Raw genomic sequence first — 72,089 nt, 5'->3', positions numbered from 1 at the left:
TGAGCCTCTTCTGTTTCTTACTGAAACTGACTATAACTATGACTATAACTATGAAAGCTGCTCTGCATATCATCGTGTCATGGCTTGAAGAAGACATAATAGGGCTTTAAGTATCCTCTTCTATAGATCTTGGTTATCAACCGCCCCTTAAAGTTAAGATCGTGGCGGCCGGGTAATTGCCAAAATGGAGATAGTTTTATTTACTTGGAGATCTAAGATCCCGTACACACCACTGCCGCGAATGGGAAGCATTTGCCTACAACCTTCGAATACAATAAAGTATTTGGAACTCATCCCAGAAAGGGAACTTTCATAGTAGCCAATATCAAAGAGAAACCGAAAAAGTGGCAAAAGTGAAGTGTCTCACCGAAAGTAATCCTCGAGCTCTACGACACCAGAGTCAAATTCATTATGTTCTATGGAGTCTTTGTATGATGGAGGGCCCTAGAAGAGATCTCACCTGCAAGAAAGCTGGAGAGAGTCAACATGTGTGGTGCTCTAAAGTCCTCTACAACCATAAATATCGCCGAAAGGTGTAAGGCCACGAAAGTTGCTATCAGACTCTGGAAATATGGATTTCTAATTGAAAATACTCAACTCACCTCCTTAGGCTTTGCCTTTATACCGGATCTATAAGATCATGGAGTCGCCGAACCAAACTCTGGTGACCTTTTCTCTGCCCACATGCCTGTGAGGGAGATGTGGGAGGTTAGATGACGATGGAGGAGAGGACTTTCTTTACGAACAGGTCGAAGCTTGTGAGGAAGGTGGGTGGAGGATTATATTGTCAAGAACTCTCTATCAACTTCATTTTCAGATTTCCTGGGCTTTTCAAACCTAGGTTGCTGCTATTAAGATAACAGTGGATTTACTACTGCGGAGTGCAGTCTCCTTCAAAGAAGTGACTATCAATCCTGATAGCTGAGCGGTGATACTAGAGTTAAACTCACTAACCGTGCAGTGATAAGGAATGCTTAACCTCGTTGTCGATAACATTGAGTCACTTTGTGACAATACCAGACAGGCCGCAATGAAATCGCAAGCAACTGTAGAGCTGGTGTGCTGGTACCAGCTCCGCTATCAGTAGAATCGGAACGGGTCGCTACTCCCCTCTCCAATGTGTTCTACTACTGGATAGCTGGGCTTATGCGCCATCGCAAAATCTCATTGGTTCAAGATTGATCGCAAATGAGATTAATCAAATGAGCTCTTTTTCCTCAGTAAGGCCAGCCTCTCACTACTTCTTGGAGTTATACCAGGCTTTTGTTTTATCGGCGTTCATGCCGTAAAGTTGAGAGTCTTACCGTCTTAGTTTTTTATTGACTACCTTGAAAGGATTGGACCATTTGAAGTACAAGAACAAAGAAAACCAAAGTGTTGCTTCGATAGGACAATTCAGATTTCAGTTCTGGCTCCCAAAGACTATTTCCTGTTCTCAGATCTCAAAAGAATGCTCGCTGGGAAGAAATTTTCGTCGAATGAAGAGGTGATTGCCGTGACTGAGACCTATTTTAAAGCAAAGGACACAAAGTTGAAAGGTCGCTAAAATCAATGTATGTATCACCCTTGAAGAGAACTATCTAATAAGAAAAAACTAATTTTTCCAAAAAGTGTGTTTATTGTAGGCCAGGGACTTTTCAACTGATCTGGTATAATAACCTTGAAAAGCCTCTATGCCACATCCGGCAAAAAATATTCCCACATTTACGCTCAACTCAGTTATCTTATCTCCTAAACTAGCCGAAATTAGTTTGCTCAAGACGTTACTTGGTCTAATGCAGCGAAGTATATATGTAAGTGCGTGTCTTCGTTAGTATGTAGTTAATTTAAATTAGCTTAGGTATTGAGGCAGTTACTTTTAATTGAACTGAATTTAGTACGGCGAAAGTCAGAAGTCAGTTAGTGCCAGGTTTAATTGAAATTAATTTTAATTATTCGCAAAATTTTATAGCTGGAAAATTTTCATCTCCTTTTAAACTAGTCAAGGACGCAGCAGCCACTCGGTCAGCGTTGTGAAAATATCCAACGTGTATGCGCCACTTGCGGCGCTTAATTTAATTTTTTCCTTACAACATAATTTGCTTCATTTTCGGAATTACGTCAATTTGGCTGCGCTACGAATTGACTTGACACCGAATGCTGTCCTTGATGTTTTACGTATTTTTGCTTTCATCCTGGCACTGGCGTGTTTCATTTTTTATATGTATATACTTATGTATGTATATACATAATACTAAAATTCTATTTTTGGTTCTTCTTTGGGTTTTCACTTTTTATTCCTGGCACCTGTTGGCGATGGCACAGCACACAAACACAGAAACACAAAAATAAGCTTAGCTGGGTATTAGCTCAGCTCAATCCGCAGCTGCAGTTGGACACGTGCCTAATTCAAGTCTTATCTGAGTGGGCGTAAGTGTCGGTACGTTAATTGGCAAGCAGGAGCATTTGGCTGACAATGTTTTGGTGTCACTGGGCTAATTGAGTTTTCGTGATTTTTGGCAATGCACTTCATAGTGATAAGTGCTAAGTGCTAATTTAGTTATAATTATGTACTTGCAAACATTGACATATTAAGTGCTGTTCTACATTTTAATTTGTTTCAGCCTTAAAATATTTCTGGGTTTTGGACTGCGAACCAAAAACCACCGTCAATGTTAATTGAATTCTGGAGTTAGGTTGAATTTCGTTAGATAAATTGGCTGATTTCTCGTGGATAGCTTGAGAGGCTTGTCCGCTGTGAAGAACAGAACTGCTAGATATGAATCAAAGTGACTGTCACATATCGAAAAACATGTCACAAATTCATTGAGACGGCTAATATCAATTGCAACCAGCTCGCCTAGTTCGTTTAAAGTATGACAACCGAGATGATTCAGCCTTCGAGAAATGTCCGCATCGCATATTTCTTACGCATTTGAGCTCCCTCCAGCAATGACACAACTGCATACAGAGCAGTGTCTACCGACCGGACTGCTGAGCCCCCCAAAATCAGGTCTCACGGTATGCTGCCTCTGATCTGCAGTTCAATAAGCGTCTCCAACGTCTTCAACAAAAACCAGGAAATGCTAATGGGCCTGAAATCTGGGCACTCACATGAGAGCTCTTATCGACCTTCGGCATGAACGCCACTATTACTTGCCTCAAACCAAAACCAATTAAAATTTCTCACTGTTCCAATGCTGTGTCTGTAAAACATAAATCCAAACCCAACATTTCTTTGCCATAACCAAAATTAATTTGGTTCCAATATTATAAGCAAGCTTAAAGGAACTGCAAACGAATTTTAGGTCTGTGAGGAAACAGTTTTCATTTTTTAACCGCCTTTCTCTTTTATACCAAAGAATTAAAGTTTACAAAAGCCCCCAGCTCGACTTAATAGGTTTAAATAATTAATTAATTACAACTCCATTTTCACAAGTCGCTCTCACTAACTGTTCATACTTAAGTCTTTTGCTAGAAATTTTGATTTACAATTATTTCTAATAACATTTCATTAAATTCACACATCCACTTATTCAGCCGTGTCTATTTCAATAACGACTTAGGCTTACAATTCAATAGACCGGCATGTCCTTTAAATACTCTAGCGCTTTTATTTCAGAGTATTAGTCAATGGAAAGCACGACGATAGACAAAATATGCCCTGCAGACACTTTGAATTCATTATTATTAGTATGGTAATTGCAATTACGTTTATTACAGTAATTAAGCAGAGATTTACAAGAGGAAAACGACTTTGCATGGCATGCCATGAATCTGGCAATATTCCCAAAAATTATCACTATTCACTTACGTGCTTTATTGCTTATGCTATATGAACGAAGACACAGCTCTGAAGACCAATCGCCTCATAACATGTTTATTTAACTAGAAACAATTGTCAAGCTGCCACATTGCCATACTGACACTGTGCAGCCATCAGCTGTTGCACCCACTTGCTGCGGACATCCTTACCATCCTGTAAACACTATTTTACACTCATAAGTGTACGCAATGCAAGTATGTGCGCATATGTGATTGTCCACTTATGTTGCAGCATTATGTTCACTTTGATTATAATGCAATTTGGTAGCAATGCACATGTGTGCGTAGCAGCCATAACCACATGTTATCTATTTGTGTGTGTGTGTTGCGTATACTCGCTGAAGTAAAAGTACATATAATTACCGTAAGTAAATACAATTACAGCAACAAATACTGATCGGGTTATCTACATATGCATAAGTGCTCAAACACTGGTATTGGACTCTTGAATTTATGCTTGCGTGTGTGTGTAAGCATATTTGTATGCATCGATATGCTAATGTAATCGTGAAATTACATTTAACTCTCTGTGGGCAATTAGCTTATCAACGGACAATACATCTGGGCACACGCATTAAGAATATTTGTATACTTATGTGCATACATATGTATAAATAATATTTTTTCAGTATCCACATGTGCATCTTGTCTGTTAAGGAGCCCCACATTAACCAAAACGCGACCACAGAAAGCTAACAAAAGCAAATTGCCTGATCAAGTTTGACCCGGACTGACCAAAAAGAAAAACAACACAGAAAGATACCAAAACCAAACTGCTTTTTATATGTCATCTGATCGAATTTGACTCGGATTGACAAAAAAAAACCACAAAAAGCTAACAAAACCAAACTGCGTTTTATATGTCATCTGATCAAATTTGACCCGGACTGACAAAAAAACAACCCACAGAAGGATATCAAAACCAAACTGCGTTTTTATGTCATCTGATCAAATTTGACCTGGACTAACAAAAAAATGTATTTCACGTATTTTAATACAAATATTTATTTTCGCCTTCAAAAGAGAATCCAACGCGTGCTCCAATTTTCCATACATTTTTTATAAGTTTCGTTTGGGATGGCCTACTGTGCCTTCTGAGAATTAAGTTTTTTTTGGTTTCGACACATTTTTGGATCGCCATTCACTAGATTGTTCGATAGTCTCGACGTCATATTTATAAAACTAGCGCTCATAACCATTAGTGATGCGTTTAATGAATGTAGAGACCTCAAGCATCGCCGTTGTTTTTGCAAAAGATTTAGGCCTTTTGATACGAGTTTGAAATACTTAAGAGGTTACATGGGTTTCCTCGGGTAAAAAACAGTCTTTTTTCAACAATTTTTTTCTCATGTAAAAAATTAAATACTTTATTCGAATTTTTTATGTTACAAATATACACTATAAACAAAGAAATTCTAAAATTTTGAGAAGGAATATTTTAAACTCGGACATTGCGACGCCATTTCCGGTAACCCCTCAGAAAAAAGATGCGGCCGCGTTGGCAGGATAACTCCTTATAGCATCATCTAAAATGAAAAAAATATTTTAGTTAAAACCATAACTTAGAACTCGACCCAAAGGAAAAAAACTGAAAATGGTTTTTTCGAAAATATTTTTAGAAAAAAATAAAGATTTCAGTGAAAATTTTACGACATTTTTTTTTTCAAATAGTTGCAATCGAAAAAAAAATGTTCATCAGAATCTTTAAGAAATAAGTATATCTCAAAGACCCAAAATTTCATGAAGATCGGTGGAGTAGTTGTCGAGAAATCTTGCCAACCAACTTCAAAAACACAATGTCGAGAAAAACGTGTTTAAAGACAGCGCCCTTAGCCTAGCTAGCCTCGAGCGCACAAGTTCTCAAGGCTGTTTCTCCGAAACTATTACTCGGATCAACTTGAAAGTTTTGGACAATTTTCTAGAGGTGTTGTAGAATTTAATAAGACAATAAAAAAAATTAGATATTTTGAAAGCCATTAAACCCATATCCCCTGAATATGAAAATGAGTTAAGTCGATCCATCTCTGAAAAATCTACAACTTCTGTAAATTCGCTAAAAACATACCTTTTTATGCCCCAAAGACACTGGACTTAAAATCGAAAAAAACAATTTTCTATGAAAAGTATTCACTTCAATATGTCCGATTTCTTTAAAAAGTCAGTAGGCTTTAAATTTGTTGAAAAATCGATTTTCTGTTGCTATAAAAATATATACGTTGCTATTCTAAATTTTTTCAGAAAATGCGAAACACAGCTCCCTTGGTCTAATACAATAAATTTGAAAAAGTCGTGTTACTTTAAAACGTTTAATAAAAGTTGAAAAACCGGAATTTAGCACGGATGTTCCCATAAAACCATATGACAACAACACATTGGGGGTTTCTTAAGCAGCAAAATTTTTTCAATTCCATACATACATACCATACATACATATGTACATTTCAGGAGCGACACACTATTATCAAGGTCTCCATTAAACCTATCAATGCCAGCGTGCACCATTTCAGATTTCAGTTTTCAAGTTTTTTTTATTTCTTTTTTTTTAAGGACTGTATAGGAGTGCAAATTCTTTTGGGAAATTAACAGCAGGCAACTCAATGAATTTTCATTTTAATGCGAAAATTGTCATGGTGCAGTGGAAAAAAAAAAACGCCAGTAAAATGGAAGTGCGGCAAGGCAAGCAGAAGCGGGTCTGTGGGTAAGTCCATAGAAGCGAAGTGATAGTAATAAAAACGTAGCACAGCCAACAGGCGCACCACAACGGCCCTGCATGGCAGCAACTGCCATTACATGTACAAAACTACTATACATGCAACATATGCTCGCACCTGCGCGGCATTTCGTTTGTGCTCCTGTATGGATGCGCTCTTCTACGCCACCTCTACTCCACCTACACACCCATCCAAGCTGGCATTGGGACATTTGTGCTCCTTTTTGCAAGTGTCAGCTCTGTCAACAGCCGTGCCGGAACGCAACGTATGTCAGTTTTAGCCTTTTTATTGAGCTGCGCCAGTGACAACATCGAAAAGCGTGACTTTCTGCAAACAGACCCACACACACACATACACAAATGTAGAATGTAAAAGACAGCTCGGTTCAATTCACTAAGGATATTAACTTGTGCGACGTACTTGGTATGTACATATATAAATATATATAAGCAGTTGTAGATACTTCTATATGCACAACTGTAAAAATCGTAAAAACTCACACGTGTATACTTTTTACCAATGTTGCTATTAAAATGCTTGGCAGTATGGCATAAATATGTAGCTCCAACAGCTGTTTAAAAATGTAGAAACTTCAAAATAAATAACTAAAGTAAGTAACTGTACGCCGAGAAAAGTTAGGAAGTAGTGCGCTTTAAAGAAGTAATGTACTTGAAATTTCTTTTTACATTTTTTTTAGTTTGTATACTAGGGTGGGTCAAAAAATTAATTTCGTTTTTGCTTGGTACTCTGAAAACGATGTTCTTAAAAACCTCCACTATTTGTATTTGAAAAACAAATAATAATTTATAATAGAATATATTAGGGTGGGCAAAAAAAATAATTTCTTTTTCGCTTGGTACTCTGAAAAATATGTTCTTAAAAACGTCTACGATTTGTATTTGAAAATCAATAATCGTTTATAATGGAATATATTAGGGTGGGCAAAAAAAATAATTTCGTTTTCGCTTGATACTCTGAAAAAGAGGTGCTGAAAAACCTCTGCTATTTGTATTTGGAAAACAAAAACCAATATGTAATAGAATATATGTATGTATGTATGTATTAGGGTGGGTCAAAAAAATAATTTCTTTTTCGCTTGGTACTCTGAAAAAAATAAAAACCTCTACGATTTGTATTTGAAAAACAAATAATAATTTATAATAGAATATATTAGGGTGGGTCACAAAAAATTAATATTGTTTTCACTTGGTACTCTGAAAAAGAGGTTCTTGGACCGCTCTACGATTTATATTTGAAAAAAAAACCAAAAAACAATATATGTATGTATGTATAATAGAATATATTAGGGTGGGTCAAAAAAATTTCGCTTGGTACTCTGAAAAATTAAAAACCTATTCATAGCTCATAGATAAAAACCTTTAGTTTAAAAATTTAAAATTTGTCTTTCACAAAACTCACCTATTAAAATATCTAAGTAAATTCACAGCGCATATTTTGACATCTCTATTGCTTTTAACAGATTTTATAATTCAAACAAAATTCACTTTCACACTTCTTTAATGTTTGCACTTTTGTCAAACACTGATAATCGCTATGACGCCAGCTACTCAATGCAAATCGAAAGTTCTGTTAAAGATTTTGTCAAATGTGCCACTTGGTTTGGTTTGTCAATTTGGCTTTTCACCGCCACAAAGTCATTTTTAGCGCGTTCAAATCACAGCGCAGCTGACACTTGACAATATTATGCAATAATATAATATCTTTTATATAATATATACAAATACAAACAGAAATGCTTACCATAAAAATGGAAGAAGAAATCTAACGTCCCCGCAAGAAAACGCAAAGCGCTTAAAACGCTCAAAATATTAGTACGTACGATATGCTGGACTTCTTTTGTTTTGCCTTCGTTTCCCTTCAAACCGTTGCTACTCGCACAAATACACCGTTATCCATGTACATATGAACACTTGTGCGGCAGCCATTGTCATTAGCAGTCAAAAAACTTTGCCTAAAAAATAACGCCTAAAAGCATGCAGCGGCAGCGTATTACTTGCTTGTTTGCCATATTAGTAACGAAAACAAACCCACTATTCCTGCTTATGGCTGTACAGCGTGTATTTAATACGCACGAGGGCGTCATATTGTTATTTAATAATATTTATTGTTGTATTTATGTATCGCCAATGACAGCCGCAACGCGTAATCTACAAATGATAAATATATATGTACATATATACCAGCGCCGCGTATGCACGCATACACACACAGCCGCACACACATTTTGGCATTTCCAAAAATTTGCTGTCAACAGCCGTCAACAACGCGTCATTGCATTGTGGCTGCCAACAAGTAAAAGCCCGTTTCGTCGTCATAACGTATTGACAGCTTTTGTTTCGTGTTGTTTACGTGTTACTTACCCTCAACACTTGTCTTATTGTGTGCGTATTGTACACTTTTAGGCGTTGCAAGTGTCCATGTCACGCAGCTTTTGTCAGCGCAACATGGAAAATCGGCATGGAAATAAACTTGTGTATACAATTTTTTTTTTATATATTTAATACACTATAGTCGCATACACTGGAGCCGTGCCAAAGCCACACCGCTCGCGCTGCCTTCCATTATCTTCTCTTGTGTTTTCAATTATTCATTGACATGTCTGTTGCAGATATTCGGGTGTTTAAGCGTGGTGTGCATTAAGTATTTAGCGCGAAAATGTCGTGGCTGTTTATGGTATTGTTTATGGCGCCAACACACTTACATATAATATATCATATTACCGAACGGCTCTTTGTGTCTTCAGCAGGAAAAAGGTGTCTGCTTATTAACGCATCTTTGTAAACATAAAATCATAATGCTGCGTGGAAATCATTAGAGGAAAAATGCTCATTTGATACGCGCAGCAACGAATTTCGACAAAAAACCTTGAATCTTTGTGTATGAAGAATATGAAACAGGGAGGAAATAGCTTTAAGTTTTATTTAATTTTCACAATTTTTTGTGCATTTTATTTTTGTTTTCGTCGCTTCAAAGCATTTCGATACTAACAACCGTCCAATTGAAAGGCCAAAAACCTTCAAAGGGAAACGTTGCTCGATGAGGACCCGTGCAAATGCAAGACGAGCTTGTTTCAGCATTGAATGTCATCCACCAAGCCATTTCAAAGCGATTGTATGCGCTGGAAATGTTTCAGAAATAAGGATATTTGGATTCCTTATGATCTCAATACCAGTTGAGACACGAAAAAGTGATTATGTTGCATGACAACGCGTGACCTCACTTCGCCTAACGGGTTGAAACCTACCTGGAAACGCTTAAATGGGAAGTTCACCCACCCCACCTGCTATATTCCCCCGATACTGCACCGTCCGACTATTATCAATTCCGTTCGATAGCACATGCTCTGTCTCAGAAGCAGTTTCACTCACAAGACATCGAAAAATTACTTGATTCTTGAATAGCGTCGCAAGATGAACAATTTTAGCGTAATGGTATTCGAGCTTTGCCAGAAAGATGGCAAAAAGTTGCGACCAGTGATGGGCAATACTGCGAGTAATTCATTTGTAACCATTTCCTTACAATAAAATTGCATTTTTATTTAAAAAAACAGCGAGAACTTAGTTGCGCACCTAATAAATGGTGATCCACTTCGGGGTTCCCTACCTTTTTAAAGAAACAACAGAGAAACCTCAAATTTAATGAGGAATATTTATTAGCATTCGAAAGAACTTTCTTTGGTGTTTATTTTTTTAAGATTATCTCTATCAAATGTCGGCCGCGTTTACGTCTCAGATTGTCCATGGATGCAATGTGTGGAAAGTGACGCCGTGTCTTTGAAACCTAATGTCGCCGAGATCACGAACTTCAATTTCAGGCATCAAATAGTCGGTTATCATGGCGCGATAAAGGCATCATTTTTGACGATATATGAACCGATGATTCCACCGGTTTAGTTTTGATTTTTCTGAATGAATTGGCAGCCCTTGAGTCTCTTCAGGTTGCTCTTCATCCCAAACGCGGCAATTTTGCTTGTTTACAAACCTATTGAGCCAGAAATGGGTTTCAAGCTCGAAAACGTCGGATCTTCTTGGAACTTTTACAGAGCCCATAAAGCGAAACGATGTCGCTCGGGAAGGTCGAGCGGTTTCAGTTCGTGCATTTTATACGTTTTCATTTTAAGATCTCGACGTAAACTGAGTCAAGCCGTTTCATGTGTCAGTCCAGGTTGCTGCAAACGACGCCGAATCGATTCTCCACTCTCAAAAAATCCATTCTTTCTTATATTCAAAACAAATTGGAAAAATTGCCTCATAATTATGCTAGCTTTGTAGAGCATCTTCACTAATACCACCTCTACAACTGTTAGCATAACTAGGTACATTTAATATGTAACACTGTGTATATATACCTGACATTTTCAAAAACTGCACTTGGCATGAAAACTGGGATTTTGCTTTATCCTGTCGTTGGCACCTGCTTTTATACATATACCAATGTAAATACCCATAACTGCGTATGAAAGAGTGCAGGTGCCAGCTGAGTTAATTGCTTTTTCGAATTATGCAACGTTGTATAAATCGTGCACACATAGAAACCGAGGCTAAGTTACACTACATCCAAGCTCCAGCACTGTGAAGTGCCAGGAGGCAAAAGAGAGTCTTAGTAATTGGCTACTGATGTACGGTAAAACGCAAAAGCAAAATATATAAATGTGGATAAGTGCTGTGCATATACAAAAGTTTCCGACTTTTTTGTTATCTTCCGGGAATGTGAAGGTGTTGGTAATAAAAGTTGAGTGTTTCCGTCTGGAATTTGAAAATATGCGCTGCAAATGAGTGCAAGCCTTTAGGAGAAATATAGATCAATTTCTGCAAATTGTCGGGTGCACTTGCAGCAAAAGCTGACAGCTTATGTGGAACAAATGTAAAGCCACGAATAAGAGGCATCTACAATTAGGTAGAAAGATAGCAAAAGGGTGCATGCAATAATTAACAAGCTCAAATGCAACACCTGATGCACTGTTGGCAAACCACAGACTGATAAGTTTAAGTGCGTACAGAAGTATACGCCGTTCAGGCTATAATAGACAACACGATTAGACAGTTGGGAGGGTCGCCGTTAATTTTTAGGAATTAGATAACAAAAACCAATACTAAACATCGAGAGTCGCTTTATTGTTTTTCAAAATATTTTCCATTAAGATGACGAAGTGCGTTTGTCACTATGAGTGAAGTATCTCCAAAACATGCGTTCTGAAGTCATCAGATGCTTAGTCAGAACTATACAGTCGATGACTCATCAAATCGATGTTTTGAGTGCTCAAAAATGCAGTTATTTCATTCGCTACGTGAGAGTTCGTAGTGAAGAGTAATCCGTTTCGGCGGGTGGTTTTCCTGATTTCTTGAAGGGCAACTGGCAAGGCAACCGAATGGTTGTGTACCACTTAGGATTTACTGTCCCGCTTTATTCTAGTGGTATGGACTTTGGTTTGAGAAGTATGGTAGGTCGCCTACACACGATGCATCGTGGGTAACGCTAAATGATCTACGGCCTTCATAACCTGTGAGAACTCCTAACTCACCTGACCTCTCATCGATTCGAACTATGATTTCAGAACTATATTTGGATTCGGTTGAACACAGAGCTGGTGGGCGAGATATTCCGTCACCTAAGTATGTGGGAGTGGCATCCCACAAAAATGGCTGCAGGGTTAATGCGGAGGCTGTCTCTGTCTCGTTAAAATTTTGGCAGGCCTCGGAGTACGTTCCTCTCCCGTCATCAATAAGTTGATGTGGTGGATGTAGTTTGAGAGGAGTCCCTCTTTGCGCTAGTCGGCTCTGAACGCATTGCCACATAAGATCGTAGTCTACCCATAGCCTGTTAATAGAGATGTATGACACAAAAAATAATAGCTCGCTACGGTGGCGGGCAAACTGTTCAGCAAATTTACCAACATGCGAGCTATATTGAGTGGCATATAAGATTGCTTAGCGGCATCTAAGATGACGGATCAGTGAGTCCCAACGAACATTTAGGCGACAGAGTTCGCATGAGAGGAATACTCCCACCGTAAGAAGGCTCTCACTAGAGCAACAGCAACGTACGATTGGCCTCCTTATATAAAGTAGCGGCAACTAGGTTTGGAGAGGTCGGGAAGGGAGATAGACTAGAGAATGATGGATCTTCCACTGTACACTCGGGATCACGCCTGGCTTCCTTGGGATGTTGCGTTGCTGCAACCTTCTCTCTCAACTCGCGACTGAAGAGTGGATAAGGCTTGAGAGAACCGATCGGCAGGGGCTGATTCTCCTTAAGAAGGAGTCCATCGGTTCTCACTGACGCAAAAGGTGTCATGAGTTATGGCTTAGAGGCCCTAACGGTAATGGATGTGGAGCAGATCGTCGACCGATGACTCGTTTCCATTAAAAGCTCTGAAGATACTCAGGGATTTATAGGAGACAAATATGCAAAATTAGACGTCGAAGTACTGACTGGTCGAAACTGACTTACACTCGGTAGTGGCATGACTAAATGGAGCCCATTTACATAAAGACTATGCTGTGGGTATCTTTCTTGATATCGAGGGGTCTTCAACAACGTATGGCCTGAGGTGATTATGGGAGCTCTAAATAAGTTTTAAATCGAAAGTTCTAAAAAATAATCGTGCTAAATTGTTTTCAATTAAATTACATATTTTGGCCGAGATGAATATTTTACTGTAAACAGCAAAAATAGCGCTCGCATGCCAAAACGTTCTGTGTTTGTTTGTCAAACTTTGCGCTAAAGTTGTGAGTTACCAGATTGTAGCACAAGAGTTGCCAAAATCCGAAATAAAGATGATCCATTTCGATGTACCGAACTTTTTTGAAGAAAAAACACAGAATCTTCAAATTTAGTCGGGAATGTTTATTATCATGCGAAAGAACATTCTTTGACATTTATTGTTTGATCGCTTCAAATGTTGGCCGTGGCTACATCTCAGATGGCCCGTCTGTTGAATCCAATTTTCAATGACTCGTTTCAGCCTTTCGACTGGTAACTGGCGAATGGCACGCATGATGTTTTGCCCCAAGAGCTGAATCGAAACGGGATTGTCCGCATAGATTTTAGGCTTTACATAGCCTCACAGGAAAAAGTCTAAAATTGTGATATTACACGATGGGTGGCCAATCGACCGGCTCAACACCTGAAATTATATATTCACCGAAGTGTACTCTCAATAAATCCTTTGATTTATGTGATGCGTGGGAAGTGCCACCATCTTGTTGAAATGAAATGTCGCCGAGATCACGAGCTTCAATTTCAGACATCAATAGTCGGTTATCATGACGCAATAACGGTTGCCATTGACGGATGAAATGACAGCTCTTGAATCTCTTCAGGCAGCTCTTCGTCTCAAAATGCGCCAATTTTGTTTGTTTACATACCTCGATAAGCCAGAAATAGGCCTCATCGCTAAACAAAATTTGTACCAAAAGTCAAATCTTCTTGGAACTTTTCAAGAGCCCGTAGAGCGAAGCGATGTCGCTTGAGAAGATTGAGTGGCTTCAATGTACACCCTTAGCTACGATGTTATATTTTCTTCGCTGCGTACTGGACGTAGTCTTTTCGTTCAAATATTTACCAATAATGAATGCTGGGTCTCAAGATGGGTGATGGTGTTGCGAATAGTACGCTCAGTAGAGCGATTATGTTGACCATAAGTTGAGCAAAGCGCTCGAAACACATTTTTTACAGAACGTGAATTTTCGTAATAATGTTGAACGATTAGCAAACATTGTTCAGATGTATGTAAGTCTTTCCATGATGAAATGCCAAACAAAACTGATCTGTCAAAAACAGGCTATTGAAAAAAGTACGTTTACTTGGACCACCCGTTATAAATGGCAACCTGCATAAAGCGAAAAGTTTATTTTTGAACGGATTTTATATATGAAAAAGTTTTAATTCACAAATGGGTATAACCCCTTAAAGCAGTGGAGGAAGCTAAGCACAGGTGCTCCGGCCCATAAGACTCATGCATTTTCGTTCTAACGTTCTCGGAATTCGCACATACCATATGTTTAGTTGATAAATAGACGTTATTTAATTTAAGCACTTGCGACTTTTACAAATTTCCGCCTGTGACACAGAAATTCAATAAAGGAAAATCATCAAACGTAAGGTGTCGGAAGAAAGCAAATAAAAACTCAAATTGAATATTTTACAACCACACACACACACACGCACAAGCATAAGTGGAGGGAGGCAAGTAAATCAAAGAAAAAAACTAAAATGGGAAATTCAAATTTGCTTTCACTTTGAGTATGGCAAATAGAATGGAAGAACTGTATCTGCATAAATCCAGCACCTTGCACTACACTTTAACGCTTTGTTCAGCGTGTGCGGCACTTAATGCTAATGGTGGAATACCAGCTCTGTGCAACTTTAAAATTTTAATAACAGTTGTCAATTTGTCAATAAAAATGCTGCATTTCTAAGGAACTATTGGCGCGCAGGCACTCAAACTCACAGTACCACATATATGTATGTATTTACATACCCCATATCACTGTACATACACATACAAGTATATATATATATATATATATGTATATATATATATATATATGTATATACATATATATGTATGCATGTATGTATGTATCATGTGTTGCGAAGCATTATGATGGAGTCGAGCTGAATTATAAATGAGCCGCAAAGTGGCAAAACATCAAGCACGAAAATTGCAAGCTCTTGCCAATGCGAGCCAAAAACGTCCGGCCCGGCAAAAACAATCAACAGTTAGGAAACAAAGCAAGGAAGGACGAAAGGAAATAAGTCGACAAGTTGGAGTAGTTATTCCGGCAACAACACTAAATGCAAATCAACTGCAGACCGGAAGTGATGTTAGCACTTCAAAACACACTCCCGACCACATAGACACTGCAACTCTGCTACGCCAACTCTAGTACAGCGGAGCGCATAGTGAACTAGTACAGCTTTAGTTATCTCACCCTGTGTGTTGTGTCCTTTGTATGTGTGTGTGTGTGTATTTGTGTATAGTGAGAAGCAACAGTAGCAAAGTTGGCAGCCAAATGTGGCCTGAATGCAACAACACTATCAACACTGCAGCACTTAGCTAAGTAGCAAAGAGGTTCAAACGTTAGAGCATTGCTATGAGCATGCAATGTATGGGTATGGTGTACTGGGCAGGCGTCCAAATTGTCTGGCTGCAAAGTCGATGCGCACAAAAACAACAAAAAGCCCGTGGCATGGAAATTATTACGCCAAAAAGACGCGCAGACTTTTGTAACTCCAGAGACTAAGGAACTTAAACAAATGCAATTCATAACAAATGCGCCACGCCTCGTCATGCTAGGCATTCATTGCAGCGTCAAGTGCGCTCAGCGCAAGGTAGTTTTTAAATCCACACTTCGCCTCCCCCTTTGTTTGGCCGTCATCCGCGCGCATTGTGTTTGTTTGAATGTTAGTGTTAATGTTGCCCGTTTAAGTTGCTGAGTTTATGCACTCGACCGAAAAGCAAGAAAATCGTTAAGAAAAACGTACTGCCGAAGTTTAAGAAGCGCTTAAGAATAAGTTCTTATACTTACTTATAGAATTTAGAAATGGCATGCAGGAATGTTTTCATGGTGGCGCCTAACGCGCTTGCATTTAAAGCTGAATCGATGCGGACTTGTTAACCATAAAAGTAGAGATAACCGCTAAGGCAGTTTTGTTGTACGACTCTGTGTCATACTCAAACACGTAAAATGCAAAAGTCTTCAAACTGGCAGATGTTCTCGGTATGACTTACCAACCGAAGCAAGAAATATATTTTCAAGGTAATTTTGTAATAAACTGTCTGAAATTAAAAAAAAAATAAAAAGTTTGAGCTTTTCCATATTAATCTTAATATACACGTGTTTTTACTTGCCGATACAAATAGGGTTACATCCTCGAAATATCATCCCTTGATTGGATAAAGTCTAGGTCGATTCCAGTAACATAGAACTGCCTGACGGATTTGTTGTATGTGCACTATATAAACTGTGCATTCTTCTTTTTTAGTATCCAAAATGAGCGGATGAACAAAAACTATTTGGCAAGACTCGCAAGACAACTGAAATGCAATAAAAAGAGAAGTTATGGCAAAAACACTAAACATCTTAACACACACAAAGGACATTTTATACGTGTGACTAACGGAAGTAGGAGGAAATGCACCATTACTGCAAGGATTTTATGTCAAAGCAAAGTGCGAAAATTGCAAAACAGAAATAAGAAATGATGCAATGTAAATAAGTGGATAATGACGGATTCAAAAAAGACGTGGCAGCTAAGTCGTGAATGCCAGACGACTGTTTGTTTGATGACAGGAGATATTCGTCTTGCATTCATTCACAACCAGGCCCATTTGCTTCGCTTCCTTTTCCAGTCTGAAAAAGCAGAACTAACGGCGCAGCCAATGATATTAATATCGGCGTTACAGTGTACTCTTATAGAAGATTGTACCTGCTCGATTAAGTTCTGAAGCTAGAATTATTTTCTCCAAGAATAGATTGAAGAAGTCGACCAATAGGGAGTCGCCATATCTGAAACAACGTTTGGTATCGAACAGCTCGGAGAGGTCCTTCCCGATCCTGACGGAGCTTTTGGAATTACTCAACGTTAGTTTACACAGCTGTATTAGTTTTGCGGGTATACCCAATTTAGACATGGCGGCATTAAGGCCTTTTCATGTTATCAAGAGCAGCTTTGAAATCAACAAAGATGTGATGTGTATCGATTCTCTTTTCACTAGTGTTTTCCAAGATTTAGGGCAAGGTGAATATCTGGTCAGTTTTTGATTTTCCAGGCCTAAAGCAACGCTGATAAAGTTCAATCAGTTTGTTGACAGTGAGCTTTAATCTTTCACACAATACCCTATATGCGATAATTAGGAGGTAATTAACGCAGATTGTGGGATCGTCCTTTTTGTGAATTGAGGAGAGCACATTTAAACTCCAATCGTCGAACATGTTTTCGTCCGCCAATATTCTACAAGGAAGCTGATACATGCTCCTTATCAGTTCTTCGCCACCGTATTTGAATGGCCCAGGCGGCAATCCATTGGCACCCGCCGCTTTGTTTATACTACGACGGGTAATTGCTATTCGAACTTCTTCGATCAATTGGGCAATCGGGTGCACTATCTTCTGTTGTCAAGCCTTCACTGCCATTCAGCCACTAGTCACTAGATCACCTCTGGGGGTTCTACAAGAATACCCTCCTGTCTTGAAACCTTCAGTTAGTTACCGCTTCTTTGCGTAGAATTTTCAAGCATTGCCCCTTTCGGCCAGCTTTCTACTCTTTTCGTACTCTCCTTTTTTATCTCGACTCTTCATCTCTCGGTATCTATCCCATCTCGCACGTGTTGTGGTCGATTGTAACGTTGCGTTACATAAGGAGTTTGAAATGCCGTTCCCCAGTTCCTTTATACCGAGTTGCTGATGAATGATCTCAGGGGGCAAAGGTGCAATTCGAGTAGAAGATCATTCGGCTGTCTGTTATGATTACAGCTACTTTATTTACCTTTTCGAAGAATTAAATGCGAATCGATATCTTAAAGCAAAAAAAAATTATCACCTGTGTGGTCGATAACTGAAATACATATGTCCATCAAGCTGTAAGCCAAAAGTTCTAAATAGGGCACGCTGTACGAACAACAACAGTATAGTATCTCAACGTCAACATATCTGCATCCGCCTATGCTTCTTCATTTTTAATAAATGCAATAACAAGCCAGCCCAATGATGGTCACAGCCACTTGCTTATTCATACATTTGCATTCTTGTACGCGGTCAGTGCAATCACCACAAACAAGCACGCCGCGCAACAGCCGCAAAACACCAATGCGCTGCACGCCACAATGCTACCAACGCATACCCCGTACCATCATGCGCCAAAACATGTGCCTGGCCTACCGCTCGATGTTATATAGTACTTGCAGTGCGAACAAATTAAGGTCATGGCTGATGGCGGCAGCGAAACGGGCAAACTATTGGAAGAATCTTTTGTCACCCCCTACATAGTCTATCTGAGAGGTGTTTGGCCATTTACCATTCGTTGTTCACTTATTTCTTTGTATTTGTATAATTGCAGAACATTTCGTGATATAAAACTTCAACTAATGGTTGCATCGTTCTTAAAGCTCTTAAATATTATATTTTAATTTATTTATTATAATATCTAGATGTTTTTATAAATTTGCATTGGTAAAAACTATTAGAACTTTCCACTTTTTACCGCTATTCAGCGGAAGTTTGAAACCTTGCCAGATATAATATAGCTTACCGTGCGATTCTGTACTGTGATACTGTCTCGAGTCTCTAAATTGGAGATTTTGAGTTAGAGACAATTTTTGAGACTTGAGACGGTTTTGCTATTCTGTAAGTGACAGTCACAAAATCTATTACATTTCATTATTCAGAGATGTTTTTAAACTTGAATGAAAATAAATATGTCGATAACAAATATTAAATTTTCTATAACATAGTCAAAAAACATATATATCAATAAAAATAAAAATATATGTTGACTTTGTTTCATAATATTTACGAAATTTATGTAAAATTGATTTATTTTTAACCTTTTCGTGTTTGAGTTGCTTACAAAATGTAAAAAAACGACAATCGATTAATTTCTATGATGATCTCTATTCAGTATATTCAAAATGGCAAACAAGAGTTCTTTTTGGTTTTGTGACCTGCTAATTACCAGGTCTCAAGTTTGAGTCAATATTTTGAGACTAACGCTAAAGACTGTTAAGTGAATAGTAACGAGTCACAAATTGAGATTTTACCTCAAAATGTCTCAAATAGATACTAGAGACTGATTACAGAATCCCGCTATTAATAATATACTGCCATAAAACATATGTGACCTGGTCTACGGAAAGGGGGCTTAGGTGTCAAAAAAAAGGAGAACAATTAATAAGATAACGAGAAACTGACGATTATTTTTAACAGCATTTCCCAGAAAACTAGTTTTCGCACGTTAGCTCCCTTTTCGTAGACCAGGTCACATATACATTTACGAAGTTGAATAGCCACTGTATTACTCTGATTACATTTACACAACAATTGTCTCGAAAATGTTAAACATATGTAAATGGCAAAAATTGTCACAATGCCAAAGGATAAAAACAAACTACTTATGTTTAAAAAACCTTACGTTATAAATTGAAAAATATATTGTTAAAAAACCGATGAATAACAATAATTCAATGATTAGATTCATCTTATACAGCTTTCTGTGCATCAAATTTATGAATTTATTTCAAAGCGCTCATTCTACGTTTGAGTTGAATGTCATGTTGGCAATGCCATAGACCGCTGACATTCTGCTGAATGTTCTGACGTTCGTGAAACGTCAAGGCGATGTGGGAAATGTCAACCCGTTTCTCTTTCTCTATATCCGGTCAGCCATAAGACCTGTAAGTGGAATTTTGTGCTTAAATTGATTTTTTATCGAAAAAATCATGTGAAATATTGAGAAATCGCAACAATTACACGAAAGAAAAAGTTAAATTGAACTTCAAATAATGTCGTAGTGTATTTATTGTTGCCGATTGAATTATTATTAACGCGTAAAAAGTGGATTAAAGAATGTTTTAATTCTACATAGCCAACACTATAATTCAGTGCAACATATAAAGTTTGATTAAACAAATCTGTTATTGTATGACTGAGTTTCGCAAAATTGTGTGATTTCTATATTTCACTTGATCGAATTCGTTAAAATTTTGCTTTGGAGCTGTTTTTTAACAAATTCTTTTCTACAATTTTCATGTTCTCCGGATACTCCTCTGCATCTGTAACCAAAATGACAACCATATTACAACTATACGATTTGTTTGCACACAAAAGCCGACAAGATGAGGAAAATTATGAAACAAGGTAAAATCGTAATCGTCCTTAGTGGACGTTACGCAGGTCGTAAGGCCATTATTGTAAAGACGTCGGATGATGGTACACCCGAAAAACCATTCGGACACGCACTTGTCGCTGGTATCGATCGGTATCCACGCAAGGTGACCAAGAAGATGGGCAAGAACAAGTTGAAGAAGAAGTCCAAGATCAAGCCTTTCCTGAAAGTGTTGAACTACAACCATCTGATGCCCACCCGTTATGCCGTGCACGATATCTCTTTCGAGAAATTGTCGCCAAAGGATCTGAAAGACCCCGTTAAGAAGAAGACACACCGCTTCCAAACACGCGTCAAGTTCGAATCCACTTACAAAGAGGGCAAGAACAAGTGGTTCTTCCAGAAGCTGCGTTTCTAAGCTAACACCTTTGGATTACTTGATACGTAGATAAGCCCCTTAATTTTTATACATTTAAAAACATAATTTTATATGTTTTAATTGTGTGGAGCAGAGCAGAAAAGATGTAAGTGATACCAGGATGGAAGAATGTTGGAATGCAATCAACAGTCTAAAATAAAGTGGTTCTTAAAAATTATTTGTCTGGTTTTTTTTGTAATCTTGTGCGGTAAATGTGTGAGTTTGTGTGCGGTTTTAGATCGAAAAGGCATCAATTTTCCATGCTGTGTGGTCTGTTTTAGCGAAGCAATTAAAGTGCAGTGGCATTTGTTTATATTTGTTGTGGTCGTCGAATAATATATTAGGAATAATCTAACCTCGTGTAGAAAAATTGGAAACAGTATATTTTATGTATTGCATACATTTAGGCTTGATTTCGTTCGAGAAACGAAATTGTATTCACTCTAGTTAAATTTAAGAAATTGCTAATTTTAGGAAAAGCATTTAAATTATAACATCCTTTTACATAATAATAATGTTAACGATGAGTCAAAACGTTAAGCATAGCACCGCTTTGAGTTAACTGTAAAACGAGCCATCAAGGTTCAAGAGGTTTTACTTTTCAATGTTCTTACCACCAACTTAGTAAATATTGAAAGAGGTCTTGTCTTGTTTTTTTTTTGTTTACAGTTACTTTATTGAAGCAACCAAAGTATTTTCGCTCAGCAAGTATGATGGCCAATACAAGTAAATAGCTCTACATTTTTCCTCAAATACAATGGATTAAGTTAACAATCTTTTTTTTTTATATAGTGGTTGTTGCTCATAAATAAAGAAATGTAAAAATAAAGCGATTTTGAATATATACTAGATTTTTTCCACCACTTCACAATCGGTTTAATAAAAGCAGACACAATTTGAAAATTCTAGTACAATTTAAAACTATAAGGAGATGTCAACAAATTATTTCACATATTGTATATTGCTTAGATAACTTTGTAGGTACTTATTACGCTTTAATTAGTTCGCAAAGACGCTAAAAAATCAAAAATTAAATCAAGCAAACGTTAAATCGCAACACAAAAACAGGATGAAAATAAGTTCTCGTGCCGATTTGCGCGCCATATTCCAGATTGCGTAATTGGATCTGTAAAAGAAATGAGATTTTAGTAAGTATGCATTTATACCGTCTAAAATTTATTTAATTCTGGGTGCAATTACCTGCTGTTCCAATTCTCTTATACGCCGACACGCAACACAGGAGTAACAGAGGAGGTGGCGACACATTTTTATTAGTAGCGCACAATCGGATCAAGGTTTGAACATCAAAGCGGGCATTGCAATATATTGCAGCTGAGCGCAGGCGTCGGATTTTGTTTTATAATTTTGATTGGAAACCAGATTTTGGATTTTAATGCCAATTGGCTTAGTTGCAGTGAATTGAATGCTGGCGTTTTTTAACTTTTTGTTTGTTTGTGTTAACATAAATATACATACATAATACAGATCAGCAACAGTCAAATAGCGACAATAACAGACCGGGGTTTTGCAACTTTTAAACGGCTTAAACTAATGTAAACTAATTTTTTGCTTTAATCTTAATCGCGATATTGTCCTTGAGGCCTGTGGTGTATAGCAGTGCATTGTGTGGGATCCCACATAACCAGTTTTTATTTTTGGTTGACAGTTAAACGGATATCGGATACATGGTGCGGGGCGGGCAGCGTGTAAGTAGATTTAATTTTTTGGTGATAGAAATGGGCAAAATTAAAAAAATATTCATATATATGCATAAACAAGTATAATTTTGAAATGAGATCGAAAGTGTATAGAAGACGGCATCGCCAAGGCAATGCTGAAAATATAAGAGGTTACAAGCACAAGCTAAAGAGAAAAGCCAAGTCGAGATAATCTGTAGGGATATAAATGTATAAACAATACTACATATTTACTTATCACAAGTGTTTGAGTGTGAAAATGTGTGTGTGTGTATAGAATTGGTTGACCAGGTGCGCAACTTATTACAGTAGGGAGCGCACTAGGGTTATGTGTAGATGTGGTTGTCAGAAAGGGAAATTGTGTATTTTTGGACTCGAAATGCACATCCAGGCTACTAAAAACAAATAAAAGTATTAGAAGAACTATCCACACCATACATATATAGCTGTAAGATACACTTATTTACAAAAATAAAAGGGATTTAGAAAAATATTTAATATAAGCGGAACGTTAGTAGTAAATTAAGGTTAGCGCTGGAACAGTTTGATTATAATTAGTAAAAGCATAAAAAGCATAGAGTAGATAAATGTTATATCTATAGTACGTAATAAAAATTTGAAAGTAAACATACAGTGAACGTATGCACGAAATATAAGTAATATATAACAAACACACTAAAAATACAATAACATTAAAGCTTAACCATTCAATGCATATTTACTATCGTAATTTAGAAAATTTGTGTTTTTTTTACTAAAACTGAGACTTGTCGAAAGCAGCAAATATATGTATATAAATAGTTGTAGATTCATGCATTGAATAGCTACTAAATAAGTACATTATAAAAGTTGCAAAAAAATAACAACTCCACAGGCGGGCTATACTAATATACGTAGGCACTTGAGAGAGGCTATAAGATTGTATGATTCTTTGGGTTGTATAATTGCTTTACCAATTCACGCGTTTTCTGGCCAAAATTTTCAGGATATTTTCCACAACATCAGTGCTGGAAGCGGTGCCACCCAAATCTTTATACGAAAAAAACATATTTTTGAACATACTACTACTTGTACTATGTACCATATTTAACGCTCAAACCTGGTGTGCGAATGCCATCATTAACCACAGTTTCATATGTTGCCTCATAAATAACACGCGCATGTTCTTTGTGTCCTAAATGATTCAACATATCAGCGCTAGCGTTTATCATTGCCACTGGATTGGCAATATTTTTTCCAGCAATAGCTGTGCCAGTATTACGGGTGCCGGGTTCAAAGACAGCGAACTACAATAGTATTTAAGCAACATTTGGTAACATAATTTTATAATCTAAGTTCCACTTACGTGATCGCCGTAGTTCGCACCAGAGAGCAGACCTGCGCCACCAATTAAACCGCAAATTACATTGGAAACTATGGTGCCATACAAGTTGGTCATGTTCATTACATCGAACTGTATGGAAAACATAAATAAATTTTATTTATCATAAAATTTATGTATACGAGTGTCTTACTTGATGTGGATTAGACACCAACTGCATGCATGTGTTATCGATGATCATGTTGTTATGCTCGATTTCAGGATATTCCTTGTGCACATTTTTAGCAACTTCAAGGAAAAGACCGTCGGATAACTTCATAATGTTGGCTTTGTGAATAGTTGTGACCTTTTTGCGGTTATTCTGACGCGCATATTCGAATGCATAACGCGCTACACGCTCAGCATTTTCTACCGTAACTACCTTCATGCTTTCAACGACACCGCGTACAGATTCATGCTCCAACATAGCGTATTCACCGTCAGTGTTTTGACGAATCAATACAACATCGATATTCTTGTGACGCGACGGGATACCGGGGTATGAGCGACAATGTAAAACATTTACGTACAAGTCGAGTTCATTACGAATGGCTACATTACGTGACACCTCATCTAAGCCTTGCGATTTCGTTTCAATATTACCCTTAATGGCAACACCATTACGCTTAATTGAAGTTATGGCATAATCCAAGTCGTCATTACCCTCAGTAGAAGGATCGATTTCAATTACTTCGAAATCAACCGGTGCGCCAACGAAACGGAAGATTTCACGAATGTAGTGCATTAGCTCCGGACCAATACCACCACCTGGCAGCATTGTGACAGCGTGACGACCGCCATATTGTGCAGATGGTATATCAACACCCTAAACAGGAGGATAAACAGTGATTAACCTCACTTTTGTTTACATTTTAACGGGACACATTTAGAAATAAAAAAACATCAGTAATTACCGTCCACTTCTTTTGGAGAGCCGACTTGGTATGTGCTACATCTTCGCCCTTTTCCTTTGTCACCAGCAGAGGATAGCCCTAGCAAAGGAAGAAATATTTAGTTGTATAAAAATCAACGTTTTGCTTGAAATTTCTTATGTAATTATTGTTCTAGAGTGAAACCTTTTAGAAATATTTTAATAAATCTCTTTAATACATACGCGAGTCAGAAATGGCACTTGAGTTTGCAGTAAACGTTGGGTATAACGTAAAGCCATTTTATAATTTTTTACACTTTTTTCTTAATTACTACAAGAACTAAATAATTTTGCAAAAATTTACTTTGCCAAATCTGATTCGGCGACCGCACTGCTGCTTCAGTGCGAATGTGAAATTCACAATTAATAAAATGTGAATGAAACTTTTTGTTCATATAATATCAAAAATTTATAGACATCAAAACAACACGCAACGTCATATACGAAACCAACTGTCAAACTTTCGCAATGATTGTAAACAAAGCAACCTTTCGTTCATGACTCTATAATATGTAAAATTGCAATTATAATTATTTATAAGCATTTTTCGAAATAGCTTGTCAACCCGTACAATCTGCAGTTAATATGTATTACAATCTGAATTTGTTTGGAAGAAGTCGGTACTTCATTACAACAATGCGTTCACGAGGAAGTGTTCTCCGGAAGTAAATTCCTTTTGATTTGAGTTCAAAATGGCTGACTTTGAGCGGACAATGGTATCTCCTATTTTCATTAATTGCATTGAAAAGTTTTGGAATATGTAAAAACATTTAGTGTTTTTTCGGCATAAATTTAATCGTAAAAAAAAACAAGTATTATTCTCAAATAAAAGAATTGTAAAACTTAATATTTGAGCCTCTTTTTCACAAAGGTAGTCGCAAAAATATTCACCACACCAAAATGTTAGGCTCAAATAAGCAACAATGCAAGAAGTTAAACAATTCTGGGGAACGCTCTCAAGTATAACTAGTACTTTGGAGTAGGTCTGTACAGTGGTATTAACGAGTGAAATTCGCAAGAATTACGTTACGGAAAAGGTGGCAATAATAGAAATTAACTGTAGAAAATAAAACTAGATATTTATTAGAAATATACACACATATGATATACAATAACAAGTTGTGTAAAGTTGTAATTGCAGACGCATCTGCATGTGTATTTACATAGTCACGTACATGCAAAGAAATTATTATGAATTTTATAGTTGTAAATTTTTATCTACATATACATATATGTATGTACATACCATTTGGTCGAATGTGATTTGTAATCGCCGGTACTGATAATGTTATCTATGATAAATCGGGCCAATAACTATGATTACTTCGTGGAATGATACCCAGCAAGTCATGGCTATCGAAACGGCAATATTTTGAAAGAATTAGCGCGGAAACTAACACATATACACACCATGCAACGCATTAGGTTTTAGCGTTAGAAAGGGATAAAGTGTTTCGGTTAAAATTGTCAATTGGGCCTCAAGAAACTCATAGAAACTTTAACGGAAATCTCTAGTAGTGCGGTTGGGTAATTAACCAGTGATCTAACCAATAGGTGACTTGTTGGGTATTTGTGTTGGACTGTATTTTCCTCATTGCGAAATGAAATTGATTTAATGAAATAATGAAATTCAAATTTATATATAGTATATACCATGAAACCTATATCCGAGTACACGCGATCAATTAATCCATTCATATCACTAGGACTTAAGTTCTAATTTGTAAAGTATTTAAGATCTTAGATACATTTCTGGATTCGGAAATGATGGCAAAACAACGTTAAACGTTTGTAAAGAACTTCTTCACAACACATTTGCTAAGCGTATAATTCAATTTTCTTTCCAGTCCAAAAAAAAACTGTGAAATGAGTGATAACGAAAACGGAGAACCCACCTGGTTGGACACAACATACTTGACGAAGATTCTAAAGAAGTACACACAAAACCAATTAGATAAAATTATATCATTTACTAAAATACCTGCGACTAAAAAAGGTGAAAACTATGCAAGTTGTATATATCTTATAACGGCTTTGTATACAACGGAACCGGAATTGGCAGACATAAAGGAAGTACAATTTATTGTAAAATCACGTTTAGAAAGCGAATTGTTCACACAAATAGAAGAAGACTTTAACGTTTTCGTACGCGAAGCTCAAGTATATAATGTAATAATGGATTTAGCAGAAGAGCTGCTTCGAAGCGTCAAAGACGAAACATGTTTTGGACCGAGGTTAGTATATAACTAATAACAAATATAAAGTTTCAATTTCTGTTTAATATTTAAGAGCAATCGTGCAGGTATATTGCGTATTTAAATCTGTTAAAGGCCTTTTGTAATATCAGAATTTCAAAAGCGTTTTGGAGATACATATACCATAAAAACAAATTGATTTAGTCGCTAATTTTACTCATTACCATTATAGAGCAATTTATGTGGATGAACGCATTATAGTTCTGGAAAACCTTAAACTCCAAGGATTTTTTATAGAAAATGTTAAGACTGGATTGGATTTTGAATGTTGTCGTTTGATACTGGAGAAATTGGCCAAATTCCACGCAGCCACCATGGTTCTCTATAAAAAGGTTTTATTATTTATTTAAAGTACATATTAATTCCCATATATGTATGTCCATCAAATGTTCTTACCTGCTAATTGTTTGAATTTTGTAGAATTCAGATACATTCCGCCATCATTTACCCAGCAATATATCCGAACATCCTTCGCCTCTGCATGACGTCTATACAAATACCATTAAAAACTGCATCGAATACTGCCAAACCAATCCAAAACTTAAACGCTACGTACCAAAATTGCAAACTTTCGGTGAAAAAATCATTCCAAAGATGATAAATGTTTTCAGTCGCAGTCAAACGGACCGTTATCATGTGTTGAACCATGGTGATGTTTGGGTGAATAATATGATGTTCCGCAAGGACCTTAGCGGAAATGTTGTAGACGTATTATTCGTAAGTATTCATTAGAAATATGCAAACGATTAATATAAGTAACACGACGAACTACAGGTGGACTATCAAGAAGGATTTTATGGTTCTCCAGGCATCGATTGGAATTTTTTCATTTTTACATCGTGGCAAAAGGAAGTGTTCCAAAATCATTTTGAGGAGCTATTGACCATCTATCATACGGTGTTGTCTGCCTTATTGCACAAATTAGGACATGACGAGCGTATACCCACAATCGAAGATGTAAGAAAGGCTATTATCAGTAAAGGTTTCCATGGTGAGTTCAAAAAACTTGCAAATAACTAATATGGGTAGTATATGTGTATGTTTTTGAACGCCTTTTTCCAATATAAAAGGTCTTACGTCGGCAACGTGCTTGTTACCAATACTGATTAATGAACATACAGAGTTGTCAGATCCTATAAATTTCATTTTGAATACTGATGAGGCGTTAGCTAATCGACGAAAAATCTTCGACAATCCAAAATATGGCGAAAGATTGAAAGTTTTCTTGGAATTCTTCGAAACCAATGGCATTCTGTAAAAAAAAAAGTATTATGAAAGTGTTACGCGATCTATATGTATACAGATTCATATATAATAATGTGTGTATGTAAAAAATTTAAACATTTTTGAAAACTGATTATTATTTACAGTATAAAAAAGTATAAGAAGATCTTTATCTAGATTTTAATCAATCAGTTTTTCTGAACAATATATTCGGAGGTTATAGGGATGTATTTGACAAAAATTCTTATCAAATGAAGTTAACTTGACAAATAAAAAGTTTTTCCATACTAGAGTCCCCAGATCTGAAAGAAAATTGTGTTTTTGCAATGTATTCAAGTGAGGGCTAAATAATATCTTTAATTTGCTTCATTCATTTCATTCAAGATCAATGTGAATGAATTATTTATTTATATTAATTTTTAGTACGACCTTAATGTTAATTCACAATTGTAGTTCTCTGTTGATGACAAAACGTGAATGGATGTTTAAATCGATTTGTACGTTCGGATGTTGGTGAATGTAGGCATTCACATTTGTATATAGCTTGTCACCTAGCCAGCTGTTATTGACGGTTCATGTCATACTTTTCAATGCAACACTGAACTGCTCTCTCCCGCAGTGATTCTCTCATATAATTTCAATGAGTTGTGTGTATGATTACCCTATGTTATACCAGAGAATGTATGTATATATGTTTCATGTTCTCTGGTTATACTACAAAAATTTTCACCATTTATTAGCCACGACAAAATAATTCTCATTTCTTAGCAGACGTATATGAAAGGCAGGTGTAACTAGAGTGTAACACGTAGTGAAAAATCGAATTCAATTTATTCTTCTTTAGTTGGATAAAATTGTGGAAAATATTTGAAAATACTGTTATTTTTACTATTGTGTTTCGTATTAAATATAAGAAAATATATATTAAGTGATGGAAGCTACTAAAGTCGATAGATGTGTGTATATGTGTTCAAAGAAAATTTATTCAAAGTGTGAGTGTGCACAACTAAGCTAATGTAGATACATATAGACAACGAAATAACAACGCCTACATTTTAAAAGTAAAATTTGACAAAATATATTAAATAGTAAGGAAAATCTATGAAAATAGCTATCCAAAAAATGGTTTTACAACGACAAAATTGAAGGAGATATATGTGTGATATACGCATGTACATATATACGAATTATATACGTATAATGTATATTACGGAATATACACATTTGTACAAGAAATAAGCGAAACCAGTAAAGTCTACCTATAAGAATCGGAACACAAAGTGTATCGTATTAGTGCTGACTACTTCAACGCATGTGCGGATGTGTTCGTATTCAAATACATATTTACATAAATATACATATATATAACTAATCTATAGTAAATATGAAGGTACCCAGTTCTAAACAGAAGTTTTCGGTATTACACTTCATAAATATTTCGATAATAAATTAATTAAATAATATACATACATACATTTCCATGTATAGTAAGTATACACGTACGCGTCTACGCTTTGTAAATTTAATATTTTTTTATTTTTATTTGTGCGAGAGAGGTTTAGTAAAAAGCGAAATTTTACTTGTCATTTCGTAACTCTTGGGTACTCATTTTTCTCACACAAAAATTGTTTATTGTTGATTCACTACCACATAGCTAAATTGACATACATATGTACATGTCTACATTTTTCACTCACTTTTCCTTTCTTCTCCCGCGAGCTAATTAAATATGGTGCTCTTAAGATTCCGTATTGGTGGTACTGAAGCAAATTTACTCGTGACCGAATCCACCATCAAAGCAACAATAAAATAAAAATTAAATTCAGTGAAAAATAAGCAAAAGAAATGTTAATTTTCTAATTGAAAATTATTAAAACATCTTACACTTACGTTCTGAGTTTATATATCCCTACTCGTAAATAAAAAGGAAAACTTAGCAGCCCTGCAATTCACAATAGATAACATTCCGTCACAATGATAATTGCTTTGCTTTGAAACACTGTAATTTTGTCAATCGTTGTGAGTAGACGTTTGTTATTGCCCTCTTCGTGGTCTGGTTGCTCAGTTATTTTGTGAAAAAGTAAAACAAATAGATTAATATAAAATTTATAATACAGCAATCACATTTGTATGTGATGATTTCATTTGCTTGGTTTTGAAACCGTGGTGAATGTGAGAGTCGTAAATGGCGAATGTGTATAAAGATTAAACAAAATAAAAAAGAAATAGTTATATGTGATTTTGTAATGAATATGATTAATGAAACATAAAAAGAAAAGGCTTCCACGAGAAAGCATAAAGCAAGAAGAAATATTGTTTTAAAATCAGCTTGAATGTCGAACTGAGAGAAAACCTGTGTGAAAAAAAAACAAATAAACCGGAAGCGGATGCTTGATTTCAGCACTCAATATTTGTACATACCATATAATGGAAAAATAACAAGTTGTAATTTACAAATATGGCGCAGGATCGAATATAAAGTAATTTTGTTTTTAATTTTTTTTTTTTTCATAACAGAGAATTTAAAACATCATAGACTTATTGACTATTAAAGAGATGATCTAGTACACATCATAACTCAATGTTAAAAGAGTAAAATTTCCTATCGGGAAGAAGTTTTGAGAGTTTGTTGTACACGAAAACACTAAAGCTTTCAAGATAACAACATGATTTTCTCCTCGTAAAACCAAAAGGTATGTAAGTGTAATTGTTTTACAGAACATAAACTTATATGAAGTATATTAAGATTAAGAATGATATTGAATGATCATAGAGTTGATTAATAGTTATATACAGTGGCTCTGAACGACGCCACGATGTTATGAATATTTCGCGTTACTTTTAAATTGATATTCGAACTATCGTTTGCACAAATTTGGGCAGAAGTGTGATAGACTTGGTTATATAAAAACCATGTGTATGTATGCATGTAAGTTTAAGTCATCATTTAATTGCTAAAGTCACAGTTGTGTAAAAACTGCAGTTGTGAGCAACAAGTTGCATCCGTGTTTTAAACGCTTCCTGTTGCGTATGCATCAACCGTGTAAAATTCAAGCCTAACACCTAATAAAACAATTAATAATAAAGCCAAGGTAAACGTTAATTTCGGCTGCACCGAATCTATAATACCCTTCACAAATAAAAAGGTTTTCCATACCAGACTTGACCTGTACTGACTCTGCATGTAAGTTATAGGCTATATTGATCCGGTCTAAAAAATTTAATAGGAGATTGTAGCGTTGCTTTGGACAATAATCCATTGCATTGGTTCCAACAAATGAGCAGCTTCTTGCAGAGAAAATGATGTGTTCAAAATTTCAGCTCGATATCTCAAAAGCTGTGTGACTAGTTCGCTTATATACAGAGGGACCTGGCTTAAGCGACTCAGCGCGTCATGCTGCTCATTTGAATACATATACAAATATTTTATAGAGTCTCCGATATTTTCTTTTGTGTGTTAAAAATTGTGTGGCAAAAACCTGTTCGGGGTATATAAAATTTCAAGCAAACGTTGTTATTGACATTGTATGAGAGGGAGGGCACACTAAGAACTGACACTATCGCTACAGTAAAACAGCTGTGTAATTAGTTGAGAGTGGAACAAGCGAAGACGTACAATTGCCTAAAAATAATACCGCAAAATTATCGAGTTAGTAGAGTTCGTACATATGTATACACATACGTCTGATACCAATGAAAGGTATAATTTTCCCTTTTTTTCCACTCCGTCTTCTTTTCTGACATCATCATCACCTCGCTCATATGGAATCAATTGTCCACTCCGCCCGCTTTAACAGTTGCGCTATATGTAGATATAGTATGGAATATGTATGAATGTATGTATATACATATGTATGTTCAAAACCACATACGCATCAGTAAGCTCTCTCAATCGGTAAACGCAGTGATCGTTGACATTTTGGTTATTTTCAACTTAAACCAGTTATCGTACACCATTTTTTATAGGTTGATGCATATAATACTCAGCTTTATCAGCTTGATATCATTTGCTTTATTGAAAAATTATTTAGATATTATATATACATACATATATATTTATTGTATATATGTATATATATGTATACAAGTCCTAATCTTTATTAAATGTTATATTATTTGTTTATGCTATGCAAATATGACAATAATTTCACACTTTTCATGTATTTATGTATATAACTATATATGTATGTAAATACATTTATATACATATACATATGTATGTATCTAGATACCTACTTCTTATTAGCTTGATTCTGTTAGACTCGACTTGTTGACTTAGTATGCTATCGCCTAAGCAAATAAATGCTTGTAAATATACATATGTATGTGTGTATATGGTATATGTATATGTGTAAATATACATACATATATGCAATGTGGGATAACAATAAGTTGGTTCACTGCTGCATGAAAACGGAACATTTTACAAACGCTCCGGCTTGATATAAATTGACCATATGATTCAAGAGTTTTTTTTGGAGTTTTCATAAAAGTTTGTATGTTCGTATGCAACACATATCATACCACATTGGTTTTACGAAATTGCCTGTTTTTTAGTAGGATTTTTCGATTTTTATTCCAAAATGAGATCGAATAATATGAGTGTGTAAATATATACAAACGTATATATCGCTGAAACCTATATATTTACATATGTATATACTTACATACTCACACTTATTTACATTTTATTCAACAATTGTGTATTGACAACACCCATACAGTTTTTATATGTTAGCGAAGCTAAACTAACACCCTACTTTACTGCTATTTATCGCTCTTGTTATATACTTACATACTTGCAGTCATATACATAAGTCATAATCGAGTAGTTATACGCGTTTTATGAAGGTAAACTATATACGTACATACATTAATAATCGGCGTTCTTGAACGAGATAAAATATTTAGTTACTATATTTATTTATTTTTCTTTAATGAAACGAGAAAAAAGTTATAATAAGTGTAAAAAAAGCAGGATTTTGAATGCTCAGTTTGTATGGCAGCTATACGCTATAGTGATCCGATCTGAGCACTTTGTTGTAACAATAATCTATGCATAATTTCTTTAATATTTTGTCAAATAAGATAGTTTTCCATAAAAATACTTGATTTTTATAATTCAGTTAAAAAAAATAATGTGGTTTATCATATTTCCTATAATCAAGTTATTATTGACTAATTTTATATAATTATAAGTTGTATCATGCAAAAAAATAGGTACCATAAATATTTGAAAAATTTGAACTTCAAGTTTGAAATAAGATCGAGCGCATTTCTGCCTTGCCACACTACGTCAACGCGCATATATACATATATGTAAGTGACGAAACCCTGTTGAAATATTGAATTATATACCCAACAGATCCACAATCAACGCCGTTCCATATTGTAAAAGAGATAATAAATACTCTTTTCATGGATGAATGCATTATTATATGTATACCATATACATACATATATACATACATACATATGTATATCATCTTTGTGTTTCTTTGTTACGCAGTAAATAGAGCAGGCATTTTAGTCTGCTCCAAGTGATAAGACAGGCCTACAGCCATGCAGACCAGGCAGAAATATCACATAGTACACAAGCTGAGTATTCCATGAATACCATGCCTGCTGATTGAAGCAAAGTGTAAATGGATGTACATACTTATGTGTATATTCATGTTTGTAAGTACAATTTTCTTTTGTTATGTGGTTTTGCTGTGTGTGTCGCCGGTAGAGCGATTCGGACTTTATTCTCATAATGTTGCAAGCAAATCTGCGTTGTAGTGAGACATTAAACTATGCTTACATATGCATTGTGACAAAAAAGCACCCGGAAATTGTAATTAAATTCCCCGAGTAAATGATATTGGCAGGACTGTCCTTAATTACTATGCCGAATATGGGCGCGATCTGTCAACCAGTTTGTTTACAGCAGCTGTTTAAGTCGGTACACCTCAGTAGAGCGTTGCGATTTTTACAATAGATACAAATATTGCACGAAGAATTTGTCTAAAATTTTGTATTTCTAACCAGATTTCGGGTGCGGAATCGTTGCGAATGATTTAGTTTTATCAAAAACACAAACCTACGAGTGGTACAAAACCTACAAAGACGGTCGAGAGATTGTTGAAGACATGCTTCATTCTGTACGACCTCCGACCTCTCCAAGTGAAATTAGGCAAGGGTTAGAGAGATAGCAAGAAAGCTCGACATCTCTCGTTCGAAAGTTTTTGGTGGATATTTTGGTTATGAAATCCATTCTTTCTCGACTCGTCACGATAAAGCTTAATTTTTTCAAAAATAATACCGTAAACAGGTCTTTTTGGACATGCTTGATCGTCTGAGTTCCGATCCCACATTCATAGAGAGCATTATAACTGCCGATAAGACATGGGTTTATGAGTTTCACATCCAAACAAGTTGACAATCATCGAAGTGGGGGGAAAAAAACAACCCGAAACAATGGAACAAGTTTTGAGTCGATCGAAAAGATAAAACAAAATTCGCTGAAGGAGCCGAAGGCCATCCAAAAAAGTTTCGAGGACTGGAAAAATCGTTAGCATAAATATTGGCCGGTCGGGAGGAATTCGGAAGGCACCACACCTTGATAATCGAAGAAAACTGTCAACACAAACTTGAATTTTGACCTACTTTGACGCGGATTTTCGGCTGCGGCTCACCTTTGCCACGATATTCAGCCGATTGATCGCCTGTTTCCCGGTCGTAAGCATAGATCCAACACTCATCGTAAGTCATTATATAGTAATAATAGTTTTTTAGGCCCAAATGATATTTCAAAATGGTTTTCACTGTTCCACCCGATATTCCAACGATGCCAGTAAGATCTCTGACTGTTAATCGCGATTCTCCAGCACCAATTCCTTTATTTTATTGACATGTTGGTCATCAATTGATGTTGATGGCCGTCCTGGACGTGGTTCGTCGTCAACGCGTCCGTCTTTGAATACTTTGTACCAATCAAAAATACTTGCTCGAGACAAACAATTATCACCGAAGGTGTTTTCCAACATTCGGGACGTTTCAGCAGCAGATATTTAATTCTGCACACAGTATTTAATCGAACTTCTTTGTTGAATAATTTCACTCATCGTAACAATCGGCGAATGCACTTTGTGTACTTCAGAAAGACAAGCGTATACTAAAAACTAATGATTAGATGTCACTGACAGTCATACCAACACAGGAAAAAATATTTCGACGAATTTTCGGTGCGAAATTTAAATTAAAAAGTCTTACTATTTTTTGCCCACAAAATCTAAATATTCTTAAGAAGATATGATAATGATATGGATACGAGTGGATTTCACATATTTTTCGCAGATGATATTAGGATAGGTGTACTTTATAGCTTAAACTTGATTTGATTTCGTATTTATAAATGCGTTCATATTATATTAAATACTACATGTATTTTCAGCACGTATTTGCCCTTATATATGTACATTTGTATATAGACAATTTGCATGTGGTTGTTGAGTTGCGATTACGATTCCTTATAACTGAATTTACACAGAAAATTTCTATGTAATAATAATTACGTGTCTACAATAGCGACTGACGGTTAATTTATTGCAGGTAAAAACAGCGTAAATTATGTCACGTGAGAGGAGCTGAAATCGATTGTTTCTTGGAACGGAGTACCGGTATGTACAAGAGTCGAGGTTGTTTAATATGTTAGTTTAGCTTTATTTAAATATAAATTATATTTTTTTGCGAATAGTATGATTGCTTCCTTTATTTGGTTTCTGCTATTAACTTCACAAAAGTATTATACATTCATATTATGATTAACGTACCATATATCACATGCGTAGTATGTATATTTATTAGCATGCCTACATAGTAAACGAAAATCTTAAAAATTATTGGTTATGCAGATTTGTTCTGACGAACCACCTCCAATTTCTAGGACAGCCTTCAAATCGCTTAGTCATGAGTTCAATTACGCGACCAATGACTTATCGAGATTATAGCTTTGATCAAACAGTAAAAATAGTTTACTGATCAACACTGCATAAATTAATTTAAAAAATATCTGTCGATTGTTACTAAAGCAGCTAGAATATTATTCATATTTTTTTAAATTTTTTTTTAGTATTCAAGCCTATGTATTATATATAAATATAGGTAAAAGATAATTGCGAAAATGTTTAGAAAGCATCATTGTATATAGCGAGGTGTTGGTAGCAGCATAAAAACTTAATGTATAGGAACGATGAATTCATAAGATGTCAGACGATTCATAACTAATAAATGCGGTTAGCATTTGAACTACCTAAAAATTAAATATAGAAAGTTATTTTATACTCTTGTAACAAGCTGCTACGGAGTATAGTAGTTTTGTTCACCTAACGGTTGTATGTAGCATCTAAAACTAATCGAGATAGATACATAGTTATTTATACAAATGATCAGGATGAAGTGACTAGTTGAAATCCGGGTGACTGTCTGTCTGTCCGTCCGTCCATGCAAGCTGTAACTTGAGATACTTTTATGAAACTACATAGATATACACGTTCCGCGAAAAATAAGAAATAGTTCCATGATGGGTGTAATCGGACCACTGCCACGCCCACAAAACGCCATTAACCGAAAACTTATAAAGTGCCATAACTAAGCACTAAACCGTCCCCACGACAGTCGGGTCGACGTAACCCGAACGGACCCGGATTTTTTATCCGATCAAGTACTGTCAACTCGGCACAACAACAGCAACAACTAAGCACTAAATTAAGATAGAAAACTCTAACTTGACATGGTGGATCGCAGTGGCAAGCGCAAAAGTTTTTGAACAAGTTGTCTAGCCCCGCCCTATACTATATAATCTGATAACCCCGCTCACTTTCCATAAAATTACTAAAAGAGCAATAAATCAATAACTAAGTACGCCAGAGACATTAAATTTTACCCCAGAGATGGTATGAGAACACTTTAATGGAGTCGGGTCAAAATTAGACAATGGGCGTGGTACCGTCCATCACATATTTAGAGACCCGCCCGACAGATTTCAGCCAAATTTGGTACGTGACATTCTTCTGACACTTTTATAATATACAGGGCGTGTTCCAAAGTAAACAGAACTTAAAAAAACAACAGAACAACTGGTTTTTTCGGCAAAATCAATTTATTTTATTCAAAACAGAATCCTTCTGCTTCAATACAGCTTTTTGCACGGTCCAAAAGCATGTCGAACGAGTGTTTTAGCTCGTTGGCCGGTATGGCCGCCAGTATGCCGGTGCAAGCCTTTTGAATGGCATCTACGTCTTTATAACGCTTTCCTTTCAATGGCAAATGCATTTTTCTGAAAAGCAAGAAGTCGCACGGTGCCATATCAGGTGAATACGGGAAGTGGTTAATGGTTAAAATATGATTTTTAGTCAAATAAACCTCTTGAATGATGTTCTTCGAATGTTGCATTCTGAGCAATTTTTGGTCGTCAGTCAATTTGTGTGAAACAAACCGTGCACACACCTTTCGTAAGCCCAAATGTTCGGACAAAATGCGATAAATCGATGTTTTGGAGATGTTAAATTCCATTTCCATGCATTTCATTGATAATTTCGGCTGATTTTTGATGACTTCACGCACAGTTTCGATAGAATTTCCGGTGATCACGGATTTTGATTGGCTCACATGTTGATCGTCATTTATGTACTTTCTTGGCTTTCTTGGCTTTAATCCTTGCAAGTTGCAAGAGTATGAAATTTTCGGATATACCCGAACTTAGCACTTCCTTACTTGTTTATTTTGTCTTTTTAAGAATTTTCATATTTTCCAACATAAGTAAAAAAAGCTTTCTAGATTTTTTAAGGAGTTTTATCCAGCAATCTCGATTAATTTCAATTCCTTTTGAACCAGTTTATTTTACATTTTATGAGTCAAAAAATACGTTCGTGCCCATATCTAAGTATGTACAAATTTCGTTAGATAAAGTAGGAAACTGGTTAAGCAGCTATGAATAGCAGCGGTACCGTTAAAATAACATTGAAAACAATTTCAATGCAAACAAGATGATTAATACGAATAAGCAATGGCATTTGCTTAAGTAAAAAGTATAAAGGAAATAAATTATATATTTGTCAAGCAGGAAAAAATTTAATGACAACATTAAAAAAGCTGACATTATACACATATTCACACACACATAAGATCAAAATAATATATATACAAGGACAAGAAAACCTCACGACTGCAACTACATACTAAAAACAAAAAAGTCTGTTACATTCCTCAAAATCATAAAGGCATTCTGATGCAAACTTTTTCAAATCTCAGAGCAATAATGAACATAACATGACATATTTACATACATATGTACGTGGTTAACCGTCACAATACAAAAAATGTTCGAATCTCTCCACACAAATACAAATGTATGTGCGTAAGCAATAAAAATAACACAAACCAGAAACTAATGGGAAAAAACACAATGCAAATAAACATTAGAGCACATGGAAATGAAAAAATGTTGAAGATTAAGCTGAGTTTCGGCCGGTCGAAACTTGGTGTAGTCAATCTCTTTGCTTCAATTTTACATTTTGTATATGTATGTATGTATATCTCTTCGCCGTTTTCTTTGAAACAGAAATAAAATATGGTAAAATAAGTATCTGCATTCATGGCTGTTCAAAAGCTAACCAAGAGTAGACAAATAAATGGTCTTCAAGCTATGAAAAAGATTCGCTTCCTAGCTTTTGCTGCTTCGGTAGAACATGAAATGAATAATAATGCAAAATTTCACTTTTTATGAATAAATATTCACTTTCCGTTTAACTCTTAACTCTTTTTGGGCTTTCGTCATCTGTGCACCCAACATCCCAATGTAGGTATCATCCATATGTATTTATGTATACTTTGATGAGCAAGTGATTTTCACTATTTTTTAGTAGCCACCATCATATTAAATACATTCTGCTAAAAAATTACCCGGAAATTGTAAATAAAACACAAAATATTTAATTATTCATCAATATGTATTTTGTCGTCTTCAAAGTACTCCCCACCTGATGTAATAGACTTATGTCAACGATCTTTCCAGTCCTCGAAACGCTTTTTATAAGCACTTTTTGGGATGGTCTTCAGCTTCTTCAGCGAATTTTGTTTAATCTCTTCAATCGACTCAAAACTTGTTCTACAGAGCGGAAATTTCATTTTAAGGAACAAGAAAAAAATCAACGGAGCCGAATCTGATAAATACGGTGGTTGATCGATGGTTGATCGACGGTATTCATGGCGTTTTTTGCCTTAAATTCGGTCACAATCGTGGATTATCATCGTGTAAAATCGATGAATTGTTCTTCCACAATTTCGGCCGTTTTCGAAGAATGTTCTCACGCAATCGCCTCAATACGGCCAAATAGATAGAATAAATTCATGATGCGCCAAACCACGAATATCGAAAAAACAATGAACAGAACCTTGATTTTTGAGCGGCTTTGACGTGGTTTTTTTGGTTTTGGCTCGTTTTTTCTGTTTTGGCTCTTTCTCCCCCCCTCCATACCGATGATTTTTGACTTGTTTGGATGTGAAACTCATAAACCCATGTCTCATCGGCAGTCATAATGCTCTCCATGAATGTGGAATAGGAACTCGCAGCATGTGCAAAGAGACCTCTTTATGCTACTCTTTTTGAAAAAGAAAAATTCGGCTTTAACGAGACGAGTCGAGCAAGAACGTGTTTCATACCAAAAATATCTTCCAAAATCATTCGAACGGATTTAAATGGATTTTGAGTCTTCGGTTTTAAAACTTTTACATTTTTTTCATTTGAACAATAGTAAAACTGTTTTCAAATATGCAACACAAAGGTTGTTGGCATTGAAGATACCACTTTTAGCACTCGATAACCTTGTTGTTGCTTTTATACATATGTAATTTTTTTTGACAAGAGAGCAGAAGCGAGTAGATAAATGGCGAATCGAATGCAGCTAATATAACTTTTTTCATTCGAGTTTTATTTTCCCAGAGCATATATCTAGCTGGTTTTAAGTTATATTATTTTTTTCAGTAATTCTACATACATACAAGTATAAATATTTCATGGTTAATTGACACACAATCACTCTAATGTATTTTCTTGAAAGTTGTATTCGCTTCGGCATAAATAAATGAAAACTTCGTGCGAAATTTGTGCTTGAATTATTTAGTAACGATGTGTATTTGAGAACAACGTCTTTTAGTTAATAGCTCCTCTCTTAATCTGACAATCGAGTTTACCACATTTTTCTGTGGTTTTACGATGGCATCGTTCCGTTCTTCGCAGCACGCTTCGTTCTCACAATGTCTTATGACTAATTATCTTCACATATTCTGCAGTTAAACCAACTAGCTATACACTACTTTACGACCAGTATATATCCCAGCACTACCAGTAGGTAGCAGATTTTATAAAAAGCAAACAAGCAGCAGATATTTTTCACGCGTTTTTGTTAAAACTGTGATTACTTCACGATAGGAAAAAAATTTATATTTATATTTTGGCAAAAACATAGTAGGCAAATACAACAACTCATTATAAAGTCGTTACTTGGTAATTCGTTTCACGTGTTTTTGCTATACGGATTTAAGGCAGTAATATCTAATTGCAAACTGGTATATCTCTTGACTAGTTTGGTGTGTCATACAGACTATCTATTTGGCGCTATGTATTTCCAAAACAAATATGTTTAATTGGAATGAGTAAACGTTCATAATTCTTAAATACAATCGTTTCACTGTGTCCATGAACTTGCTTTGTTTACCATTGGACTGAATATGAGACGCAGTGGAAATTCAAAATCCATATTGGAAAACCCAGTATGTATATACAATATTTATACATTATGTATCTAGATATACGTATATGTGGTGCATAATCGCCAAACATTGCGCTTTGATTTCCTGGCTAGTTATTGTGTGCCATGCGCTGCAGCGCCTTAAAGCAACGGACTTAAAGTAGCCATTGTTAGCGGCCAGTAATAGGCCAGTGGCGACCTGTAACTGAGTTTTAACTTTTTGGAGTTACAGTGGACAAAATCAACAATTAGAAATTTGGGCAATAAATATTGGCACAGGAAACAGAATCAATAGCTACTCATTATAATTTCATTGAACCATGCTTCCGGTTCCCAGGTACATACATATATATGAATGCATTTGCATAAATATTGTTCTCGAAATGCTTTGTTATTGTAGATATTTACTATATATATAGTACGTTAACTGGTTTATGTATTGTGTTAAGAAGCATTGCACCGTTGTTTGTAACTTGCAACGTTTACTCTTACTGGGCTTAGACCCCATGGCACCTCTTCTTATTCGCTACTCGTTTTTATTTTATTCCAACGCTCAATTAGTTTAGCCATTTGTTGAATGTGATTGCATTGGTCAACCTAATATTTTTGTTTTCACCTAAATTTGTCTTCTTGCTGCTGCTACTAGATCAGCTGTTTTTTTAATTAACACTTTTTATGTTTGTGACTATTTGGACCAATTTACTTTAACATGCCAATAAGTTTGAAGGAAAAAGCTAGATTTTTATTTCGAAACTCCAATTTTTATTTTTTTTAACACTTTCAAAGGTAAGGCCAGATTTTTAATTCGAAATTCGAATTTTTAGTTTTGAAAAAACCTTTGAAGGAAAAAATTAGAGTTTGGTTTTGTAATATCAATATTTTTTTTGTTAGAACACATTCAAAGTGAAAACTCGACTTTGAAGAAAAAAACTAGATTTTTAATTCGAAACTCAAGTTTTTATTTTTTTAAGAAATCTTTGAGGGATAAAATAAGGGTTTTATCGCGAAATATCAATATTTTTTTTTGTTAGAACACATTCGATTCCAGTATTTATTTTTCTAAGAGAACTTTGGAGAAAAATACTCGATGTTTATTTCGAAAGTCCAATTTGTATTTTTTTAAACTGTTTTGAGGAAAAAAATATGAATTCGAATTTTTATTTCGAAAATCAATTTTTTTTTTATTTTTTAAGAAGTTTTTGAAGAAAAAAATTAGAGTTTTATTTCGAAATTTAAATTTTTTTAGAAATCTTTCGTGGAGAATGTTTTTTGAAATATCAATTTTTTTTTTACTCCTTGAAGAAAAAAATAGATTTACTCTTCTAAATTATGTACAGAAATGATGTTAAAAATTTCGAAAGGATCACCGCAGTGGCTATGAAGTTATGAAGGGCACCGCAGTAGATTGCGAGAAAAACGCTTTTAAGTTTTGAATACTAACGTTAAACATGCATAAGATAGGAAGAAAAATACTCGCAACTAAGTTTGATCACTTGAAATTTTGACACAGTATTGTTGAAATATTATGCATTCAACTAAAAAGAAAACAAAAAAACAAAATAAAAAATTTAAAAAAAATTCTTATGATGATCACCATGCGATGGGCGAACTTACCATAAGGCTTATACATAAACATATAGTATGTATATCTGTACAAACAAATGAATGCACCCATCCATCCATCTTTATACAAGTGTACGATTACGCACATCCATGCTAATATTTATAATGTAATGTCTTGTAATGAATGTGTAGTCAAATGAGTAGTCCAAGAATTATGTGTTTAAAAAGTAATTTAATCTATTAACTATTATTAATATTATTTATATATACATATATATATATTGAGTATACATTTATATAGTATAGTATGCCACATTTGTTCCTCTTCTCTTTCTTAATACTTTTATACTTCTTTTGTTTTTTTTCTCTTTCTAATTTTAGATTGTTTTATTGCATATTTTGGTTGGTTGGTGGTTTGTTTTTGGTTGATAAAACATTTGTTACAAGAATAACGCCAATGCAAGAATATAATCTGTAACTAGTTCATGTCTACAACCTTTTTGTTTGGGAATTTACACAGAGTTGCAACTACAATACTACTAAACCCACAGGCTCATGTGAGTGAGTGCTGTTTGCTATGCATTTTTGGCGCTGGGAATCATGCGAGCGAACGCAAATCAGTTGGCGTAACAAAATTTGTTTACCAAAATATCTAATAATATTTACATAATACGTTAGAAAATAAAAATTAAAATTAAATAACTATTCACTACTACCATTTACTTAATACAACAATATACATAAATTATCTTTACTTGGTATCGAATATTACCACATAAACACAATTATTCGCCACACCTATACATATTTGCATTCTTACTATTAACTACCACAATTGTGTATCGTTTTATATGCTATTAATACTTGTATTTTGTACATTCATAACAATTAATTAGTAACTCATTTGTACAACAACAACTGCAATATTGTCTTTTCTCTCGGTAGTCAATTCGTTCAACAAATTCTAGATATTAAAATAGTATAAACTTTATGTGTATGTATGTATATGTATTTCGAAATGAGTAGTCACGCGTTAAATTGACTTTTGAATAAATGTCTTTATGCACATAATTATATATATATGTATGTACTTTAGGATGTTCGTTATTTGCCAAGACGATTTATTCTTGCTGATGCCACCTTAACTTTTAGTTTTTATACTAAGAAATTAAGCCAACGTAAACAAGCTTTTTATATTCAATATTAACCTAAACTGTTTAACTATTTATTTATTTATAAAAAAAACTTTTGTTTATGAGAAAAAGGTAATTTAATACAATCTACAATTTACTGTGAATTCATACTTGAACTATAGTGCGTTATAAATTCTGTGTTGCTCATACGCCATGGTGTACTGTATGAATGCACCACAATTGATGCATAACTTTAACTACGTATAACTTTTGGAGGCAAGTTTTTATGAAAAAAATTAATAACACCATCTTAGAGCGAAAACTGAAAAGTAAGGTTCATTCGTTAGACAATAGTGCTTCTGGATATTGTTTAGAGGTTGTTTCGAAATTTCAATTTTTTTTAGAACACTTTCAAAGAGAAAACTCAATTTTTTTCGATTTCGAAATTTTAATTTTTAATTTTTTTAGAAAACACAGGATTTTTATTTCGAAATTCCAAGCTTTGATTTTTTTGAGAACACTTTCGAAGAAAAAAATACAATGTTTTCGATTTCGAAATCTCAATTTTTATTTTTTTAACAAACGTTTGAATAGGAAAACGACTCTTTTTTCGAATTTCTAGTTTTTAATTTTTAAAGAACTATTTTAAGGGAAAAACTCGATTTTTATTTCGAAATTCCAATTTTAATTTTTTTAGAGCATTTTCAAAGAGAAAACTCGATTTTTTTCGATTTCGAAATTTTCATGTTTAGTTTTTAAGAACTCCTTGAAGGGAACATTTAATTTTTATTTCGAAATTCTAAGTTTTGATTTTTTTTGAGAACACTATCAAAGAAAAAACTGGATTTTTTTCGATTTCGAAATACCAATTTTTATTTTTTTAAGAAACGTTTGAAGATGAAAAACTCGACTCTTTTTTCGAATTTCTAATTTTTAATTTTTAAAGAACCTTTGAAAGAAAAAATTCGATTTTTATTTCGAAATTCCAGTTTTTATTTTATTTTAACGCTTTGAAGAAAAAAACTCGATTTATGGAAACTCGGTTTTTATGGAAAAAATTAAGTAGACCTTATTTGTAGAGCGAAAAAACTTTTAGTTTTCAAAAGTTTATGTATATATACTTTGGAGTTAAAAAATATTGTGCAAGCGAACCAAAAATCCATGTTAAATACATGGAAAAAGTAAAATGACTTAGGCACGGTTTTAATTGGAAATAAACAGCTTGTTTACTCTAAAGCACTTTTATAATGGCATAAACTAAAACTTCAGGAGGTGTTTGCTAAATAAAATTAACTTGATACATAATGTACATCCTAATGTACATATGTGTGAACGGCAAGGCGTAAAAAACTAAGGGATAAGTAAAGTCAAAACGTATGTCTTTAACTAAATTTTGATGGCAAAACATTGTATGTATGTATGTATATATTTTAAAGTAATTTTCCAAAACACACACAAATTTGAAAGCTTAAAGAGCGCTTGAAGTATGCTTGAATACTATTTATATTTGGACTCACATTTTATATAAATTCTAACTTATTCCCAACATTTAATAATATTAGATATTTTTTTATTAAATTTATTATGTACATACATACGTAATCACTTGTATATACGTGCACATAACTATACTGCTTTCTATGCATGCATGTATGTACATTAGAGCGGGTTGATTTAAAGCGAGCCAAAAAAGAAAAAAAAGCGCATGAGGGCAAGGTTTTAAGGACCATTCTGAATAATTTTGCCTAAGAGACTTTGTGTGTAAAACTGGTTTTGAACCAGATATTTTTACAGTGAAGTGTTTTAGTAATTTTAAAAATTTATTCGTTAGGTCAAAAAATCATATACAATAGATAAAGAAATATTGAAAAAGCAAAAAAAAAGTTTTAGATATTCTATTGATCATTTGTCGGCATCGGTCAGCTCGTACAACTACAAGTATAACATACCATTTGCTACATATCTATGTAATTTAACAGAAAAAAACCGATCCGCTCTAATATACATGTGTGCATGTGTATAAGGAAATATTTTCAGTTACACTTACGTTGAGCGCTTAAATTGTATCTAGTAATTAATTTCATTTACTAGCATGCGCTGAGAAAAAGAAGTTAAAATTTTTCCAATTTCCTTAGTCTCATAACTCATCGATCACCGCCATATATGTATATGTACATACACATATGTATATCTATGTATACACATTTTTCCTCAATTTTTAGCACATATTATATACAGTTGTACTTTGTTCTGCTTAAAATTGCCAATAGAGAAATAAATACAGTGAAATTTCTCATAACCGGACACATACCGGCTAAGGGAGCGGTTAATATGTGGGGGCGTGGAAAAAACGACTATTTAAAATGTCTTCTTAGAGTCAGGAGCTGCAACTGAGGACTTTATTTCTATTGAAGTAGGAAATGTAAGACAACGTCAGCCAGGTGCGAATAAATGCCAATTAACCCATTTGTTTCCGTTGAGCCACCGCGAATCATACCAGCGCGAGACATTCTTAAAAAAACTATTGCAAAAAATTAATAAAAATTTAAAAAAGCGGTAACTATAAATTGTAAACATTTCTTTGGACAAATTTTATGCGATCTTGTTCCTTTATCCAAGCTAATTTGAACGATTTGTTACCAAAAAAGTGTCCGTCTCCGGTCATTGAAGCTTTCTCATGTCCGCTTATAGGAATTGCTTTTGTATGCAATTAACGGTTTTTTCCAGTAGGACACAAACGACGGCATATTTTTAACCGCTCTTTGGACATTTCTCTTCAGTAAGGTTTGCCATTTCATCACGGAAAGGTATACGATCTAACAGCGGGTCGAAATTATTACATTTTTTACCGAAAATCGGAGTCAGTAGCCTCAACTTTAAGGGAGAGAGAAATTTTTTCCAAATGTGGAAAATGTCCGGCTATGTGGACTGTGCGTAATGGGGAATTTCACTGTATATATACATACATACATAACCTTATAAACACATAGTGTTCTTATCAATGTTTTGCTTTCCATTTTTTGGTGGCACAATCTCACGATTACGCGACACTTTAACCAGTCATTTATACATTACGCTTCACTTATTATGCGGCCTATCGCATAGTGCTATTTATAAAGTTAAAAATATATATACATACATACAAGTAAAAGCAAACATTTTCATAAATTCTAAAATTGTGGTAAATATCAAAACTGAAGGCATGTTGAGATAACAAAGAAAAAAAAAAAACAACGAATAATATAAACAAGGAAAATGTAGACAAAATAATATATATACACAGTTTATACGATTATTTGCGGCTACTATATATAACACAATGCTTAATAAATTATATTTATATGTATGTAGATTTGTATGATTGTAGATGTTCTTTTTTTAAAATAGCATTTAATTCGAAATACCAAATAAAAAATTATTTAATTCTGTCAACTGCATAACTGTGATGTATTGTAATTACATATTTATTTAGCTAAGCATTTAATGACTAATTAAGAATGTGAAAGAACTGAAATTGTGCAACAAAAAAAAAACTTTAATTACATAAATACAAGTATATTAATTTTGCATTCATTTACTGTATATTATTCTCTTATATTTGTACCTGCGTTATAATATAAAAACTTTGTAATTACATATATATATATAGTTTTCTATGCAAACCAAATCGCAAACGAAATGGGTGCTAATAAATGAGAAGCGCACAATAAATGCATTTAACCACTTAAAAAGCATAAACGTGAAATACTGTATTTGTTATTCATTACCGCCATGGCTTTTAGTTAATTTTTGTACTCATATGTATACTATGTATTTGATGCATTTGTGGGTTTTACATACAATATTTAACTGTTTTGTTCATTTTATCGCACTCTAATTTACACAACCCACTTTCTCCTCTCATCCCCCCTGTACACACTTTAGCCGCCTTTGATGGCTTTGACCTTTTCGCTAAAATCGCACCCACTTAATACATTTTTGTTAAATAAATATGTATGTACGTATGTAAAATGCTTTTTCAAATAGCCTTAACGCGTTTCCTCTTCCAACTGCCTTTTGTTGTATAGTTTTGGAATATCGGTAAGACATTTAACTCATTGATTGTAATTATATTTACATTTTCTTACATATGTATATATGTATGTATGTATATTAATAAAGTCCATTGTACCTAAAGGCCTGCAAAGGCTTTACGACTAATCTGGTGATAGAATATAGAATGCACTAGTAAAAAAATACCCGAAATTTGCATGTCTTTGCTTTGTTAATTTTACGAAAACGGAGCTTTTGCAATAAATATGGTGTTTCAAATTTCTTATTTTGTACATATATGTATACTTATATGTATGTACGTATATATATGTATGGTAATCGTTATCGTAAAAGTTGATATGAGGCGCGAAATTTTCATTAAACCCTTAACGGAGTATATAAATTTTGCCACGAAGTATGTAACACACAGAAGTAAACATATGTCTATCGTTACCTAAAATGCAAAGTAGCATAACATCACTTTTCATACGTTTACAGGCGAGAAAACACGATGTAATAAGCCACTCATATGGAAACAAAATTTAAGTATTGGTTATAAAATGGTTATCAATTGGTTGTAAAATGGTTATATATTGATTATAAAGTGGTTATATGTAATATTATCGTTTGCAGTAAAATACCCAATTTCGATTTTTGTTTGGATACGTTGTTTTGCATTTTATGTGACGATATATACAAGAATTTATATATAAATTATCAGCAAGAGCTGAGTTGATTTAGCCATGTTCGCCTATCTGTCCGTATACACATATATAAGAACTAGCACCTACCTGTCGATTTGAATTTTTACAACTGTCCTTTTCTCACCAAAAAGCTGCTTATTTGTCGGAACGGTCAATATGGAACCACAATAGCATATAGCTGCCATATAAACTGAACAATTGATATCAAGTGCTTGTATGGAAAACTCTTTCATTAGAGGAGATATCTTCACGAAATTTCGTATTAGTTATTTTCTAAGGCAATATTGCAATCTCCAAAGAAATTGTTCAGATCGACCCACCTTAGCGTATAGCTGTCATATAAACTGAGCTATTGGTATCAAGTGCTTGTATAGAAAACTTGTTCATTTGAGGAGATATCCGCACGAAATTTCGTATGAGTTATTGTCTTAGAAATTGATGTAATATACAAAGAAACTGTTCAGATCGTATTACTATAGCATATAGCTGCCATACAAACCGGTCGATCAAAAGCAAGTTTTTGTGTGGAAAACTTGAACCGAACAGAAGTTAAAGTTCTTCCTTCTTCTTTGCTGAACTAGATGTCGATTAAGGGCACTAAAAAAATCATTTTGCCAAACTCTAACACCAAATAGAGAATACAAATTTTTTTCAATAGAGCGCTATTTCTAAAATTTCATATTTCGCTGCACTATGTGGTAATCATTAGCGTAGCTTGGGGCTAGTTGCGTTTGCTTCTCCATCAGATCTATTAAAGAGGAAACTAGAGAACGTTTTGTGCCGTGGCATAGGCAAATTTATTAACTTAAAACGATTTCTTAAATATACAATTCTTTTTTATTTTGATAAATTACTATATACATACCTATATATGTATGTACATATGTACTAAATTTCAACGCATTTATTTCGATAGGTTGGCAACTATTAAGAACGGCGTATTTTATTCTTTCTACTCTTTGCAGTTAGTGAATATTGTGGCTATCTTCAAACCGATAAACAGTTATATATATCCCTCTATATATATATATATAAATAAAAACAAGTCGCAGGCCTACGCCTTAATATTATAACAGTAAAATAAAGATATTTGTCAACGCGAAAAGCGATTTTCATAGAGTAGCGATTTGTTGCAGTCATGCTGAATCCCAATCACACGGGCGCAACGCGACGACCTTTCTCGCGGAATGCGCCATCACGCAATCATCGCTGCCGGCTGCTCTTCTCCCCGCACAATCAATCATCGCATCACTTATTGCAACAGCAGCAGCAGCAGCAGCAGTTACAAACACATGCACACACACATGCGCACGGGCAAGCTCGTAGCGGCGGAAATGGTAACGGCAACGCCGCCAGCAGCAGCAGTACTAGTTCCTCGACCGGACATGGTGGACCGTGGTATAATAATAACAAGGATGGCAATATTGACAACTGGAATACGCTCGGGTAAGTTTGTCTTGTTTCCGTTATCAACAAATACACACAATACATATATATAAGTATTTTTACGAATTAAGCAATAAAATTTATTTATATAAATTACAATAAATAAAAATAACCTTATGTCCAAAAAAATCCTTCAGTCCCTTACAATTCCAACTCAAATGCTTTAACCTTACCGCGCATCAATGCCAACCACCAAACCAAACTTTCCTAAAGTAGCACCTTCTTCACTGCCACATACACCTCTTGTAATTCCACCACTATGTCCAACTTCACCTCCTCGTCCACCTCCTACCTCCTTCCCTTATGATATGTAACCAAAATTACCAGATTTTTGTACATGTGAATACAAATCAAATAATCCTGTATACATATGTACCGCCGCCATACAAATAGCTTTGGGTTAAAGGGTGAATTTTGTAATTAATAAAATCATTTATAATAAAAAAAAAATGCGATAAATATTTCTGTGCGTTGTAATGATTATTTTAATTATCCATCACCTCTGTTTTATAATCTCCTTGAGTTCAGCCTCTTTTCATACTTTATTTACTTTAAATTGGCACTTCTACAATCATTACTCACTCATACAAACATTAAAAAATATACATTGGAGTATATATGTACTATGTATCTTCAGGTATAGGTCGTGTCCATGTACAAGTAGTATTATTTCAGGAAGACAAAGAAACATCATGCGCGTCTACATACATATCTACCCACATATATTAATAAATACATCCACGAAAAGTTCCTCTATTAACATAAGCACATTTTGTAAACGGAAAAACGAATAACTCAAAAAACTGTACCGAAACCGAAGTATGCCCTTCAAATGCCGAAATACGAAAAGTCAAAGCGAACCTATTAAAACTGTACATACTGTGGAGGTTTTGCAATTTATGCTGTCAAAATTCCTGATAGCACAAGTAGTTGTCTACAATTTTTTAAATTATCCGTTATTTCATATTCAAAATTGAAATTGGTAAAAAATAATACAAAGCGTACTATACGCATATGCATTAGGGTGGGTCAAAAAGCGTTTATGAAAAAAACGTAAGAGACCAGTTTGTAAAACATTCAATTTCCTACGAAAACCACAAAACGAAATATTTTTTCAAGAAATTCCAAGCGAGATAAAATTTTTTTTAACTCATAATAAGAAAAAAAACAGAAAACCGGAGCATCCCGTTACAATTAAGAGGTTACATAGGTTTCTTCGAGTAAAAACAGTCTTTTTCCCACAAATTTTTTCTCTATAAAAAATTAAACCTTTTATTAGGATTTTTTATTGTTTGTAACATACACTATTAACAAAGAAATTCTGAAATTTTTGGAAAAAATATTCTAAACTCGGCCATCGCGACGCTCTTTCCGGCGATCCCTCATAAAATAGATGCGCCCGCGTTGGGAGGTTAACTCCTTACGCGATCATCTAAAGTGAAAAAATACGTGTTTTAGTTAAAACTATAACTTAGAACTTGGACGAAGAAAAAAAATGAAAATTGGATTTTTGGGAGACATTTAAAAAAAAAGGGAAAATTTCAGTGAAAATTTCGCGAAATGAAGGAAAAAAACTGAAAATTAGATTTTTGGCAGACATTTTAACAAAAACTTGAAAATTTTGCGACATTTTTTATCTAATAATTGTAGTCGAAAAAAATCCTTCGCCCAAGTCTTTAAGAATTGTATCTCAAAGACCTGTGTAAAATTTCATGAAGCTCGGTGAAGTAGTACTCGAGAAATTATGTAAACCGACTTCAGAAACATAGTTTCGAGAAAAACGCGTTTAAAGACGGCACACTTAGCCTAGCTAGCCTCGAGCGCACAAGCTGTATCTCCGAAACTTTTACTCGGGTGAACATGAAAATTTAGGACAATATTCTAAAAGTGTTGTAGAATTTAATAAGACAATATAAAATATTCGATTTTTTGAAACTCATTAAACCCATGTAACCCCTTAAGAGCTCATACATGCAGAGCCTTTCTTGGAGTTGTCTATCAACAGTTTTTTCAGGGCACCAAGCGAAAAAATATTCGTTTTTTTGATCCACCCTAATATATAAATTATACATAACATGATTTTTAATACAAATTTTTCGCATAAATAATACTAAACACATAACTAATCAATGCATATGAAAAGTTTGTATTAGGACATATGTATATACAAGTATATTTGTATATATACAAGTATATGTACATATATAGCAAAGTTAATAATGAGCTGTCGCTTTAAAGCGTTCTCATTTCCTCTATGACAATACCAATTCACCTGTTCTTCCCAAACGGATACAACCCGAACTCCCAACAACAACTTCACCCCACAACTGAAACTACTGACCGTAAGGTTGTCTGTGAAACCACCGCTTATAACTCGTACGTTATCACCACATACCAATCCACAAAAAAAAAACAAAAAATGTTTGTCGCACCACCCTCAAATATTCGTATACTCATACAAACATACATATGAATTCTGTGAGAAAATGCATGAAAAGCACATAATCGTGGTAATTATGTATTCGTGAGTTTGTTTTTCCTTCAACTCGTATACGTTGGTAGAGCAAATGAAAGCAAATTATTCAAATTTCATATGTATGTAGCTTAAACACAGTAATAAGAAACAGCAACAAATTAAATATTACAACTAAAACGAGATTTAACAATTTGTTACGTAATAATCACTGCTTGTTGGCTACAAATCAACATAAATTGTACGAAAATTAATTACAACACCATAATCTATGTAGTTTGTATATTCGATTGAACTGCTTTTTACCAAAAGTCAGCTGAATGTTTAATAAAACAAAATATGTTATAATTCACATAACTCATACATAATTATAGACAAATTGAAAAAAAAAAAAAAAATACTCAACATTTGTTTTATCTTCAGTATTTAAATGCTTACATATGGTATATTAATTTGTGGGTTCTTGTCTCGTAATTTCTCGTAATTAGTTCGCTTTTTCCCAGTCGCAAACGTTTTTATTTCAAATTTATTTGTTAACTATTGCTGAAATATATTGTACATTCTTATAAAATTTATCTATACATGTGGTATAAAAACCGTAAATACATAGTGCCAACTTTTACAGCATGATTCTTAGGTACCAGATGCCCGCTTTGTCGGGTGTTTTGTAGTAGATTAGTTCTTAACTCAGTTCCTAATTTATCACTAACTAACTAAGCGACGAATTGTATGATACAATAAATTAGTATACTCGTACTCGTACATATATTATTTCGATTCATTATCGTTTTGTATGCTTTTAGCTTTACAAGTCCTTCTTTTTTGAGATTTGCTCTGTTAGATATTAACATTTACAAGTGTTCGACAGTTATAAGGCGTTAAAGGCACGCAGATTTTAGTGCAGCAAACAAATTTTTTAGAGCATAAGCAATTAAGATCCAATATTAAAAAAACTACAGAGTAACTGTATTTAAGTAAAATATTGCAAATAATATTTCCACCAACAGCGTTGGAGTGAATGTGAATTCGGCGACTTATGAATAATTATTGAGTCTATAACTATATTCGTTTCATAATTCATGTGATGAAAAATTAATACATTATGTCAACCCTAATGAGCATATGCGTATCCAGATAATTTAATGGCGAAGTTGAATAGCCCCGATGCCAAGGTTACGCTCTGTGTTTGATGGAATCAGAAGGGCGTACTGTACTAAAGCGTCTAAAACTGGGTGCCACTATTAATGGAGGACGCTACCGACAATCAGTCATCAAATTGAAGCGAGAGATTGCCGAAAAAAGGAAATAATTTCCAACTGGCACGAGGCAATAATTTTTCCATCATGACAACGCGCGGCCTCATATTGCAATACCTGTTAAAAACTACTTTGAAAACAGCGGCTGGAAAGTTTTGCCTTATTCTCGTTATAGCGTATACCTTTTCCCTTATAAATACCATTTCTTCCGGTCGATGCATAACACCCTCACTGGAATGGTACGATTCACATCAGAACAAGGTAATAAAAATTGGTTTCATCCATTCTTCTTTTGGGATGGAATCCACAAATTGACAAAAAATGGAAAAATGTTATAGCTTCAGTTGCGAAATTCTTTGAATAATACGAATATGGTTATAGACCCAATAATAATCAAAAATGTAAACATATATACGGTGATCCATTTCGAGGATCTCCACTTTTTTAAAGAAAAACACAGAAACTTCAAATTTAATGGGGAATTTTTATTAGCATTCGAAAGAACATTCTTTGACATTTATTTTTTGATGACTATTTCTTTCAAATGTTGGCCGCGGCTACGTCTCAGATGGTACATCTGTCGAGTCCAATTTTCGATGACTCATTCGAGCATTTCGACTGGTAACTGACGAATGACACGCGTGATGTTTTGCTCCAAGGTCCGAATCGAAGCGTGGTTGTCCGCATAGACTTCACACTTTACATAAAGTCTTTAAAGTTTAAACTCCATTGATTGATGCGATGTGTGGGAAGTGACGCCGTCTTGTTGAGACCAAATGTCGCCGAGATCACGGGCTTCAATTTCCGGTATCAAATAGTCGACGATTCTGCTTGTTTACATAGGTACCCATTGAGAAAGAAAAACAGACAGAAATGGCAGAAAGGGGCCTCATCGCTGAACAAAATTTGGCTCGAAAACGTCGTGTCTTGGAACTTTTCAAGAGCCCAAGCGATGGGCTCATAGAGCGAAGCGATGTCGCTTGGGAATGTCGTATTTTATACACATTCAATTTGAGATCTCGACGTAAAATCGATCCATACATCAGTACCAGATTGACTAACCACGGACTTCTCAGCTACGGCTGCTATTCGGTCGAATATTAACCAGTAATGAATGCTGGGTCTCAAGATGATGGTGTTGCGAAGAGTACGCTCAGTACGATTATTTTGAGCATGAAATGAGCGAAGCTCGCGAAACGCATTTTTTTACAGATCGTGAATTTTCGTAATAAAGTTGAACGATTTGTACACGTTGTTCAGGCGTAAATCTATCCATGATGAAATGCCAAATAATACTGAACAAAAATAATACGACAGTTTGACAAGACTTACGCGACATTTGTTAAAAAAAGACTATTGAAAAAAGTATGTCTACTTAGATCCCCCGTTATAATGGAAATTTGTAGAAAATGGGTAATAAGGTTAAAAAGTAGCTAGCACAAAATATTTGTGTGTAACGCAAACGAATAGGATATCAAAGGAAATATAGAAAATTGACGAGTTGCTGTACTTGTGTACCCATAATGGGCAACACCAGAAAGAGAATTTTCCGATAATGAGCAACAAAATTATTCGTTTGTGAAAGGGGTCTAACATGACAGCCAAAGTGAAATACCTATTTTTCACGCTTTTCAAGAGTAAGCGTGCGCGCAGAGTGGACGCTCAAAGCCGAGCCGAGCGGAAATGCGCGATGCCTAAATGGGGAAAATGCGTACACTTTAATACATATGTTTGTATGTATGTATGTAACAATATTCAACACAACCACATACATTTAACGTTAAACAGTTAAATTGGCATTTATGAAATAAGCTCAGCTCTACTTGGATATTCTCAATGTGCTTATACCCATATATACATATGTATGTATAAGTGCGTATGTATAACTATAGAGAAAGCGAACTTTTAATTTATTTTCATCACAAGAACTAAAATCACCCATTCACCAAATAGAAGGAATGCTCTGTTATTTATGCTCATAATATTGATTTCACACACGCATACTTAGAATTTTTTGACCATTTTTGTTATTATATGCCATTGAACTCTTTTGTTTTATGTATTGTGCGCACCCACTGCTATATACAAACATACCATTTTATATACATGTATGTAAAGTACATATGTACATATATGTTATATATGTATGGTATGGATGGATGTAGAAACCTTGTCGAATTTAATTTCATAAAATTTCTTGTATTTATAAATGAATGAATAAGAAAAAAGCATTGTGAACCAAAACAACAAAAAACCAAAAAAAAATAAAACTTTTTTAATCAAAACAAAATGTTTACAAAATTTTCTCTTTTTCCAAATAGTTTGTAATAATATCAATAATTACTAATCTACGAATTTTGTATTGTCGTATGTAGGTATTATACATAGAGAATTATATAAACATATATAGTACTATATATTTATTATGGCATTTCCGACTGAGCTCATTGATTGTTAATGCAATTTGCAAATTTTCCTGTCTGAGAGATGTGTTTTATCATTCAATGTTTGTTGCTTTTACAGAGATGGCTAATTATGTATGTATGATTGATTGTTCATTTCCGTTTTATAGACACGCTATTTTCGTAGATTAACGGTGCGTTCATGCCGACTATATATTTATACACATACATATATATATATATATCAATAACTGCATATGTGCCTATTGTTAAGTACAGTATTTAAATATATATGTTAAAACAAAATGCAACGAATCGATTAGCTCAGGCTTACAAGTTTATTTGCATTTTGCACACTGCGGCTTTAAACTATTCCAAAGGAACTGCGTATTTTCCAAATATGTACGTATATGTATGCAAACTTTTTGTCAATTCCAGCAGTATTTTCCATTTAGAATTCAATAGCAATTGCAAATAACAGTGTTCGGAAACATTCACTTACGTACCGACGAGAGTACTTACTAAACTAATATGCGCTAATATGCCACTGCACTTACGTGAACTTCACTTGGGTGCACTCCACGGATGTTGATGAGCCACGAGTGCACACTGTGGATATGCTTGCTCTTAGTTTAATCTCAAACACTGGGTAGTCGAAAAAGTTGTTTCGTATTTCTAATATAAATTCATAAATGAATATTACCGAACGCTGTTAAATGCTCGTGTGTATATCGTATGCGAAATATTTCTCTAAACACCTACTCGTAATTAACTGTGTTTGTACGAAGTTACGTTTTATTGTTCGCCAACCCAAAACTTAAACACTTATAATATATTTATACATACATATATGTATGTATGAATATATAATGATTCTTTATAGATGTACATATGATTATATGCTTAACTATACTTTTTTTACGAAGAGCACGCTTTTGTGAAGCAAAATATTAACTAAAACCACTGAAAGGGGTTAAACTTATGCATAGAAATCTCTTATGCAAAACATTATTTTAGTTACGTTTAAGTTTTGCAAAAAAATATAATAAATAAACACATAAAAAAATAATTACACTTTTTATGAATGACATTGTGTTTTCATATTATATTTAGTCAACTTTTTAAGTCGAATTTTATGTACAAAATATACGTTAAAGCTGAGGAATGCAATAAAAATTCATATGAACATATTTACAAATAAAATGAATACAAATGTATATATATTAGGGTGTCTGTTTTATACCAAATTAATTTTTTTTCAACTGAAATTTCAGTTTTTCATCTGAACATAAGGCACGAAAGTAATTTTCAAGTCTTTATTTTCAATGTAAACTGAGCCAAAAGTATACTTCATGTGATTTTTATTCGTTTGCATTAAAAAAATTAAAGCTACAACATTGAGAAAAGCATATTCTAATAAAAAATGTTTCACTCTACAAAATGGTCTAAGTATTTTTTTCATAGAAGCATTCATTTGAAAGTTATGCGCATTTAAAGTTATACATCAATTGCATGAGCATTCGTATAAGTGCCTTATAAAAACTTAAATGTTGCTCATACGTCATGGCGTACTCTATGAGTACACTTCATTTGATGCATAACTTTAACTACGTACAACTTTTAAAGACATGTTTTGATGGCGAAAATTAATAAGATCTCTTTTTTAGAAAATTATGGACCTGAATTTGGTATTTATCTACAATGCAAATAAATCTACAAGCTTGAAAGGTGGATATTTCAAGCTTGTAGATTTATTTGCATTGTAGATAAATACCAAATTCTTCTGCAAAAGTTGAAAAAATCTGATTTATTCAACAAATAAAAAATTGAAAATTATGTAAGCATAGTTAAAATTGAAAATGAAGAGTTCCGTTGCACAATTTGTTTTTGTAAAATCGCAACTTAATTGCGCGTTTTCAAAAATGAAATCAACTTTCGAAAAAATATACACCCTAATGTACGCTTGAAAAATGTTTGAAAAGCACACATTTTCAAATACATGCGTTTGATGAAATTAAATTATGCCCCTGTATAATATACAAATGTTTAGTCCACGTATTATAGTACACACAAATGGGTACCTACTTTTCAATATGTATGTATGTATAGTTAATAGTGTATAAGTTTTACTTTTGTAGCTTTGGATTCTTGCATAAACGTATTTTAAATACGTCACACATTATATATTTATATAGTATGTATGTTTATGTAATATTTAATATTTAATAAGTGTCCACTATTTAAGTTCCTTTCAAAATAATGTTTCACGGGCAAGCAGGTAATAGTCAAACTCATTATCACTAACTATTTTTGGCATGACAATATTCACCATTTGAGTTCAACTTTTGTACTATTTTTTGGTAGTTGGATAATAAGTATGAAGCAATAATGTTATTTCCTTGAATAATTTTAGCATTTTCAACGTTCCAACACCGCTTATCTCAGACTTTTATATACTTGTAATTCCATTGTATTCTTAGAACCATAAAAGTAGGCAGCCCATAACGCCGCTGAAAGTTTCTAAACGCACTTATCTACATACAATTCAAAACCTATTTTGCTGACTTTGAAAATCTTCAAAATGAATCCTCTAAATACAAATGAAGTATAATTTGATCAATAGATAGTGAGACCGCAGAGTGTGTTAAAATTCGCATCAAGCACAGGCTTCCTGAAAGATAAATACTCCTCTTGAACCTGGCAAATAAAATTCACCTGGCATCGCAAAGGACCATACCGGTCTATGCGTGGCTTATTGTTCTACCAGTTTAACCTAACCTAACTTAAGTGATCAATAAGGGAGACAACTATTACTGCTCCTTATTAGGTTTTAACCAATCAGAACAGATCAGATCAGAATCATTGTCCTTAATACAAACACCTATGATGACTTCTGTCAGGCCTGTCGAAGATATAATATCCTTCACAAAAACGAAAGCTTTCTTAAAAGCACTTAATTCTGATCGTTCAGTTTGTTTGACAGCTATATGCTATGGTAGTCCGATATCGACGATTCCAGCAAATGAGCAGCTTCTTGAGGAGAAAACGTCCAGTGTACAATTTCAGATCGATATCTTAATAACTAAGGGACTAGTTCGGTTGGAAAATTCGGTGATACTTTGAATATTAAGGTGTTCTTAACTTTTAACCCCACTATATATCATTATAATCGTTTCTGAATGGGAGTTTGACTTTATAGGTGGCAATCTGTTCTATTAATTAATCTTATTGGACCTGTAACTATATTCGTGCCGTACAAAAAGATTATTCCAAGTATTGCCCATCTCAAGCTATAACATTTTCCCACCTTCTGGAAATTTGTGGATTGTATTCCAAACTACTAATAGCGCGGGCTTGATGGCAAATAAGAAAAGAAGCCAATTCGTTCCACTGTTCTGGTGAGAACCGTATTGTACAGAAGGCGTTCTTCACCGACCGGAACAAATGGTCGTCATAAAGGTCTGCGCTATAACGAGGGTAAGCCAAAATTTCCCAGACGCTCTTTTCCAAATAGCTTTTAACCGAGCTTGCAGCATCATACCGAGCGCTGTCATGATGGAAAAATTATTGCCTCCTGCCAGTTGGAAATTACAGTGTTTTTTCGGCAATCACTCGCTTCAGTTTGATGAGTAATTGTCGGTGGCGTTCTTCATTAACCGTTGCACACGGTTTTAGAAGCTCATAATACAGCACGATCTACTAATTCTATCAAATACAGAGCATTACCTTGGAGTCATAGATAACTGGCTTTTGTCCTTAATTAGGCTAGCTGGCAGGCTTCGCATATAAATTTTCGCTTTAGGGTTGTCGTAATGGATAAGTGTTTTCATCATTAAAGCAGTAATTCTAACATGTAACATCGTCTTTCAAGTTTTCATGGTCTCAATTCTTTGTTTTAATGTTTTGAAATAGCTTTGTGAGTGACTTCCAAAGATTCTTCAGACTTTTTTGTGTGTGGCTACAATCTTCTTCGAGCAAGGCATCCAGTTGGAACCTGAGATTTTCTTCAAATTAAAGTAATGAAGATAAACTCCAATAAAAAAAAACTTTTTCGGATACAAAGTTCAAACTTTTGTTGTTTCCACTTCACAAAAAAGAAAATAAATATGTTGCAAAAGAGGCACAAGAACAGTAACTCTCCAACTCATGTCAGGAATATTGGAATAAAGGAATAGTAATCAAGTTAAGTCATATCTTGGCAAACCGCACGAATATAGTTATAGTTACATAGTTATTGAATTTTTTAAGTAGTACTAGGAGCAAAAATTAGTAAGACTTTGTTCATAATTTTAAAATTAATAATTTATTCTTCAAAATCGATGACGTCCCCCTCAAAGTAACCCACCTTGGCCCCAATACACATGATTCAACGTTTTTACCAATTCTCGAAATAGTTGTTGATTCAGAGCGATTCAGAATTAATATCTTCAATTGACTCAAAACAGTTGCCTCGGAGCGGACGTTTGAGTGTGCTGAATAGCCACAAGTTACACTGAACTAAATCAGGCGAATATGGTGATTGCGTCTCGATATTGGTTGAAAAATTGGCGAAAACCTCATGAAGAATTAATGCGGTATGCGACGGTGCATTATCGTGGTGCAAAAACCAAGAGTTGTCGGCCCATAATACCGACCTCATTTTACGACTAGCTTCGCAAAACGACGCATAATACTCAAATAATATTTTTTGTTGACAGTTTGGCCGCTCGGCCGCTCGGATGGAATTCGGACTGCACCTCACTTCGATAATCGAACAAAAATGACAATATAATCTTAATTTTTGACCTGCTTTGTCGTGGTTTTTTCGGCTTCGGCTTACCTTTGTCACGATATTCGGCCGATTAATCGTCTGTTTCCAAGTCGTAAGCATAGATCCAAGATTTATCGCCATTAATAATACGTTTTATGATATCCTGATAGTTGAAAAGTATTGTTTTACAGACGTTAATGCGACGCTTTTTTTCGTTAAAATTATGTAAGTTTGGAACCAATCGTGTTTTCACTTTTCTAATGCCCAAATGGTCTTTCAAAATGGCTTTCCACTGATCTTTCCGATATTTCAACGATGCTAGTAAGATCTCTGACTGTTAATCGTCGATTCTCCAGCACCTATTCCTTTATTTTTTTTGACGTGTTGATGATCAGTTGATGTTGATGGCCGTCCTGGTCGTGGTTCGTCATCAACGCGTTCACGACCCGCTTTGAATAATTTGTACCAATCAAAAACACTTGCTCGCGACAAACAATTATCATAATATATTAATTTGATTTCGCACACAAAATTGAATGGAACTTCTTTCTTCAACAAACTCCCGAATGCACTTTATGTACTTCAGAAAGACAAATATCTTCTTTATTGGCGTAGACGCCATTTTCGCAGTTATAGCCGAAAATATACCCCGAGGCTGATGTTTACTTTTCATTGGTGGCATTTTTTTGGCGGGTCCCAAACCCAGCGCACAATCCTGGGCCTTCTCACTTTAACTCGCCTTCAAACTTGGTCTAAGACCGGATGTCGTGAGCTGTTTGAGCCATATATAAAAGAATCGTTTCTGGCCACTCCCAAGTGAATGGCAAACAGAAAACTTTTCTCATTTGCGTGAACTTCATGAACATGACTTCATGCTCCACGACAAGCGTATATTAAACCTTATAATTGATTTGATGTGACATTTGGCACATATAGTATAAGCCTCGGGCAGTCATACCAATCTAGAAAAAAATATTTTGACGAATGCGTTTTCGCGTGAAATTTAAATTAAAAAGTCTTACTATTTTTTGCCCACAGTGGGATATATATTAATATGTTGTATATATATATATATTTTATAAATAATTCCATATGGTTTAGTAATATGCGATTCAATGATTAATGAGCGTGAATTTTTATTAATGTTGTATTTACTTTATCAAGTATTTGAATTAATCCTTTTAGCAATGCATTGAAACTGCTTTGAGAAGTCATTGGAAAAAAATGCGAATGGAAGAATTCATTATTTCAAAACTTTTATCGATAGAGCTTGTAAACGCAACTGCAATTAGATACGAAGCCGTTAACGATAGTTTAAGCGTAGTGTGCATCAAATACAAGTAAATTTGTGTGACAATTTGCCTACATTTACTACATATTATAACATTATGTTATTGTTTCTTTGTGTGTAAATATTACTATTAATCAAACAAATTTTCTATATATAAATATTGCATTTTGCCATTTAAAATATTATTTTTTCTTTTTTCGTTTTTCTTTCTTCTTCATAAAATTAAAAAAAAAAATTATATATATATCGAATTGAATACATATTTATATATGTGGCTGCAACATATATATATGTATATATACATATAACTGTACATGTAAATGCATTAAATAACTATTATGGGTTGTGTTTTACTACTACCACCACTACCACCACTCTTACTACTACTACTACTACTATGTACCACTTCTATTACTACTACTGCATTGAATAACCAATTTTGAAAACCGAATTTATTAAAAAACAAAAACATATGTTGACCTAACGCAAACAAACCACTCCAACAATCGACAAATCTACCAAACAATAAACAACTTAATAAAAAAAAAAACAAAAAAAAAATATTTAAATAAATCCAGCGATGCTCAAACAAGTAATAATAAGAGTGGAAGTTGTCCTAATAATTGCCAAGGAAATTACTGTAGTCACCACCACCACCACCAACACAAAAACCACCATCATCACCTCAGTCACAAACTTCACAACCATAATATTAACAACGAGCATACCTCTCACCAATTTTGTCATAATCAGCTTAGTCATAGCCATATTAGTAGCAATTCTAAAAGTTGTTCTAGTCATCATCCTCACTATAAACACAATAGTACAAATGAAATCCACCAACATTACCGTACAACACACAATCACTGTCAATATCAAGCGCAAACTCCTAAAGCCCAGCAGTCTAGCTACAATGTCATTTCCTCTAGCTCTATAACTGTTACCGCACCGAACTCTAGTTCTGCATCTGCTTCCAACTCGGACCCAGCATTTGTCACTACATCACCAGCATTATGTTCGCCAATTGCCGTGAACTCCACCACCAACAATTTGCTGCACTACCCCAATCATAATCCCAAGCCACCCCCCTATACCCGATTTAGCGAACTTTTGAATAATATTGCGATGTCGTCACGGTCTTCCGCAACAATTTTTGAAGCTACACCGTTGACTTGTAATATAAATGATTACACAAAGATTTCAAATGTGACACTACACAGCCCCCTAACACCGCTCCAGATCTCCCAACCATATAGCGCCACCACGGCTACTACAACCGTCTCCATAACCAATTCCTCTGCTTCAAAAAATAATTATCAAGATCCGCATTCCAATTCTCAAAATATGAAAATTTCAAATACAAACATTAACACACACAAACCACCGCAACAAAGCCAAAGTCGCAGACATATGCATCGAACTCGTACACTGTCTCTGAATCATGTTGATCATGGTCATAATCATTACCCAAGTACAGTTGCATTACATACATTAAATAGTAATTGTGAGAATGTTAGTAGCAATCATCATCAGCATCATCGTGAACATAATCAAAGTAAAAAGCATCATCACAACTCGTGCAAAATCCCGATACACCAACATCACAACCACAACCAAAATATACCGACTAACCACCAATCCCAAGTCCCGCTAACAAATACAAATCTAATTGCCACACACACTACAAAGTCTACAACAACAACAACTGAAAATAGTAATTGTACTGATGATGTGAATGTAACTTCTTGTACTGACATAATTTCTCAACCTGAACCAACAACAACGTATCCACCAATAACTGCAACGCGCCAACAAATGATGACACAACATGTGAATAACAAACAACACCAAAAACAATGGCGACGACCGCAACGCCAACATCCACATCAACAACATGTGCCTTTAAAAACGGCAACATTGTCAACAATGGCTACAATGGCTACAACAACGGCAACAACAACCACCACATCTGTCTCATTTTCACAACAACAATCTCTACCACGTCCACCATCACGGGATCAATGCGCGGTGCGTACATCTTTAATGTCTACCCGTTGTTTGCCGACAACCACAACAACAACACCAACTACAATTACATCTAAACGTTTAATATTTAATGAAAAAAATAAAAATCGCCAAAATAAAAAAATATTCGTATTAAAAACGAATGTACCTGTCACAATGACGACAACAACAACAACAACACCAAACGCCACAATGATCTCACCAATGTCGCCAATAATAACTGTAACTGCAACACATTCCACGGCAAATACAACACCGTCGTCTCTCATTCAAAAACCACGCAACTCCGACTTCATACGAAACCCGCCCATTTCCGATTTCATTTCCACGCTTTCTAATTGTACTCCTTCCACCTGCAAATCGACGCGACCTTCCTCTTTTGTGCCCATTTTGTCCAATGATTCTACTTCTACAACAACAACGGCGATGTCTGCGATCTCGTTGGAAACGTCGTACACTGTGGACTTTGAATCTTCCGCTGCCATGACATCGGCGCCCGTTAACAAAATAATTGCATATAACGACAACAATAACAAAAACAACAATAATATTTATACACATAATGAAAACGAACCAAACGTTAATAATGAAACCTATTCGAAATGCTCAACCGATTACAATGTGTCTTGTGTTGATCATATTGGTGGCAACAGTAGCAGCAACAACAACAACAATAACGGTAGTAATAACAACTATCACCAGCAATTCAACAATATGAGTATGGGTCAGCAATCGCATTTGCGGCATATGCGCTTTAGCAATAATGGGCGTGGCATGGATAGTGGTAGTAATCATGGTGAATTTACGTTGAATGGCAACAACAGTTATCGGCGTGGCGGTGGAAACCTAAGCAACAATAATAGTGGGAATATTAACGCGATGAGCCATCGTCACAATAATGAGTATTATGGCAACAATCATCACAACTATCAACATCATCAGTATAATGAACATAGTCGGCGACACAATAACATTAACAACAACAGCAACAACAACAATAACAATAGCAATAGCAGTAATGCGTCTAACTCAGGATTATTTGATAGAAATCATAATAATAGCAATAATAACAATAACAATGTCAATGTAAATCTGCATGGGAATAGCGGCAGCGGCAACAACAGTGTGGTGAGTAGCAAGTAGTGCACGTGGTTAATATGTCATAAATTCACCTTCAAAAAACACTTTGATATACTTATTGTTTATTACATTTTTGTAGCATTTTGATGGCCCTAATAGCAACAATCATTCGCGGAGTGCTGACTTTCACGCTGACAACCGCACAGATCGCGGTAGCTTAGCCGACGTTAGTAGTGGTAATGGTCCTGGCGGTCAGTTTGGCTACACAACGGGCAGAAATAGTAATAATTATGGACGGAATGGACACCAAAATAGCGGTTCTGGTAATTACAGTTACCATCACTATCATCACTACGGCAATAATGGGCCATCAACATCAGCATTAGCAGGCGTTGGCGGCAGTGTCTCCAACCTTTTAGATGGACCAAGTGGCTCTACTGGCATTATGGGTTCCACTTCTTCACTAAGCAGTGGCGCCCATGGGCTGAAATCAGACAGTCCATCGCGTAAGAGACGGCGCATATCCGGGCGTATGCCTAGCCAGTCACCACCAGCTATATGGGAGCAACGACGTTCGCCTCGAAATCAAGTAGACAATCACTTAATTAAATACTTTTTGTTGTATTAAATTCAAATAATAAAATTTCTTTTAGGTGCAACAGGGTAGTCCTCCGATACGCCGTCCCCGTCTGCATGACACTGGGTCATCTCATCATAATCGCAGTAATCATGGCAGTAACAATAGTATTTCTGGCAATAGTATCAACAATACTAATGCCAACAACATTAGTGGAAACCATTTGCAAAACTATCACCAGCCACAACATTCAATACAACCCACACCATATTACCTCCGACAGCACATGCCACCACCACCACCCGCTCTACAACAACAACAACAACAGCAGCAGCAACAACAACCAGCACCAGTACCCTCAACGCTACACCAAACGCAATCTTTAACACAAGCACAGCCACAAATTCAACAACGTTCACCATGGGAGCACTCACTATCTGCTGCTGCAGTCCTACCTAGCGCGAATGCAGCTCCTACGGCCGTGAACGCTTACATGCAACAAACTCCACCTCCACCACAGTCGCCTGGCCATCATCATCAAACATCCTTGGTGGGCGCTCCACCGCCACCGCCACCTTTGATGCTGGACATCAATCAGGTGCCTGTCAGTCTTCCCTTGCGACATGCCGAGCCTATTTGGGCCTCAATCTGCACTTATCCAGCACCACCGCCTCAAGCTAGAATAGCACCATGTCATCTGCATGGTATTTACACACAACCGTTCACAGCTCAAGCATGCAATACACATCCCAGTGCTCAATTCACACAAGGTCCACCTGGGTTTGCTGCAACCACCGGCGCTCCAATACAAATGCCGCAACCGCAACAGGTGCAGGTTAGTGCAGCTGCTGCCGCACAGCAGCAACACACACAACAAGCTGCCGCCCTTATGGCAGCCGCTTCAGTCGCCGCAGCTAACTACCAACATGCTCAATTTACCCAACAACAACGTACTGAGGCAGCAGCAGTGGCAGCCGCTGCAGTTGCGGGTCTTTCCCTCGAACAAGCCGGCGTCCATCATTTGGAAGCACATCAAGGACATCAAGCCGCTATATCCACGCCTCCGGCACATCACAATCAATTGCAAGCCACACCAATTCATATAACCTCCATGTCAGCAGTTGCGGCCGCAGCAGCACATCACCTGCGTACGACTGCGTCAGCAGCGGTACAAATGTCTACGGCACCACAGCCGATTTTGCTCTCTGCAGAGGTTCGCAATTTCTTTAACTATATTCCTCACACCGAACTTGCTAGTACGAAGTCAAAATTGTATAAATATTTCTTTCTTTTTTTTTGGTTCGCAGAGACGTGTTTTTCCACCACATCGTCGTATTACCCGTTTCTGGCCCTCAAACCATCCGCATGGACCACACCGGCATATGCTTTCACCACAGACTTTGGGTCCACACCAAGCGACTCCTGTACAAATTCAGACAACAACTGGCATCATTAATCCAGGCTTCTTACTTAATTTCCTGTAAATTCTAACTTTTTTTCGGTTTTTTTGCCATACGTATTTATTGTTTTTTTTTTCGTGCAGTGCCATGTTCCCGCTCTCACCTTATAATCAACACGAACTAAACTCACCAGATTCCAACGAGACGGAAAACTACGAAGCTTTGTTAAGTTTGGCAGAGCGTTTGGGTGAGGCTAAGCCACGTGGCTTGGCGCGAAATGAAATCGATCAATTGCCGAGCTATAAGTATAATCCAGATACACACAGTGGTAAGTACCATAAAATACATATTAAGTATTCCTATGCAAAATTTCACATATTTGGCTCTATGCACGCGAATCGATCTGAAGTTTTTCACGCGTCCTTTCCGCCTCACGAAGCTGCTCATTTGTCTGAACCGCCGATATCGGACCACAATAACACATAGCTATCATACAAACAGCGATCAATATCAAGTTCTTATATTAAAAACCTTTTTATTTGACAAGATAGTTTCACAAAATTTGACATATGTAGATTACAGCAAAATTGCTTAAATTGTTCTGCTCGAATCAACATGAAGTTCTCGTATGGAAACGTTTTCATATCTGTAGGGTTTCATAGCACCACCGAAGTTAACGTTTTTTTATACCTTGAACAGGGTATATTAAGTTTGTCACGAAGTTTATAACATCCAGAAGGAAGCGTCGGAGACCCTATAAAGTATATATATAAATGATCAGTATGTCGAGCTGAGTCGATTTAGCCTTGTCTGTCTGTCTGTCCGTCTGTCCGTCTGTCCGTCCGTCTGTCTGTATATATACGAACTAGTCCCTCAGTTTTTAAGATATCCTTTTGAAATTTTGCAAACGTCATTTTCTCTTCAAGAAGCTGCTTATTTGTCGGATGATAACCACTATAACATATAACTGCCATATATACTGAACGATCGGAACCAAGTTCTTGTATGGAAAACTTTCACATTTGCCAATGTATCTTCACCAAATTTGGTATAGATTATTTCCTAAGACAACAATGTAATCTCCGAAGAAATTGGACAGATCGGTTAACTATAGCATATAGCTACCATACAAACTGAACGATCGGAATCAAGTTCTTGTATGGAAAACTTTCAAATTTGACAATGTATCTTCACAAAATTTGGTATAGATTATTTTCTAAGGCAACAATGTAATCTCCGAAGAAATTGTTCAGATCGGTTAACTATAGCATATAGCTACCATACAAACTGAACGATCGGAATCAAATGCTGGTATGGAAAACTTTTGCATTTGACAAGATATATTTACGAAATTTGGTATAAATTATTTTCTAAGGCACCAATGTAATCTGTGAAGGGTATATTAGCTTCGGTGCAGCCGAAGTTAACATTTTTTCTTGTTTTTCAATAATCATTGTCAGATGTTCTTCTTCTTTATTGGCGTAGACACGGCTTACGCGGTTATAGCCGAGTTTAGAACAGCGCACCAGTCGTTTCTTCTTTTCGCAATTTGGCGCTACTTGGCCTTTCCCAAGGGTAGCGGTCTTCCTCTACTTTCTCCGTCGTGTACTGCGTCGAATACTTTCAGAGCTGGAGTTTTTTCGTCCATTTGGATGGCATAACCTAGCCAGTGTAACCGCTGTCTTTTAATTCGCTGAACTTTGTCAATGTCGTCGTATATCTCATACAGCTGACCGTTCCATCGAATGCGGTATTCACCGTGGCCAATGCGCAAAAAACCATAAATCTTCCGCAGAACCTTTCTCACGAAAACTCGTAACGTCGACTCATCAGATGTTGTCATCGTCCGTGCCTCTGCACCACTTGGCAGGACGGGAATAATGACTGACTAATAAAGTTTGATTTTTGTTCGTCGAGAGAGGATTTTACTTCTCAATTGCCTACTAAGTCCGAAGTAGCACCTGTTGGCAAGAGTTATTCTGTGTTGAATTTCGAGCCTGACATTGTTGTTGCTATTAATACTGCCTCCAAGATAGACGAATGTCAGATCCACTACATTAATTTTAACGATAACGATATTTGAAAACGTTATTGGTTTGATTTTAATATTCATATATTTATTTAAAAATAAGTTTCTTTTAATATTTCTACAAAGCTGCATCAGAACCGAGTATAGGGTTAAGATTACATGTTAACGACTTTTAATGAATTATTCACAGGTGATCAAACGTCTTGCGTTGTTTGCATGTGTGACTTTGAGTTGAGGCAAGTGCTCCGTGTACTACCTTGTTCACACGAATTCCATGCAAAATGTGTGGACAAATGGCTAAGGGTGAGTAAACCGCATAAAAATATATTCAAAAATGTGGAAGCGACTTTTACACCATCTTCATCTCTAATTAACTGAAACTTGTTTACATTTTATTTAATATTTTCCTATTATCTATTGTCTAGTCAAATCGAACCTGCCCGATTTGTCGGGGTAATGCTTCCGACTACTTTGAGAATTCAGAGCAACAGCAACAGCAGCAGCAGCCGCAAACTCAACAAACACAGTCTCAAATCCAAACACAACCTTCAACGCAACAACAAACTCAACCGCCAGCAACTACAACGCAAACAGCGTCCGGGCAACAGCAGACACAAGCAACACAGGCACATTAAATGTAACGAAATAATGTGCATGGTGGGGAAAATAATAGAGTATGCAAAAGAAAAATACATATGTACCAAATATTGTAATGTAACGGTAAATGATTTTACTATAAACCTAAAATCATACAAGTCAGGCACTCTTCTAACGTCCACGTCCAATAGATGTATTTGTACTTCTTTGTGTTTCCAATGAAACCACCTTTAAGCTAGAAATTTATTACAATCTAAGTGAAAAATATAAGATAACTAAAAGTAGCGACATACACACGCCATTCAAATTGATAACTCCTAAAGGCACATACATACATACATACACATATGTTATTAATAAATTGTTATTAAGATTAACAAGTGTAAGAAAATCACACAAAAGAGCAAATTTTGAACTAAATGCAATAAGATTAGTTGGTTAATACATATTCTATATAATGGAATGCAACTAGACATTTACATACATACGTACATATATATATATATTACATATTTCTTCGGGCATTGGCTGTATTTCTAATTTTTTTTATGAATAACATTTCTCTAGTAGTTGAGTTGTGTAGTTGTACATGTCTGTCGGTGTAATAACTTTCGTAAACGATTTGTAAACATCTACTTGTGGCTAATTATATGGCAAAGAAAATAAATAAAACAAAATTCAATTTCTATGGCGAATTGTTGCTTCATTTGTGCAGAAGTTATGCTGAAGTGGTAGACTAATAAGTAATAAATTTAGCACTTTTCGCTAGAATTTACTTAATAACTTTTTTTTATGAACAACTACCTTCCCAAAAACAATAGCAAAACATTTGATGCATTAGATGTGACAAGATCAAATTTGGAGCAGCAACCTTTTTTTTTCTATTTACTCACAACTAATACATAATTTCACAGAAATGCATGTACAATTTGTGCTTGCAATGCTAGTATAGCCATTTATGTGTATATATACTACACTATTTGATAATAAAAACCAACTGTGGTTATATGTGTGTGTGTCTAAGTAATGCTGTACTGTTAGATTTAAGTTAAACAGAAACTGAGTGTAATAATTTTACATAAACAGACACACCAACCAGCTCCAGGTCCTTTAGTCGTAAATAACAAACATACATACATACATATATGCATGCCCCAATAGTAGACAGTACTATTTTTTATACGTCTATGTTTAAAAAATTAAAAAAAGTGTTAATTGCCTTCAAACTACAACGAATATGTAACGTTTTCACGTAGCTATTTAATTATAAAATATTGAGCGCTGCAGCTACTGTAATAAAATACATAGTGGTTATGCACATATATGCATTCTAAATGTATGAAAAGCACAAAAGGCGCCACATAAAACACCAATAACCAGCCGAGCGCATAGTCACATCTCTTGGAGCTTACCAACTAAAATATTTTCAGCGACCGCTAAACTTCTTCAAGTAACCGAAGCAAACCTCTAAAATTTACTTTATTAGTAATTATTCAGAACTAAACATAAATGATGTAATATTTAAAAATGTAGACAGTTTTAGCGTATATATTGTCTTCCCTTATCTTTGGAAAAGTAATTAAATTAATTGAAACCCTATAAACATACATTTGTTTACATATCTTTGTATGATTGTGTGTGTGTGAATGTCAATTTGGAAAAATTAAATGCAATAGACGTTATGCTGAAGAACCTAAAAATTAACACGTTGACCCTCGCAGTGTTTGTAACAGAGAATAATGCATTTTTTTATTTGTTTTTTAAAAGAATGTTTATAGTAAAAGCCGATATATGGTACATAAATACATATCGTCACTTAAATGCAAAACTACGTATCATTAAAAAAAATCGAAATTGAGTTTTTATTGCTTACAATTCACTTTTAAGCTTCCGCTGTCAGACATAACCAATATATAACCATTTTATAACAAAAACAGACTTTTTGTTGCAATATGAGTGGTTGCAATGATATAATTTTTCCTTAACTTGTAAACTTATGAAAATTTATGTTACGTTATTTTGCATTTTAGGTGACGATATACACATAATAAGAAATTACAACCTCCTTTTTATCAAATTCTGTAAATCATATACTCGTATCAAATGTGAACGGCTGCTATTCCATAGCAAAGAATTTTAAACAAATATTGCTTTGATTTCATAATGAATATGTTTTTACATTTTAGATTAGCAGCTTAAAATTAGCATGTTTGGCTTACCATAAATTAGCGCTTACCATGCAGATTTATGTACATATGTACAGCGTGTAAAATAATAACTGTCGCACCTCTT

At 35.0% G+C, this 72,089-nt stretch overlaps 4 protein-coding genes and 1 long non-coding RNA gene across 15 annotated transcripts; 3 read left to right on the top strand and 2 right to left on the bottom strand.

Annotated features, from left to right (window-relative positions):
* Positions 1-19,875: 19,875 nt before the first annotated feature.
* On the top strand, positions 19,876-20,959 carry LOC120770456 (60S ribosomal protein L27). The gene is made up of 2 exons (XM_040097953.1): positions 19,876-19,932; positions 20,366-20,959. Exon 2 carries the CDS (start codon positions 20,374-20,376, stop codon positions 20,779-20,781), a length of 408 nt encoding a protein of 135 aa, XP_039953887.1. The 5' UTR covers positions 19,876-19,932; positions 20,366-20,373; the 3' UTR covers positions 20,782-20,959.
* Positions 20,960-21,427: 468 nt separating this feature from the next.
* Positions 21,428-25,122, bottom strand: LOC120770449 (isocitrate dehydrogenase [NAD] subunit gamma, mitochondrial). Of its 2 annotated transcripts, XM_040097928.1 has the most exons (8): positions 24,953-25,122; positions 24,753-24,830; positions 23,993-24,664; positions 23,824-23,931; positions 23,578-23,764; positions 23,432-23,507; positions 21,982-22,383; positions 21,428-21,907 (listed from the first exon to the last, which is right to left on the bottom strand). In XM_040097928.1, the coding sequence occupies exons 1-7, from the start codon at positions 25,007-25,009 to the stop codon at positions 22,359-22,361; spliced, it is 1,203 nt and encodes a 400-aa protein (XP_039953862.1). In that variant the 5' UTR covers positions 25,010-25,122; the 3' UTR covers positions 21,428-21,907; positions 21,982-22,358. The 2 variants fall into 2 exon arrangements, with proteins under 2 accessions (XP_039953862.1, XP_039953873.1); XM_040097939.1 differs by lacking the exon at positions 21,982-22,383.
* A 291-nt stretch (positions 25,123-25,413) lies between these two features.
* Positions 25,414-28,322, top strand: LOC120766302. 3 transcript variants are annotated; one of them, XM_040091718.1, is made up of 6 exons: positions 25,414-25,485; positions 26,617-27,003; positions 27,197-27,356; positions 27,445-27,741; positions 27,799-28,015; positions 28,095-28,322. In XM_040091718.1, the coding sequence occupies exons 2-6, from the start codon at positions 26,636-26,638 to the stop codon at positions 28,280-28,282; spliced, it is 1,230 nt and encodes a 409-aa protein (XP_039947652.1). In that variant the 5' UTR covers positions 25,414-25,485; positions 26,617-26,635; the 3' UTR covers positions 28,283-28,322. The 3 variants fall into 3 exon arrangements, with proteins under 3 accessions (XP_039947652.1, XP_039947649.1, XP_039947651.1); XM_040091715.1 differs by lacking the exon at positions 25,414-25,485 and adding an exon at positions 25,736-25,806; XM_040091717.1 differs by lacking the exon at positions 25,414-25,485 and having other exon boundaries at positions 26,569-27,003.
* On the bottom strand, positions 27,047-27,703 carry LOC120766303. The gene is made up of 3 exons (XR_005704592.1): positions 27,581-27,703; positions 27,421-27,512; positions 27,047-27,346 (listed from the first exon to the last, which is right to left on the bottom strand). It is a non-coding gene; the product is annotated as an uncharacterized LOC120766303 (long non-coding RNA).
* Positions 28,323-29,013: 691 nt separating the features above from the next.
* Positions 29,014-70,492, top strand: LOC120766301 (putative uncharacterized protein DDB_G0282133). Of its 8 annotated transcripts, none has more exons than XM_040091707.1 (11): positions 29,014-29,240; positions 30,766-30,941; positions 35,842-35,909; positions 49,437-49,917; positions 62,668-65,242; positions 65,334-65,783; positions 65,848-66,984; positions 67,079-67,251; positions 67,315-67,499; positions 69,391-69,503; positions 69,626-70,492. In XM_040091707.1, the coding sequence occupies exons 4-11, from the start codon at positions 49,610-49,612 to the stop codon at positions 69,833-69,835; spliced, it is 5,151 nt and encodes a 1,716-aa protein (XP_039947641.1). In that variant the 5' UTR covers positions 29,014-29,240; positions 30,766-30,941; positions 35,842-35,909; positions 49,437-49,609; the 3' UTR covers positions 69,836-70,492. The 8 variants fall into 8 exon arrangements, with proteins under 8 accessions (XP_039947641.1, XP_039947646.1, XP_039947644.1 ...); XM_040091712.1 differs by lacking the exon at positions 29,014-29,240 and adding an exon at positions 29,259-29,309; XM_040091710.1 differs by lacking the exon at positions 29,014-29,240 and adding an exon at positions 30,278-30,328.
* Positions 70,493-72,089: the final 1,597 nt, after the last annotated feature.

Source organism: Bactrocera tryoni, chromosome 1 (assembly GCF_016617805.1).
Source record: "Bactrocera tryoni isolate S06 chromosome 1, CSIRO_BtryS06_freeze2, whole genome shotgun sequence".
NCBI lineage: Eukaryota > Metazoa > Arthropoda > Insecta > Diptera > Tephritidae > Bactrocera > Bactrocera tryoni.
Note: the sequence above shows the minus strand (reverse complement) of the source record. Positions and strands in the feature narration are given on the sequence as shown.

Coding starts and splice junctions, on each gene's coding strand:
- LOC120770456 (XM_040097953.1), top strand. CDS start 20,374: ATGAGGAAAATTATGAAACAAGGTAAAATCGTAATCGTCCTTAGTGGA.
- LOC120770449 (XM_040097928.1), bottom strand. CDS start 25,009: ATGGCTTTACGTTATACCCAACGTTTACTGCAAACTCAAGTGCCATTT. Junction 24,831..24,952: donor AAGTGCCATTTCTGACTCGC/GTATGTATTAAA, acceptor TTCCTTTGCTAG/GGCTATCCTCTGCTGGTGAC. Junction 23,765..23,823: donor GTGCGAACTACGGCGATCAC/GTAAGTGGAACT, acceptor ATACTATTGTAG/TTCGCTGTCTTTGAACCCGG.
- LOC120766302 (XM_040091718.1), top strand. CDS start 26,636: ATGAGTGATAACGAAAACGGAGAACCCACCTGGTTGGACACAACATAC. Junction 27,742..27,798: donor ATGTTGTAGACGTATTATTC/GTAAGTATTCAT, acceptor GACGAACTACAG/GTGGACTATCAAGAAGGATT. Junction 28,016..28,094: donor TATCAGTAAAGGTTTCCATG/GTGAGTTCAAAA, acceptor CCAATATAAAAG/GTCTTACGTCGGCAACGTGC.
- LOC120766301 (XM_040091707.1), top strand. CDS start 49,610: ATGCTGAATCCCAATCACACGGGCGCAACGCGACGACCTTTCTCGCGG. Junction 49,918..62,667: donor GACAACTGGAATACGCTCGG/GTAAGTTTGTCT, acceptor AAATAAATCCAG/CGATGCTCAAACAAGTAATA. Junction 67,500..69,390: donor TAATCCAGATACACACAGTG/GTAAGTACCATA, acceptor AATTATTCACAG/GTGATCAAACGTCTTGCGTT.